Source organism: Panthera uncia (assembly GCF_023721935.1).
Source record: "Panthera uncia isolate 11264 chromosome A1 unlocalized genomic scaffold, Puncia_PCG_1.0 HiC_scaffold_16, whole genome shotgun sequence".
NCBI classification, from domain to species: Eukaryota; Metazoa; Chordata; class Mammalia; order Carnivora; family Felidae; genus Panthera; species Panthera uncia.
In genome coordinates this window covers 67,210,424-67,281,818 of record NW_026057576.1, presented here as the reverse complement: position 1 = coordinate 67,281,818, position 71,395 = coordinate 67,210,424, and the positions used below count along the sequence as shown (strand labels likewise).

The window sequence follows — 71,395 nt, the reverse complement described above, 5'->3', positions numbered from 1 at the left end:
CATCTAACCCAGGGGCCTGGGACCACCTCCACCCTTACCTGCAAATACCATGGACCTGCTCGTGTTATAGCTGTTGCTGAAGATCATCTTGTAAGGTTTTTATTAAAATGAAAAATTCTTATTTAGAGAATACATCTTTTTTTTTTAAGTTGATTTATTTATTTTGAGAAAGAGAGAGAGCACGAGCAGGGGAGGGAAAGAGAGAAGGGGAGAGAGAGAATCCCAAGCAGGCCCCACACTGTCAGTGCAGAGCCCGATGTGGGGCTCAAACTCACGAACTGTGAGATCATGACCTGAGCTGAAATCAAGAGTCAGACACTTAATGGACTGAGCCACCCCAGCACTCCAGAGAATACATCTATAATCATATATATATATATATATATATATGTATATATGTGTGTGTATAAAATATTATTATATTACATATATATAATATGTATTATATACATATACATATATACACACATTTTAAAAATATATATAGTTTTTAGTGTGGTAAGAGATTGATCCACATCATTGTAAAAATGAGTCTGTCAGTCACACAGCAAATGTCTGTTGAGCATTTACTAAGCACCAGACACCGTGCTTATGGTGGGAGACACGGACGAAAAGAAGTCAGCATTTGTGATGATTTTAGATCATAAATAATTACCTTCAAACAGTGACAGTAATCTCTCTTCCCCACAATAACCCTAACGCCACAATCAGCCTCTACTGTGGAAGAACCTTTGTGAGGAAATAAACCTAGTTTTAGAGGAGAGATCTCTCTTTCTGAGAGGAAAATAAAACCCAGCAAGAGAAGGCAACGTGCTCAAGGTCACGCAGGTGATGCCATTGAACCAGCAACTCTCTTGAATCAGCTGTGAGGCCCTTGAAACCATGGGAGTGTACCGCTCCCTGACCCACGGAAGATGCTCACAGAACATTCTATGTTGTTGTCTAGGCCTTTCTAATTAGCGCAATGAACAACACGAGTCCACCTCCCACCTCCGCACTGGGATGTTGTCGAAAGCTTGTGTTTACCATGTTGTTCTCCGCCCACTCTCCAGGCTATGCCCTCACAGCTCAGGCACCCACACCCTGAATGGTGAGTCCGTCATTTCCTTGCTTTTAGCAAGAATTTGACCAGATATAAATACGAACAGCTAAAGCTGTTTTAGAAAGTTCTAAAGAGAGACATTTTAAATAAGAGGAAATCATCTCTTTTTTTTTTTAGTTTTTTTTTTAATGTTTATTTTCTTTGAGAAAGAGAGAGAGAGAGACAGAGTCAAGTGGGGGGTGGGGGGGGGAGGCAGAGAGAGAGGGAGACAGAGAATCTGAAACAGGCTCCAGACTCTGAACTGTCAGCACAGAGCCTGATGCAGGGCTCAAACCCGCAAACCGTGCGATCATGACCTGAGCCGAAGTCAGACACTTAACCGGCTGAGCCCCCCAGGTGCCCCGAGGAAATCATTTTCTTATATTTGTACATATTCCCCACACTGCCCAACAGGTGCGTCACAGCACAACAGTGCTCAGAGCCAGGTGTACCACACTCCTGTCCAGCAGAAATGGCGTGGGCTGGGGACTCCAGACAAGCATCTCTGAATGCATTTGAACCAGTTGCTGGTTCTCTTTTCCAGGCACCTGTCAAACAAATGGCCTTTTGTAGATCTTTATATTTCAAATTCCTCCTTCCCCCGTCCCTTGCCGTTTCTCAGAATCTCTCTTCTCAGAGAGATGGCATGGGACCCACTTTTGTTGTTTATTCCTAAAGTCTTCCCCTTACCCATGAGTATCTCCACCTTGGTTCTAGGTGCTTTACAGGAAAACTACTCAATTTTCCTCTGAGATGAAATTAAAAGGTCTTTATGGCCAAGCAATCTGAGGGACAGAGCTGGAGAAAACGACACTGTTCCTCCATAAAGTTCACAAGCTGCCTTTTCAAGGCAGTGTTTTTACTAGAATAGAGTACTACAAAACTTTGTGCAGTTTAAATTTTTTTTTTCCAACGTTTTTTATTTTATTTTTGGGACAGAGAGAGACAGAGCATGAACGGGGGAGGGGCAGAGAGAGAGGGAGACACAGAATCGGAAACAGGCTCCAGGCTCCGAGCCATCAGCCCAGAGCCTGACGCGGGGCTCGAACTCACGGACCGCGAGATCGTGACCTGGCTGAAGTCGGACGCTTAACCGACTGCGCCACCCAGGCGCCCCCTTTGTGCAGTTTAAGGGCTTTGATGAGTAGAAAATAAGAAAGAATCTAAGTCTGGATGACTCCCCCTGCCGCCATTTTGTGCTGATCTCATTGTTACCACTAACATCCACTTCTCCCAGAAGTTTTCATAAGGCCAGTCCCCCGAGGCCAAGCCATGGTTCTGTTTCTCAAGGACCAGTTTGCCAATTCTACACACTCAACATCTAGACTTGGCGCCCTTTGAGGAGTTATCATGGGTTCAATGGTGCCTCCTTTCTTGGAAACCTATTATTGTGGCCCTATTTGGAAAAAAAAAGAGTTTTGCAAATGGAATAAAGAATCTTGAGATCATCTTGCTTTAGGGTGGGCCCTGAATCCAGTGACAAGTGTCCTAATAAGAAAAGAGAAGGAGAGAAGACACAGGGGAGCAGGCCATGTAAAGCCACTGGCAGAGACTGGAGCGATGCCTCCATAAGCCAAGGAACACCTGGAGCCCCTGGAAGCTGGGAGAGGCAAGGAAGGGTCCTCCCCCGAGAGTCTCCCCAGGGAGTGCACTGTCAACACCTTGATTTTTGACTCCCGCCTCCAGAACTGTGAGAGGACACATCTGTTATTTATCAGCTGTGTGGTCATGTGTTATGGCAGCCTCGGAAAACCGGCACACGGGGGGCTGAGAGGAAGGGAGAGTTACAGAGGGGCTGGTGCAGTGTTACTGTCCCCTGAGACAGAGAGGAAGTGAGGGAAGCTCCCAGGGCTATTATTCCCTTAAATACACAAATGCCAAGGAGGCTCAGGTGAGAAACGCCTGGCCTCCACCTCTATCTCAGAAATTTGAGCAGATCCTAGGGATTTGCTGATCCGTCTCAGGACTAGTAGAGCTCATCTCTTGTACCCCTTAGTTTTTTGTCCTTCATTCATGCTTCTCCATCTCATACCTTGCCTCTTTGCGCCAGGCTAAGATAAAGAACTCACACTGTGTGCGCAGGGCTGTTGCAGGTGCCTGTGGCTACTTAGTTTGTGCTTAGAGGTGATAAATAAACAACGGCTGAATGAAGGATTCAGTAGACACGTGGTAGAAAACGCATTTGCCTCACAACTACTAAGAAGTCAGCCGCACCCCACCCACAGGGTTCCTGATTCCGTAGGTCTGGGATGGGGCCAGAGAATTCGCATTTGTCACAAGTGCTGCTGACGCTGCTGGTCTGGGGACCCCACTTTGAGAACCACCAGCCTGCTGAAAGAGTGGCTTTCCGGTGGCTCAGGATTCCAAGCTTCGGGAGCTCAAGGGAAATACCACCCCGCAGAGAAAACTCTGGTCCAAATACACGATCGATCGCAATCTTCAGCTTTCCACCCGGGGCTTATCTGATGGCAGGATCACAACTATGAACATGTTCCTGCAGATCCCGAGTCCTGTCCCTCAGTCCCTGCTGCATTTCCCCACTTGATGCTGTCCCTCTACCTGCAGCCCGGGGCTTCCAGTTAACATCAGCTGCTGCCCCATGAGTCTCAACTGAGCCACCACCTGGGGAGGTTTCTCCTTCTGGAGCCTTGGGGAAGAAAGCCCGAGAAGGGCAGGTCCAGCTGCCTCTGGGGAAGAGCTGCCCCAGGGTGGGGGGGTTTCTCCCTCTACACCACGGTCTTCCAGCCAGTGGGTGGGGGGAGGGGCATTGCTGAGACTCAAAAGACAATAGAGACCGATGAATGGATGAAGGAAATGGGGTGCAAACGCGCAGCAGAGTATCATTCAGCCTTAACAGGGAAGGAAATTCTGACATAGGAGCCGACGTGGAAGGATCTTGAAGACATTTTTAACAAGTGAAAGAAGCCAGACACAGAGGACAAACAGTGTATGATTCCACCTACATGCGGTACTTAGAGCCCAAAAATTCCACAAGTCTGAAAGTAGAATGGTGGCCGCCGGGGAGGGAGAACAGAGAGGAAGTGCACAGTGGGCACAGAGTTTCAGGCTGGCACGGGGACAGAGTCCTGGAAACGGGGGGTGGTGACGGATGCGTGAAGGTGTGAGCGTGCCAGTCAGCGCACACTTCCCAGGTAACGTGTATGTTTTTATGTTATGTGTGTTTCACCATAATTTTAAAAAAGTAGAAACTCCCTTCATTTGCCACCTTCATGTTCTCAGTACTGGCAAAGCACAACCCCGCTCCCCCTCAAGTCAGACAGCGAAACCGAAAAAGGACCTGGAGATAATGGCTGTATCACTTGTGCTCTTGTGAGTAAAGAAGAATAACGTGGGGCCTTCCAGAACTGCTTTGGCCGGTTCACCTTGCAGGCAGAGCCACGCACGCACGCAGGCACGCGCACACGTACAACTGACCAACGCTGCATCCGGCTTTGCTTCCCCGCACACAGGTGGCGTTCTCCCAGCTCAGTGGTCTCCAAAGCGGGGGCCTCGGAGCATCACCTCAGAAGTTGCTGGAAATGCACATTCACGGGCCCCACCCAGACCTACTGAGCCAGCCAATCCGGGGTGAGGCCAGGGAGCCTGCATTTTAACGAGGCCGCCCAGGAGCTCAGGTGGCAGCTCACGTTGGGGCCCAGGTCTGGCCCAGGTCTCCCGCCTGCTCCTGTCCTGCCGAGGGCCCGGGGCGGGACAGCGGAGCCCGGGCGCGGCCCGGACAGGTAGCCTCCCGCGGGGGCTCAAGGGGCGCTACCCTCTGCTCCCTGAGGTTCCACCGCCTCCGAGGGTGGAGCCCGGCCGCCCCGCCTGCACACCTCCAGCGGCACAGGTGGCTGGGCAGGGCCTGGAAACAAAGTCATAAGAGCAGCACCTTGAAAAAAAAAGTCCTCTCTCCTGGACTCCCCGCTCGCTAGTCGCAGGGAGCCCTCGGAGCCGCCACCATGGGTAGGTCCCGGGGCCGGGACGGCGTCGTCGGGGCGCAGAGGGGAGCCCGGGGCGCTGTGGGGGGCGGGGGTCGGGCCAGGGTCGTCGGGGCGCAGAGGCGAGCCCGGGGCGCCTCCCGGCCGGGGTCGTCGGGACGCAGAGGGGAGCCCGGGGCGCTGGGGGGCTGCGCGGCGGGGCCGGGCCCCGCTGTCGCCGGCGGACCTGCGCGCGGGGCCGAGAGGGCTGGCGCCGCGGACGGGCGGGAAGCGGCTGCGGGGTCAGTGGAAGCGGGTCCCGCGGGCTCCGGGGAAGTGGCCGAAGCCAGATCTGGGTCTCCGCGCGAGGACGGAGAGCCCCGAGGCGCCCAGGCTCAGAGGCTGCGAGAATGAATAAAGTGAGCTCGCCCTGCCCACCTGTGGGCCGGCTCGTGTTCCCAGCCGGTGGGCTGAAACGACTGGGGCGTGCCGGTGTCGGCGGGGCCCCAAAGCTCCGTCTCTCCAGTGGGCGCTTAGTGGCCGCCTTGGCATGTCCCTTGCCGCTGGCCGGCCAGGTGACCCCGGAGCTCCAGTGGGGGCTGGAGACGGCCCTTTGTGGCCCTTATCGTCCTGCCGCTGCCCTCAAGCTTCAGGAGAAGGCACTCAGGGAAAACAGCTGGTCCTCCACAGGCATGGAGTGTAGGCAGAGCATCTCGGGAACAACTCGATCCTGCCTGCTTCCCGATAGACCACTCTGGAATGAATGCAGAAGCAGAGAGCAGAGCTGAAAGAGACCAGAGGTCATCCCAGCCCTCTCCTCCCTGAAAGAAGGGGAACCAAGTCAAGTGGCTCCCCCAAAGTCGTGCCATGGACCAGCCGTGAGGGCACAAGCCGACCACATGGTTAAGAGAACCAGGTCTGGCTTTGGCTCGCCTGCCGTCCTATTCCTGTCGACCGCTTCCTGCCTGGATGATTTTGCATCAGTAAATTAAACTCTTTGGGCTTCAGCGTCCTCTGCCCTTAGGAGTCCTGGGACTGTCCTCAGTGGTTGTGTGTGTGTGTGTGTGGGGGGGGGGTTCGAGCACATGCCCGGTGTGCAGCCCTCATCGGCTCGAATTACCTCGCTGCACCGCACCGTGAGGTGGGCCTGAAGCAGCACTGAGTGGTTCATTCTTGGGGCTTCTAGCTGTAAACACCTGTGCCTTTTCCAGAAAGATGCTACAGCCTCCCTCCGAGGTGGGGGCCGTCCACAGTGCGTGCCTCACAGGCAGACAAACTCCTGGGCTGCAGTTCTGGACCCCTCCTCACACATCATTTGCCTATCACTCTGCGTGACTTCTCTGGGAGGTGCTCTGAGGGTGGATTGATTCGGTTTTCAGATACCAAATACCTCGGTAGCATCTGTGTTGTGAGGACTTTCCTGGAATAGTTCCAATCCCGCTAGCTGCCAGCAGCCTGATCGTTGGTGAGCAAACACAGGTCGCTTCTGAAGTATAGTCCCGAATGAACTGATTCCTTCCAGTTTGCAAATTGGTCCTTGAGTGGTGGCTTTGGTTTTTGGTTGTTTTTTGCGTTTTGCTTTTTGTTTTGGTTTTATTTTGTTTTGCGGCTAAGGTCAGCATAACACATGAGTAGCATTATATCCAGACACCAGTTTTGTGTTTATCCAAGCCCTAAAGTTGCAATATCTGAGTTTAGTTAGTAAGTAGAACAAATGATTTTTGAAGTTTTTTTTTTTAATGTTTATGTATTTATTTTTGAGACAGAGAGGGAGAACACAAGCAGGGGAGGAGCAGAGAGAGAGGGAGACCGAGAATCCCAAGCAGGCTCCGCACTGTCAGTGCAGAACTGAACAGGGTTTCTTGCAAACCGTGAGATCATGACCTGAGCTTGAATCAAGAGTCGGACGCTTAACTGACTGAGCCACCCAGGTGCCCCTGAAGGGTTTTTTAACCAAGGGGAGCAGTAACTTCTCTTGAGAACAGATCTTTGGCCTCAGATGGTGCCAAAGTTGCTTTAGAGCCCCACATGACTGAATGGGCACTACGTGGGATGCTTGGTGAATGCAGCAGGGGGGTAAGGAAGGAAGACAGAGGGTCTTCGAGACACGTTTGCTTCGAGCTGATTCTGTCCCGTGTGTGACTGGAACTAATGTTCACACCAGCTTCTACTGGCCCGTGGAATGGGAGTAAATGTTGGGGTGGAGTAGGAAAGCGAGGGTTGTGATCGGCATCAAATGTACCAATTACTAGACTCAGTAACACAGCAAGGGGGAATCCACAAGGATAAACTGGATAAAAAGTTGCTTTGGGCGTGACAGTGCATAGCTAAACCTGGCTGTGGTATCCAGTTAGAATCATGAGCTGCAAACCCTTTGCTCTAAAGAGGGCTTTTCCTGTAAAGGGCCAGATAATAAATATTTTCAGCTTTGGGAAGTAGCACTGTCTCTGTGGCAACACTCAACTCCGCCCTTGTAATCCAAAATATGTAAACAAATGCACAGAGCTGTGTTCCAATAAAACTTTACGGGCACAGAAATTTGAATTTTATGTAATCCTCATGTGTCACAAAATAGTGGGTTTTTTTTGTGTGTGTGTTTTTAAGGAGGTGAGCAGGGGAGAGAGAGAGAGAGAGAGAGAGAGAGAGAGAGAATCTCAAGCAGACTCCACTGCAGAATAACAAGCAGAAGACTGACACAGGGCTCGATCCCACAACCCTGGGATCATGACCTGAGCAGAAATCAAGAGTCAGACACTCAACTGACTGAGCCACCCAGGCGCCCCACAAAATAGTTTTTAAACATTGTTTTTCCATCATTTAAACATAGAAAGCATTCTTAACTTGCAAGCTACAGAAAAGCAGGTGGTGGGGCCAGATTTGGCCCATGAGCCATTGTTCTCCTACCCTTGCCTTTTTAAAAGCATTTTTTTAAGTAATTTTTTAAATGTTTGTTTATCTTTGAGAGATAGAGCATGAGTGGGGGAGGGGCAGAGAGAGAGGCAGACACAGAATCCGAAGCAGGGTCCAGGCTCTGAGCTATCAGAACAGAGCCCAGTGCGGGGCTTGAACTCACCTCGAGATCATGACCTGAGCTGAAGTCGGACACTTAACCAGCTGAGCCACCCAGGCGCCCCTCACCTACCCTTGCTTTAAAGTCTGGGTGTGCTTGTCAGAGTTAGGGGTGGAGAGGAAGCCCCCCTCTCAAGAGCTGTCTTGTGGAGTTAGGTTCCAAATGGCAGGGAACCTCTCAGCTGAGGCTTTCGGCTAGGGATGGTTTTGCTGAAGATTTCAAATATTCCCTCCTTCCCCCCTCACCCCATTCCCCTTCTTACCCAGAGCTGAGCAGGTCTGCGCTAAAGTTGCTGCTCTTACAAATTACTTCCCGTACTTTGGTCCTGGAGAACCATAGGTCCTGCTGTCATTTGCCATGTATCTGACTTTGGAAATGAAGCATGGAGAGGCTCCAGGTTCTATGAAGCAAGCTCCCGCCTCCCTCCGCCAGGACCTCCAGACTGTTTTGAGGAATTCGCTCACTTAATGAGGGATAGTTGATTATATTCCTGAATCCCCTACTCGGTCTCCTGCTGGCCTTGTGGGATTCTGATGAGTTTTTCTAGTCAGCTTCCTGCCTGAGCATAAAATGACGGACTGGTTTTGAAGGTGCCACAAACCCGGCCACTTAAAAGTTCTTACACATTCTTGTTTCTTTCTAGAAGTTCTTGGGTAAACCAAAGAACAGTGCTGAAGTCCCAGGGAAGCTGGAAACCCTTTTCTAGGCTGTAAGTGTCCAGCTAGAGTTGCTACCAAAGGGGGCCTTGGGCATCTGACCCTTGGGAGAATTGCCTTCCCCTCAGACAGCAGGAAGAGAGAACTTTTTTTTTTAACTTTTATTTATTTTTGAGAGAGAGAGAGCATGAATGGAGAAGGGGCAGAGAGAGACAGGAACAGAGGATCCAAAGCAGGCTCTGCACTCACAGCAGTGAGCCCGATGCAGGGCTCGAACTCCCGAACTGTGAACTTACCAACAGTGAGGTCGTGACCTGAGCCGAAGTCAGACGCTCAACCAACTGAGCTACCCAGGCACCCCAGAGATTTTGGCACTGGATTCTTTCAGGCTGACATTGCTGTAGGGCAGTGGTATTAGTCTGTAGTGTACATCAGGATCATCCGAGTGAGGGCTTATCCCAACAGGTTGCTGGGCCCCACCCCTCGAGTCTCTCTGCTTTAGTGGGTCTGGGGCAGCGCTCAAGGATTAGCAGTTACCAAATTCCCAGGTGCTGCTGCTGCTGGTCCCAAGACCCTGATTAGAAAACCACTGCTCTAAATGACTCTAAATGACAGGCTTGGTTCCATGACCCTCACCCACATCCAAATATTGCTACTGTGCCCCCCAGATGAGATCGTGGCAGCAGGATCTAGTGTAATCTGGTCCCTGGCTTGCCCGTGATGATCAATTTTGCAGTAAATTAGTAGCTAGAATTTGAAAATTCGCTTGCACGGGTTAAGAACAGGGTAGAAACAAGCAGGAGTGAAGAATCCATATGGTCCAGCTATGGCTTGTGGGAGGTGGGCCTAAATCACTTATTTATGCAGGTATTTATTTACCACCCGTCATGAAGAAACCCATATCCTCAGAGGCCAGGAACATTGGCTTATAAACAACATTTTTCCACACCAAGGGATACCTGAGGAAAATAAAGTATCAAGAGACAAAGCCATAGCTAACGGTGTCTTGTCAAAGTTGGAGGATTTGCCATCTTAATACTAAATTTTTGCCTCGTCCTTCATGCCTCTACAAAATGTCCTGAGTGGAATTATTCCAGGTTTGATTTATTTGGATTTTTTAAATTAATAACTGTCCTGCTGCTCTTTGCATTACTAAAGAACAGGGAGCACATGGAGGGCCCACTAGTTGGCTAGCTCACCAGTGAGAGGGACAGCTGTCCATTCCCCAGGGTCGAGCTGCTCACGACAGACGCCATGATGGGACCGCAGGGACGGACCACCCAGCCGACCGTGCTCCCACCTCCCTGGGCACAGCTGCCCCGGACACAAAGGCATCTTGACCCTGTCCCTGGCAGGAGAGAAAGTGGGTAGGTGTCTCAGGTGAGCTATGATAAGGAAATAAAAACAAGGGTTTTTATGTTCTGAGGAACATTCCACATTCCTGCATGATGATAGTGAAAGAACAGAAGTAGTATTATCAGGAGATGAATGAGAACCACTGACTCATAATCCTAGGGTTGCAACATACAGAACCCAGGAACCTCTGTTTTGTAACTTGGTCTCTCGGTTTCAGAGGCCGGGAATGCATCACTGAGGAAGCAGGATGGCGGGGTCATCTCATGGGGATGATGGGAACAGGGCCGTGTCAGCTGGCCAGGCTGTGCCTCTGCTCGCCGCCGGGCATCAGCGCGGGTGCTGTTAGCATCTGCTGGCGGTGCAGAGTTACGGGGCGGTCTCGGCAGCCGGAAGGTTGTACAGCCAAAGGGAAGGGATAGCGTCTTCCACAGACTTTCCGCAGAAGGAGGAAGGCCTGGTTCCTCTGAGACTCGACATCAGCCAGGGCTTCCCCACTGGGCTCCTGAAAGGAGCCTGTCGTCAGAGAGAGGGTTTGGAGCCAGCCAGCTGTGGTGTGGGGATGTGTGAAACTGAGCACACACCCAAAGGCAAATTTGGTTCAAGAATCAGACTAGAGGCCGGAAAATTCACAGAATGTACTCACATAAGAAGACCCGTTAAAAGCTCACAGACTAAGCATTTGCAAATCGTACGATCTGCTTCAAGAGGCAAGAATTTTATTGTAAGCTCCATCGGGACGTATCAGAAGGTACAGTTGAGATGTTCTTGGAGAAACAGACCTTTTTCCCAGTGGATCAAAACATATCCCCTCACACGGTGTATTAGTTTCCTGTGGCTGTAACAAAAGTATCACAAACTGGGTCGCTTAAAACAGCAGAAATGTGTTCTCTCACAGTTCTGGAGGCTCTTAAGTCCAAACTCAAGGTGTCTGCAGGGCCATGCTCCCCCTGAAGTTTCTAGAAGAGAATCTGTCCGATACCTTTCTCTTAGCTTTTGATGCTGCTGGCGATTCTTAGCATTCCTTGGCTTTATAGATGCATCACTCCAATCCATTCCCAGCATCACATGGTCATTTCCTTCTTTGTGCCTTCACATCACCTCCTGTCTGCACGTATCTGTCTGTCTGCACAGAGCTGTCTTCTTAGAAGAACACCAGTCCTGTGGGGTTAAGGACCCCCCCTTCTCCAACATGACCTCATCCTAACTCATTATATCTGCAAAGACCCCGTTTTCTTTTTGTGTTTTATTTTTTTAAGTTTATTTATTTTGAGAGAGAGAGAGAGGGTGTGTGTGAGCAGGGGAGGGACAGAGAGAGAGGGAGACAGAGAATCCCAAGCAGGCTCCCCACTCAGCGCAGAGCCCGACACGGGGCTTGAACCCGTGAACCGTGAGCCAAAATCGAGAGGTGGGGGCTTAACCACCTGAACCACCCAGGTGTCCCAAGACCCCATTTGCAGATAAGGTCACATTCTGCGATTCTAGGAAGGACACAAGTTTTGGGGGGCACTATTCAACCCAGTGCACATGGTAGTAGAAAATGTTCTCTCTGAAAGATGTATATCACTTATACATGACGTTAGGTAGGAAAACTCCTTGATGTGTAAAGATGACTCCACTGCGGCTAGAATCCTCAGCTTAGGTACCACACATGATGCCTAGTATCTTTCCCCAGCAAGATGGATGGATTTTCTGGGTATACCTCTTGTCAGTTCCAAACAGCGATCTACGTGATAACAGAATTGGTATGTAGAAAACACTCCCCATGTAGAATATTAGGTGAATCAGAAATGCTCACAGTGATGTCATAGACATTTATCTTAAAGTAATTCTAAAAATTATGCTCATACTCCATTGATACTGTACCTAGGTGCTGTACTACGGATCTGTGGGTAAAGTTTTCAAGCACTGTTGTTGGACCTCTGAACCGTGATTCACTTTCCTTCTGCGATAGCTGTTCCTATGCATGTTCACCCTAAAATTATAAGACTGGAAAAAAGTCACCTAACACTTCCTTTTTATGTATATATGTTTTTATGTATGTATGTATGTATGTATGTATGTATTTACTTATTTATTTTTGAGAGAGACAGAAACAGTGCACGTGGGGGAGGGCCAGAGAGAGAGAAGGAGAGAGAGAGAGAATCCCAAGCAGGCTCCACACTGCCTGTGCAGAGCCCCACGCCCGGCATGAATCCATGAAACCATGAGCTCATGACCTGAGCTGAAACCAAGATTCTGACACTTAACTGGCTGAGCCACCCAGGTGCCCTTGTCTCCTAACACTCCTATGGAGACTCCTACCGTCTAAATATCAATTGGGGGGAATTGTGCTTTCTGTAGACTGTTTCACAGCCTAACTTCACACTTACCATGATCATAAGCATTTTTTCTAGTCACGATTTACCATCTAAGAGCAAAAGATCTTTGTGTCTGAAATTTAAGATTTCCAAAAAAAATTAATTAAAGATAAATAACATTTCACATCTCTAACTCAATTGGCTCCAAAAGAAACCCCCAACAGACCAGGGGATTAGTTCCTTTTGATTTGGTGACACTCGTCTGCCTTTGGCGTTGTTTTTGCCTATGACATGATAACAGTATTTCAGAGAGGGTGCTATGGACTCGTTTCTGTCGCCTTTTCTGCATGTGCAGTTTGCTCTTGGACCCCGTGCTCTCTCCCTTCTTGTCTCCTCGTAGAGCCTGCTCCGGGGGTAGGTCTGTCTTAGCCCTAGCCTATGAACAGATGCGTTTACGGACTCTCAGCAGGAGAGCAATTTAACTTTTTTAAATGTTTATTTTTGAGAGAGAGAGAGAGAGAGAGAGAGAGGGATCTCATGCAGGAGAGCAGGGGAGGGACACAGACAGAAAGAGAATCTCATGCAGGCTTCACACTGTCAACATGGAGCCCCACGCGGGGCTTGAACCCAAGAACTGTGAGATCATGACCTGAACCGAAGTCGGACGCTCAACCAACTGAGCCACCCAGGCACCCCAGCAGTAGAGCATGTAAAGCAAGCCTCACTCTAAGTTCAGAATGAAGGCTGTTCTTCCAGAATAATAGAACATCCAGGTGTAGATGAAGGAAATACCTAGGAGAACAAGGGCCACCTTCCTGACACCCAGGAAATTCTCTCACCTGAGATGACTGATCCTGTCTATGCCGCCAGAGGCAGAACTTAGGCCTAGCCCTGGCCCTTTCTGTTTTGCATAATAGCTTACTACATATTAACTCTGTGGCACCCTCTGGCCTGCCTGCACTTCCCATGCAATTGAGAAGTAAATAGTCTCTGGCAAGTCCAAAGGCAGGCGGATCCTGGGCCTGTAGAGATCATTTCTCTCTGAAGGAAAATAGGAATGGCAGTCAGTGATTCACGTCTATGGTTACAGACATGAGACGCTAAAAGTCACAGGTTATTTATAAAACCATCAGAGGTGGCCACAGTGGGCCTCTTAATGCCCATGATTTTATATTTTTAATGTTTGTTTATTTGAGAGAAAGAGAGTGCAAATGGGAGGCGGGCAGAGAGAGAGAGGGAGACAGAGGATCTGAAGCAGGCTCTGTGCTGACAGTGGAGAGCCTGACGTGGTGCTTGAACTTACAAACCATCAGCTCATGACCTGAGCTGAAGTCAAGACCCAGATGCTCAGCCTACTGAGCCACCCAGGTGTCCCTGAATGCACGTGATTTTAGACAATCGTGTGTAGAAATCTTCGTAAAAGATAGGATATCTGTAGCCTACAGCAATAGGTTGTACACCACAAATGCTCTCTGACTGTTACGGGTTGAATTGTGTCCCACTCCCTGCCCCCCAACTCAAATTCATATATATGCTGTAGTCCTGACCCCAGGTACCTCAGAATGTGACCTTGTTTGGAGATAGGGCCTTCACAGATGTAATTAGTTCCATTGAGGTCATTTTGGAGTAAGGGAGCCCGCAATCCAGTACGACCGGTGACCTTGTATGAACGGGACGTCTGGACACGGCCACCACAGAGAGAAGACCGTGTGAAGATGGCAGCAAGGATCTAGGTAATGCTATCATGAGCCGAAGAACGTCTACGATGGCCAGTGACCCCCAGAAGCTGGGGAGAGGCCAGAACAGATTCCCTCTTATAGTCTCAAAAGGAGCCAACCAGGGGGCACCTGGGTGGCTCAGTCAGTTGAGCATCCCACTTCGGCTCAGGTCGTGATCTCACGGTCCGTGAGTTTGAGCCCCGCGTCGGGCTCCCTTTCTCTCTGCCCCTTCCCTGCTCATGCTCTGATCTCAAAAATAAAGAAACATTATAAAAATTAAAAAACAAAAAAGGAGCCACCGAGGTCAACACCCTGATCTCAGCCTCCCAGCTCCCAACTCAGAGATGATAAATTTCTCTTGTTTTAAGGATCAGTTTGTAGGATGTTGTTATGGCAACTGCCCCAAACTAATGCGCAGACCGCAAGCTGCCTCCCTCACTCCTGACCAGGGGATCCCCAGGCTGAGGGAGAAGGTGGCGAAGCCATGTGTCAGACACACAGTACAAGGTGAGGGCAAGGCCTGGCTGCCGGACGGTTAAAGATACGAGGCTGTGTGTTACTCACTTGGCGAAGGCAGACCAGCCACAGGTGCCATTCCCATGGTCCCTGCCCCACACAAAGGGGTGACGTGGTTGTGAGGTACCCCGTTGCTAAGGAGCTACACTGCAGCTAAGAGATTTTATGCTCTGTGTCTGTCTTCTCACCAGCTGAGCACACGCCTTCGGCCCCTGTGGCTGTGTTCCCAGTGCTCCCAGACCGAGCCGGTCCCTGCCCCATGCCAGAGCCACTTAATAAAACCTATACTGTCCCATTAGCCCTGGTTTCCCTGTATTTCTAAAGTAGCTTTACGTGCTTAGGCTGATTGGTGTTCTGGGACCTCAAAGGACTGATAACTCATTTGCTTTGAGCAGGGGTAACTTGATCAAACTGGCATTTTGAAAGCCAGTCACACCACTGTATTCTGTTTAGGTAGCTATTTGCTGACATGTCAAAGGCAAAACAGATTCCCTCCCAGTGGGGAAGAAAGTATTTGTGGAAAGGGGCTATTTCTTTAAGAGCAGTGGAAGGATGGGCAGGGCACCGGCTGGAGATGTGCAAGCTGCCCGCTGCATGAAGGCCCCAGCAAGGGAGCCCCCGGGGGCTGGAATGCAGCCAGGCTCCGTGGCCAAGCTGTACATGCGCCCAGGGACCAAGCCGCTGTCCGCTCGTCGAGCCGTGCCTCCCCGGGCAGCATCCGGCCTGAATGATCACAATTCTCTGATGCGCACAGATGTGCCTTAGGCACCAGCAGGGGCCCCGAGGGTGGAAAATGTGGCGAAACCCCCAAGTAAGAAAAATAGTCATCAAGTTGGGCAAGAGACAGCTCCAGAAGAGCCACTCCAGAAACTGGGGCCTGGATTACAGGTGCAAAACTTGTTCTACAGCTCACCTAACATCGACGGTCCCACTTAAGAAAGTGGAGTAGCCCACTTAAGAAAACCAGGTGCTGATTTCAGCTCAGGTCAAGATCCCCCGGTGCATGAGTTCTGGCCCTGCATTGGGCTCCGTGCTGGCAGCACAGAGCCTGCTTGGGATTCTCTCTCTCTGCCCCTTCCCTGCTCTCTTCTCTCTCTCTCTCTCTCTCAAAATAAATAAACTTAAGAAAAGAAAACAGAGGTGCTTCTCACTTCTTAAGTTGATCAGTTTTTGAAAAAAAAAACAAACCAATTGTGCCCCAAGGTGCTCAGGCCCCTTCCCCTCCTCCCATGTCCCCTGCCCCCTCGCCTCAGGCCAACCCCTGTTTTGCTGGGTGCGTATTCTGTGTGGCTCTTTTTGAAGTGGCATACCCTTTATTTCCTCACCAAAAATGGGGGAAGGGGGATCATATGACATGTGAGGCTCTGTAACATTTTCAGAAGTCAGAACAACTCGCTCTGTGAGCACAGTCATAAAAAGACTAAAGAAATGTACTAGGGGCAGAGAATACCTTGGAGGCCAAGGGGAGAGATGAGACGCTAAGTGCCCTACTGGCTCGGGGAGCTCTGAAGGAGCCTGGTGTAGGAATCAGAAGTCGTGGCCTGACGGTGGGGGGGAGGGGGGAGAGTCAGATCCTGGGGGGATCTTGGAACGCTGTGCTGAGCAGCGGGTCTGACCTTGCAGGGAGCAGGGAGCCGGGAGCCAGCCAGGTTGGGGAGCCGTCCTGATTTGCTCCATGTGGGGAAGCTCAGGTCCGGTTGGGTGGATGGGAGACGGGGAAGGTGAGACAGGGCATCCGCTTGTCACCGTCATCCCGGTGAACAATGAGCGCAGCCAGAATCGCATCAGAGGAGCTGATCACCTGGCCCGGAGCCGCCACGTGGTATGCACACCCTCTCGCCAGACCCCTTTCTTGCCTGCTCCTCAGCACCACTGCAGTGGCCAGGGGCTCCCAGGAGGGCTCGAGAGCCTGAAGACAGCTGGGCCTTACCCTGGGAGCTGCCGATTAGGTAGGTCTGGGATGGACCTGAGAGTGTGCATTTTTAAAAACATGTTTTTACACATTTATTCATTTTCGAGAGACAGACAGCTCTGAGCTGTCAGCACAGAGCCTGACGTGGGGCTCAAACTCACGGACGGCGAGATCATGACCTGAGCTGAAGTCGGACGCTTAACCGACTTGAGCCACCCAGGAGCCCCTTTGATGAGTTCCCAGGTGCCGCTGCTTCTGGGACAGAGACCACACATTGAGAACCACTGCAATAGAGAATGAAACACGATCCTTAAAGCTCTGCAGCCACATGCATGCAGGACACTATAGTGCTGCCCGTTTGAAAAGCAGCTTAATTGAAAATCAGTGCTTGCCGCTGTGGCTGTGTCTAAGAAGACTGACTTCCGCCTGTCCACAACTTTTTCATTCCTATGGCCTAATTTCCCAGGCCGAAGTCATAGGGACCCTCTTCTTTTGGTCAACGTGAGCAACCCTGGATGGAACCGCCTCTTCCTTTGAGGGCCCCTCTCAGCCCTGCCAGGGGCCCCCATCGCAAATTCTTGCCCGTATTTCAATCTTAAGTCATTCCGTTCCAAACATTTATCTGCACTACTCAGCTGTCATCATGGGCTGCAGTGAGTAGCAAGTTCTGTAGCAATTCCTGTAGATCTGATCTTATCAACCAACTTGCAAAGAGGTGTTAGCATCTTTAGGTGAAGGAATGGCGGTCCAAAGGTTAAGTGCTTTGAATCTTTAAAGCCACATGATCAGGAAGGATGTCCCCAAGCAGAGGCTTAATCTCCTGCCCCCAAGGCCTGCCTTTCCACCTAAAAGAACCCAATGTTCAACTTAACTCGTCTTCCTCCTGGTTTATGAAACCATTTTCAGACCACCTGATTCCTTGTAGCAGCTCTGGAAGGCAGCATCCTCACTTTACAGACGGCTAACGGAGAGTAACCCGCAGAAGGCACCAGAGCCAAGGCAGATCCTGCCAGATCCCATTTAAAAGGCATGGAATAGGACTCCTAAGCCCCAAGTAGAAAATGTAGCTTAGGGGAAAAAATTATTTAAAAAAGAACACTTTGGGGCGCCTGGGTGGCTCAGTCGGTTAAGCATCTGACTCTTGATCTCAGCTCAGGTCATGATCTCACGATTTGTGAGTTCGAGCCCCACGTTGGGCTCTGTGCTGACAGCTCAGAGCCTGGAGCCTGCTTCAGATTCTGTGTCTCCCTCTCTCTCTCTGCCCCTCCCCTGCTTGCACTCTCTCTCTGTCTCTCTCAAAAATGAATAAACTTAGTTAAAAAAAAAAAAAAAGAAATGCTAACTGCAGTACACAACCAGCAAATAGCTCTGAATTCAGTAACAGAGGAGGTTAGCAACCTCTGCCCCTCAGTAATAGAAGTGGCTTTTTGGAATGCACACTTTTCGGAAAATAACAAACTTCCTGGGTGATGACTGGGTACTAAATCTCAGATTTTTACCTGAGTGAGCTTAGGAATTTCATTTTCCACAATGTAGTTCTGAGTGTGATGGTTGTTAGAATAAGATCTAAGCTCTCGTTTCTGGAACCCTGTCTATGTTCCAAGTAAACAAAATCTTTACCATTGTTAGCTGGTATACAATAAGCACTAAACAGTATTTTGCAACAGAAATTATAGGTGCTACCTCAGCCAGATGAAATCTTTCCTTGCAAACCCAAGTCCTGAGAAACATGCGGCAGGAACTACTGCAGTGAAGCTCCAGGCCATCCCATTGGGTCTGGGTTTTCATACCTCCCTCCTGCTTTTCAGTAAAGGCCTGGTGCAAGGACCAGCCTGAGCCCTGTGCAGCTGGCACTCAGCTCGCTTTGCTGGGTCTTTGGGAGACAGTAGTAAGAGCACTTTATCTGAAGGATAAGTAGGCAGAGCATCGTTTGGTCCTGCTGTTTCTTCTAGAAGGCAGGGCACCACTGCAGTGAAACAGGGCTTCGAATACTGCAAACAGGCCTGCTTGTGTGTTCTCCAAAAACATGTGTTCCTGAGTGGGTTTTGTATTTCACTGGAGAGTGGCTGTCCCCAGTCTGGTGATGAAAGCTGGTGTGTGGGCTACATCAGGCAGGGTCCCATCTGGACACAGAAGGCATACTTGGAATAGAAGCGATTATTCAAACACAACACACCGTTTAGAACAGGACAGAGCCAGGGGCGCCTGGGTGGCTCAGTTGGTTAAGTGTCCAACCTCGGCTCAGGTCATGATCTCATGGTCTGTGAGTTCAAGCCCCGAGTCGGGCTCTGTGCTGACAGCTCAGAGCCTGAAGTCTGCTTTGGATTCTGTGTCCCCCTCTCTGTCTGCCTCTACCCCACACATGCTCTCTCTCTCTCTCTCAAAAATAAATAAACATTAAAAAAAAAAAAAGAAAAGGTGGGTCAGGGCGCCTGGGTGGCTCAGTTGGTTGAGCCTCAGACTCTTGATTTTGGCTTAGGTCATGATCTCTGGTTCATGAGTTTGAGCCCTGCATCAGGCTCTGCACTGACAGTGTGGAGCTAGCTTGGGATTCTCTCTCCCCTCTGCCCCTTCCCCACCCTCCCTCTTTCTCTCCCTGAAAATAAATAAATAAACTTATTTAAAAAAATTTTTAAGGTTTATTCATTTTTCAGAGACAGAGAGAGAGTGTGAGTAAGAGAGGCGCAGAGAGAGAGGGAGACACAGAATCAGAAGCAGGCTCCAGGCTCTGAGCTGTCAGCACAGAGCCCGATGCAGGGCTCGAACCCACAAACCGTGAGATGATGACTTAAGCCGAAGTCGGACATTTAACTAACTGAGCCACCCAGGCGCCCCTAAATAAACTTATTTTTTAAATTAAAAAAAAAAGCGGGGGGAGGCAGGGAGGCATAAATGACAGTGCAGGTACCCGGAGTAATGACTTCAGTTGTCTCCCCCATGGGAAGTGGTATAAAACTGACCAGAACCTGGGAGGAGAGTTGTGTGGGGAGGGCCTCCTTCGGAGGAGTCTCCACTGTCCCCTGAGGATGGAGCAGTCTGAGGTGACATATGGGGAAGGAGGCAGGGAGAGGAACACCCTGACCCTCTGGTCTCCTGCCCAGGCTTCCCATTGGCCAAGCCACGTGGGGGGTCGGGAACCCGGGAGAGACTGATGAAGCGCGCACAGGGCAGCGTCTCTGGCAGAAGGAGGTTAGAACCTGGACAGGCAGGTGGAACTAATGAGGGGCAGGGCTGGGATCCAAACACTGGACTTGGTGATGGCTATGACTGCGGCTTGGGAGCACTTGTTCGATCAACAAACATTTGATTCCCACCCTGTGGGAGGCAGCAGCATCTTCCCTGAATGATGCGTCAGACCTGGGTGGGGGCCCCGACAGGTGGGCTGTCGGAGGGAGGCTGGCTCACCCTTGGTCACAGCTGGAAAGCAACAGGTGCAAGGTTCAATCACACGTCTGCCCCCCCCCATGCCCACGTTCTGCCCCTCAAAGCAGCCCCTTCCCACCAGCAAGTCTAACTGGGGAGAAAATCAGGCTATTTGTGGAACAATGTCCTTCCAGAACTTTACAGATGGCAGGAGTTGGGACCGGACCCCTGTGAGGCCAGCACAGGTCATTTCCCGCGTTAGGACAAGGATTGAAATAGCACCCCTGATCCTAAGTGGGCGACAGTGAGACCGTCTGGCGCGTGGTTGGGGAAGTGCCAACGCCCACGGCACAGCGTGACCAGAATCAGGAAGCGAGGCCCCCGCCCATGAAGGAGGGGGGTCTCGACCACCGCATGGGTCTGGGCCAAGAGCGGAGTTCCTCAGGCAGGGCTGCGGTTTTGTTTATTGTGGGCTGGGGCTCGGGGCTTGCACAGAATGAAAATCCAAGGCGGCAGGGCCAGCGTCTGTGATGGGACAGCAGGCACGGAGTGTCTCTGCGGAGCTCGGGGCCAGCGAGGTGATCAGAACTACTCATGCAGATCAGTCCGGCAACTGGACATCACAGCCTGCGAGTGGTTCTCACGGGGATGTCCCTGAACCGGCGGGGACATCAGCTTGGGACTTGTGAGAAATGCAGGCTCAGGGGGCCGCCCCAGAGTCAGCAGCTGTGGGCATGGGGCTTGGCGACCTGTTCTCCCGAGGAGGTCGATTCTGAGGCACACTGAAGTTTGAAGACCATTTGTGGGGTCACAGATTCAGAATAGAGGTGTGGGGGGGGTGCTCGCGGACCCCTGAAAACAAAGGACTCTAAGATGTGGTCAGTGGAAGCCAGGGAGGGGGAGGGATGATTCCCCATGGAGAGAGGCCCCGCATGTGACAGACACAGATAAGAACGGGCCATGCGTAGGTGCAGGGAGCGGTGCCACACGGCCTGAAGACTCGAACCCGGGTATGGGTCAGCTCTCCTCAAAATTCAGGGGAGGCCAGGGCAGGGCATGAAGGGTTCGCCTAAGATCTAGAAAGTCGAGTCAACGGCCCTTGGTTTGCACTGGCTTACTTGGATTCTCACCTTTTTTTCTTCCTGCTCTTCTAATTCCTTCTTCTGACAATAAGGCCCCGCAATGTGGTAGGTCCTGGGAAAGATGCTGGGGATGGGGAGGTGGACACCCCTGGAGGGGAGGCAGAAATACAAACTGGTATTGCACTCTGGGAGAATCGGGAGGCAGAGGGGGCTAGTGCGGGTCGTGTCGTGGCAAGAGTTACAACAGGTGTAGGAAGGGGCAGGGGCCGTTCCTGGAGTCACTGTCTCGTGCGTTACCGTCTTTGAGTGGGCGCCCAACGTGCTCAGCAAACGGGTAGCTGGGTGTCATGCGAGCCCCGCCCCGTGCATGTGGAAGGGGCTGGAAGAGAGGCGGGAACAGGTAATGGGAATGGTGGCTGAGTCCTCACTGTGTTAGACACCCTGAAGCATTTCACATTCCCACTATTTAATCCTCACCCAACCCCACTGACCTCGTGAGATAGTAAAGGACAAGCGGAAATGTTTGGTCTTCACCCTGTGGGCGATGGGCAGCCTTTGAAGTGTTTTCAGGAGGAAATGGTCTTGGCGCTATTCTCGAAGCCTCTGACTCTCAATTCTGACCACAATGAAACTGCCTGAGGAGCTAATTAAAAGAAAATCTGATGCCAGGTCCCGCTCCCAGAGAAGGCTGGAGCTGTCTGGACAGCACATCTGACCTCCCCGAAAAGTCAGAGGGTCTGAGTTGAGACTCTGCAGGAAGTGTTTTCATTACTTGACTTTAATAGTGGCATTTTGTTTTTCTTTCAGGAATGTCCAGATCACAGGTGAGTGTTTTTTTCCTTCTCTACAGAGCTTTGTTTTGTCTGATATGCTCCTAAATGTTCACAGCTGTCCTTCCTTCGCTTAAAAATGCCCGTCACAGGGGCACCTGGTTGGCTCAGTGGGATAAGCGTCTGACTTCGGCTCAGGTCGTGATCCCACGGTTCGTGGGTTCAAGCCCTGCGTCGAGCTCTGTGCTGACAGCTCAGAGCCTGGAGCCTGCTTTGGATTCTGTGTGTCTCTCTCTCTGCCCCTCTCTTGCTCATGCTGTGTCTCTCTCTGTCTCTCAAAAATGAATAAACATTTAAAAAAATTTTTTTTAAATTCCTATTATATACTCGTGTCATTGGTGCGGGGACAATCCTGAGTTTTTTCTTTAGGACACGGTGTGTCTCGTTTTTCTCAAAATAACAATAAAACCAGATGCTTTATTTCACTGTTGTCTGTGTGTGGAGTGCAAGGGGTGAAACATTTTTTAAATTCTTGATTCCACCTCTGGACAGTCACTGACAAGTTGCTAAATGTGCATCAGCTACTTTCCATGCTGTTAGCGCTCACTCGTGAACACGGGCCAGTGGGGGGCGTGTTTCAATCCCACACCGTTTGTTTTCATCAGGGCTGCTTCGGTTACCCCCTGAGCATCTTCTTCATCGTGGTCAATGAGTTCTGTGAAAGATTTTCCTACTATGGAATGAGAGGTAACCATCCTCACCCTCCCTCCCCGGAGTGAAGAGCCTGACTTACCACAGCTCCTGACTTTGTCTCCCCTCTCGCCCCGTCCCCTGCCCTCTGCAAAAAGCGCTCCTGATTCTGTACTTCAGACGGTTCATCGGATGGGATGATAATCTGTCCACGGCCATCTACCACACGTTTGTGGCTCTGTGCTACCTGACGCCCATCCTTGGCGCGCTGATCGCGGACTCCTGGCTGGGAAAGTTCAAGTGAGTATTTGCAGCTTCCTTGTTAAGAAACAAGCCAAGAAGTAATTGCAGCTTTGTGGTTTGGGATGACGGACGGTGGGAACAAGGAATCAAGGCCCATAAAACTCTTAGGAGAGCATGTCAGGCGCTGTTTCTGCTCAGATCGTATCCCGGGTCTAGCACCGTGCCTGGCGTTTGGCAGTGTGAATGCAGGTAGCACTGGTAGGTTCTTTCCTTCCTCCAAACAGTGGTGACATCTCTGTCTCCTCTTGAAATAGTAGCAGGGATACTGTCTATCATTAATCACGTGTGAGTCGCAGAGTTAAGGTCTAGAGAACAAAGAAGCTCCCTAATGTATGTGCCGGCTGCCGAAAGGCTCACACTGCTCTCTGGGCGGGGAGGATGTGGGGCATTCATCCAATTCTACAGGATCAGCTCCACGAGTGCCCCCAATAGAGGGTTACTGAGAAGTCCCCAGAACGTAATGAGCAAGGAAGTGGAGGTTCTTCTGGGCCAAATTCACTGATTCTCTCTCTCTCTCTCTGCTCCCCCCCCTCCCCGGCTCGCACACTCTCTCTCCCTTTCTCTCAAAATAAATAAACTTAAAAAAATTGTTTTTAACTTGAAATTTGTAGTACCTGCTATAAATCTAACAAAACCATAAAATGAGAGTTGGTAAATCCTAGGAGTGATTTTCTTTTTTTCAATTCAGGAGGTAAAATACTTAGATAACTTGGAAAACACAAATGAACTCACTGTACATTCAATACAATATAAAAATGACTGGGGCGCCTGGGTGGCTCAGTCGGTTAAGCATCCGACTTCGGCTCAGGTCATGATCTCGCAGTTTGTGAGTTCGAGCCCTGCGTAGGGGGCTCAGAACCTGGAGCCTGCTTCAGATTCTGTGTCTCCCTCTGTCTCTGCCCCAACCCACTCACACTCTGTCTCTGTCTCTCTTAAAATTAAACATTAAAAATTTTTTTGGTAAATAATTAATGGCTCACTCCTGGCCAAATATTGTTACCAGGCACAAGATAAGTATCTCTTCCTTTTGAAGATAGACGGACTCAGCAGTTAGGTAAAAGGAAACACTGAGTTTTTCAAGTAATTCGGAGATGAAACCGATCTTCCGCCCCTTCCCCTGGCTCCAGCCGATGTGACTTACACGTGCAGGCTGGGCAACAAATTCTCCAGCAGGCTGCCTTTCTAGGAGTTAGCAGTTCTTGTTTTTGTTTTTTGTTCTGTTGTTTGAAGAGTTCCCAGTGGTACTCAAGTTTGAAAAACAAGTACACAATGGCTGGCGTCTTGCCTTTTGAAGCAGGAGGCCTTTCTGTGGGAGGGAAGGAAGTGGGCTCCTACCGTGCAGTTAACTTAGGTTCTCTTAACCCCTCTCAACACAGGACGATCGTGTCGCTGTCCATCGTATACACAATCGGACAGGCGGTGATTTCAGTCAGTTCCATTAATGACCTCACAGACTTCGACCATGACGGAATCCCTGACAACCTCCCCACACATGTGTGAGTTGACACCTGCTGCCGTCCCCCACCCCCACCCCCCCGCCACTGGTGGCTTACTCCATGCTCTAATTTTTCATCTTTTTTCCTTGAACTTCACCGTAAGTGCAAGGAGGTCTTTCCTCCCTCATCAGCCTAGAGGAAGCTTTTTAGTTGACTAAGAGTTGGGTCTATGTATGTCACCATCCTAGCAGCTGTCTGGAGCCACTGCTCACTCGACGCCTGGCTGTCTCGGGTACATGTCGCATGACACACGGTCAGCGCCCGGAATACTTGTGTTAATCTTGATCTTCCTCACAGGGACAGAACTCCCGCAGACGTTGATCCCTAATCGTGCCAGGTTTCCTCAAGACTCTGTGCCTTTGGGTGTCTCCTCGTACCATACTTCCGCTTATTTTTCAGTAATTCAGTTTCAGAAATATTTATTGCAGCCCTGTGTTCTGAGTTCTTGATGGAAAGTGCCGTTGACAAACGCTCCTCTGTGAGACTAATTTCCCATCACTACAGTCTGGCCTTATAAAAATGTATTTTGTTCCCGGTTCTTGTGCTTCCTTTCCTTGATCTATGAGTAACGTGTCGTATGGGTTGGGGAAATATCACGGAAACTCAAATTGGTATCTGCAGTTCCGGCGTTTCTGGTTTGCTAGCCAATCGGATTGCTGTTTAGACCCGGTCCCTTGCTGCAACACCCTCGGTGCCCACAGAGAACTGCGCTGGTGGAAGGGAGTGGTTGTATGACCATGACCGGGTCAGGAGCTCACACTTCCAATGTCTGAGTCCCAGCTACTCACAAAGGAGCTGTAAGACCTGGGCAGCTCACCTTCCCCAGGCCTCAGTTTTCTCTTCTATGGTATCAATTAAGAACATGGACTTTGGAGCCAGGCTAACTGGTTCAAATGCTGGCTATGCCCTTTACTAGTTGTGGGATCTTGAGCACATTTCTTAACCTCTGTACCTAGGCAGTAGGAACTGCCTACTTCATGTGTCAGTTTTGTGCCTTAATCTGGGTAAAGGACCCACAGCATGGCCTGGCAAGTGGTAAGTATTCAAGAAAGCTTAGTCTCTTAGCGTATTTCATGGAGTTCATACCTACAGCTCTCACTAGAGGGCCCGGTACATCATATCCAACCGGCCATGTTTTGTTGTCATTTCAAATGTTTGGGGGTGCCTGAGTGGCTCAGTTGGTTAAGCTTCCAACTTCAGCTCAGGTCATGATCTCACTGCCGGTGAGTCCGAGTCCCCCGTCAGGCTCTGTGCGGACAGCTCAGAGCCCAACATGGGGCTCGAACCCATGAACCACTAGATCATGACCTGAGCCTAAGTTAGACAACCGATTGAGCCCCCCAGGTGCCTCTAAACATAAAAAAATTTTTTAAATAAATAAATAAAAATAAAAGAGTGATAGCACTAAGCACAAGTTTATTAACAGGCAAACAAAAAAAGTGCTTCAGCCAGTTAATTCAAGAAGAGGAGCATGATTTTTTTTAAGTTTTATTTATTTAACTAAACTCTACACCCAACATGGGGCTTGAACTCACAACCCCGAGATCAAGAGTCACACACTCTTCTGACTGAGCCAGCCAGGAGCCCTAAGATGAGCAGATTTTTAAAAATTTTTTTTAATGTTTATTTATTTTTGAGACAGAGAGAGACAGAGCATGAACAGGGGAGGGGCAGAGAGAGAGGGAGACACAGAATCTGAAATGGGCTCCAGGCTCTGAGCTGTCAGCACAGAGCCCGATGCGGGGCTCGAACTCACGGACTGTGAGATCATGACCTGAGCCGAAGTCGGACGCTTAACCCTCTAAGCCACCCAGGCACCCCTGAGCAGATTTTTTAAAGGAATTTTTCAATGTGCAGTATCTTCCTTGACTTTATCTATAGTTTCCTAAAATATTTGTTAGAATTTTAAAGTAATATTTGCAAACAAGAAGATTTGGAGTAAACCCTTATAAAACTTGAAATTTGGGGTGCTTGGGTAGCTCAGTCAGTTCAGTGTCCAATTCTTGATTTCAGCTCAGGTCATATCTCATGGTTTGTGAGTTCAAACCCCCCACTGGGCTCTGTGCTGACAGCATGGAGCCTGCTTGGGATTCTCTCTCTCTCTGTCTCTCTCTCTCTCTGTCCCTCCCCAGCTTGTGCATGTGCTCATGCTCTCTCTCTCTCTCTCAAAATAAATAAATAAACTTAAAATTTTTTTTTAAAAAACCTGAAATTTGTAGTACCTACTATAAATCTAACAAAACTACAAAATGGGAGTTGGTAAGTTCCATGAGTGATTTTTTTTTCAATTCAGGAGGTAAAATACATAGACTTGGAAAATACAAGGGAAGTAAAAGTAACTAAGCCTTAATTCCCTCCATTATTACAAATAATCTCTTCTATCATTGTAAAAGATTATAGTAGTAAATCTTTCATTCTGCTTCTTTCCAGTCTTCTGTACTTTGTAAACAAGTTAAGATCATACCACATAACCTGATACTCTGCTTTGCATTTAAATTGTCTTTTTCCATGGCTTTTCATGACTATTATGATTCTATTATGATTGTACTAGACACAGTGCACACAGACACATTTTACCTACCCATTCTTTTACTGAAAACGGTAAGAGGTACAAAAGAATTCCATACATAAATCCTTGTCCAGTATTCAAGCGGTTGCTTTAAGTTTTTTAAATATACATACAAGTTTGTTAACAGAGAGAGTAATAATGATTTCAGGAATAGAATGCAGTGATTCATCACTTACATGTAACACCCAGTGCTCATCCCAACAAGTGCCCTTCTTAATGCCCCTCACCCATTTAGCCCATCCCCCCCACAACCCCTCCAGCAACCCCCAGTTTGTTCTCTGTATTTAAGAGTCTCTTATGGTTTGTCTCCCTCTCTGTTTTCGTATTATTTTTTGCTTCTCTTCCCTTACGTTCATCTGTTTTGTATCTTAAATTCCACATGAGTGAAGTCATATGATACTTGTCTTTCTCTGACTAATGTCACGTAGCATAATACCCTCTAGCTCCATCCACATTGTTGCAAATGGCAAGATTTCATTCTTTTGGATCGAGTACCCCATGACTTCTTTATCTAGTCATCTGTCGATGGACATTTGGGCTCTTTCTATACTTTGGCTATTGTCGATAGTGCTGCTATGAACATTGGGGTGCATGAGCCCCTTCAAAACAGCACACCTATGTCCTTTGGATAAATACTTAGTAGTGTAATTGCTGGGTTGCAAGGTAGTTCTATTTTTAACTTTTTGAGGAACCTCCATGCTGTTTTCCAGAGTGGCTGCACCAGTTTGCATTCCCCCCCAGCAGTGCAAAAGTGTTCTCTTTCTCTGCATCCTCACCAACATCTGTCATTTCCTGAGTTGTTAATTTTAGCCATTCTGGCAGGTGTGAGCTGGTATCTCATTGTGGATTTGATTTGTATCTCCCTGCTAATGAGTTTGTTGAACATTTTTTCATGTGTCAGTTGGCCATCTGGATGTCTTCTTTAGAAAAATGTCTATTCATGTCTTTTGCCCATTTCTTCACTGGATTATTTGGTGTTTGGATGTTGAGTTTGATAAGTTCTTTATAGATTTTGGATACTAACCCTTTATCTGATGTGTCATTTGTAAATATCTTCTCCCATTCCCTTGGTTGCCTTTTAGGTTTACTGATTGTTTCTTTCACCGTGCAGAAACTTTTTATCTTGATGAGGTCCCAATAGTTCATTTTTGCTTTTGTTTCCCTTGCCTCTGGAGACATGTCAAGTAAGAAGTTGCTGCGGCCAAGATCAAAGAGGTTGTTGCCTGTTTTCTCCTCTAGGATTTTGATGGCTTCAAGACTTATGTTTAGGTCTTTCATACATTTTGACTTTATTTTTGTGTCTGGTATAAGAAAGTGGTTCAGGTTCATTCTTCTGCATGTCACCGTCCAGTTTTCCCAATACCATTTGCTGAAGAGCCCATCTTTTTTCCATTGGATATTCTTTCCTCTTTGTCAAAGATTAGTTGGCCAAACGTTTGTGGGTGTATTATGGGTTCTGTATTCTGTTCCATTGATCTGTGTGTCTTTTTTGTGCCAGTACCATATGGTCTTGATGATTACAGCTTTGTAATATAGCTTGAAATCCAGAATTGTGATACCTCCAGCTTTGGTTTTCTTTTTCAGGATAGCTTTGGCTATTCAGGGTTTATTCTGGTTCCATACAAATTTAGGATTGTTTGTTCTAGCTCTGTGAAGAATGCTGGTGTTATTTTGATAGGGATTGCATTGAATATGTAGATTGCTTTGGGCAGAATCGACATTTTAACAATATTTGTTCTTCCAGTCCATGAGCATAGAATGTTTTTCCATTTTTTTGTGTCTTCTTCAGTTTATTTCACAAGCTTTCTATAATTTTCAGTGTATAGATTTTTCACCTCTGTGGTTAACTCTATTCCTAGGTATTTTATGGTTTTTGGTGCAGTTGTAAATAGAATAGATTCCTTAATTTTTCCTTCTGCTGCTTCATTATTGGTGTATAGAAATGCAACCAATTTCTGTGCATTGATCTTATATCCTGTGACTTTGCTGAGTTCATGGATCAGTTCTAGCAGTTTGTGGAGTCTTTTGGGTTTTGCACAGAGTATCATGTCATCTGCAAAGAGTGAGAGTTTGACTTCCTCCTTGCGAATTTGGATGCCTTTTATTTCTTTGTGTTGTCTGAATGCTGAGGCTAGGATTTCCAACACTATGTTGAATAACAGTGGTGAGAGTGGACATCCTTGTCATGTTCCTGACCTTAGGGGGAAAGCTCTCAGTTTTTCCCCGTTGAGGATGATATTAGCGGTGGATCTTTTGTGAATAGCTTTTATGATCTTGGGTTTTTATCAAGAAAGGATGCTGTATTTTGTCAAATGCTTTCTCTGCATCTCTTGAGAGGATCAAAAGATAGTAGATTGTGATAGTAATGTTAAGGCCCATGAATTCAAATTTCATTCTGCTATCAAGACTGTATTCCTGTGAATTATCTTCTCAAACAGGTTGAGTCCCTTCTCTGTGTTTAACTACTGTGAGATTGTGATTTATAATAAGAAATACGTGTTCAATCTTCCCTGTTTGGGGAACAGAGCTCCTAAAACCCTTGGAATTCCCTAAGTGATGAGAGTGGTGAACTGTCTCTTGTTATGTTGATGAGGTGACTTTGGGGACCTGGCTAAGGATGGAGACTGGTTGCCAAAAGAACCAATCATGTGACTAGAGAGTTGGAACTTTCATTCCCACCCCCTGACCTCCAGGGAGGGGGAGAGGGCCTGGAGATTGAGTTAATATCCAGCGGCCAATGGTTTAATCAACCATGCCTATGTAAGGAAGCCTCCATAAAAACCCAAAAGGACAGGGTTGGAAGAGCTTCCAGGTTGGTAGGCACAGGGAGGTACGGTGGACAGAGGCACCCTGGAGAGGGCGTGGGAGCTCCGTGCCCCTTCCCACCTATTTTGTCCTGTGCATTTCTTCCACCTGAGTGCTCCCAAGTTATATCCTTTTATGATAAATTGGTGATCTAGTAAGTAAAGTGTTTCCTGAGTTCTGTGAGCAGCTCCAGCAAGTTAATTGAACCCTACAAGGAGGTCGTTTATACTGATTTATAGCCAGTAGGTCAGAAGTACAGGCAACAACCTGGGATTGTGACTGGTATCTGAAGTTCAAGGAGATGGTCTTTGGAACTTCCAGTTTGTAGCTCATCAGTCAGAGGCACAGGTGACAACCTAGGCTTGCCTGTGGTGCCTGAAGTCGGGGGGAAGGCAGTCTTATAGGACTGAGCCCTTAACCTGTGGAATTTTTTTTTAATTATTTTTTTTAGTATTATTTTTTGTCAAGTTAGCTAACATACAGTGTGTACAGTGTGCTGTTGGCCTCAGGAGTAGATTCCCGTGATACATCACTTACATAAAACACCCAGTGCTTATCCCAACAAGTGCCACCTTCGATGCCCATCACCCATTTCACTCTCTTTCACCCTCAGTTTGTTCTCTGTTTTTAAAAGTCTCTTATGGGTTTCCTCCCTCTCCGTAACCATATGGTTTTTTTCTTTCCCTTCCCCCATGGTCTTCCGTGAAGTTTCTCAACTTCCACATATGAGTGAAAACATGATATCTGTTTTTCTCTGACTGACTTATTTCACTCAGCATGATACCCTCCAGTTCCATCCATGTAGTTGCAGATGGCAAGACTTCATTCTTTTTCATTGCTCAGTAGTACTCCATTGTATATATGTACCACATCTTTATCCAGTCATCATTTGATGGACATTTGGGCTCTTTCCATGATTTGGCTGTTGTTGAAAGCGCTGCTATAAACATTGGGGTACATGTGTCCCTATGCATCAGGACTCCTGTATCCCTTGGATAAATTCCCAGCAGTGCTGTTGCTGGGTCGTATGAGCTGTGGAATCTGATACTGTCTCTGGGTAGAGAGTGTCAGAATTGCTTTGAATTGTAGGACACCCAGCCGGTGGCCATGAATTGTTTATTGTTAGTATGGGGATTCCCCTCCCTACACTGGAAATTGGGCCCAGGAACCCAAAGAGAACCACTGTCCCTGGTCCTCTGAGGGAAATTAGAGGACAGAGAGACTCCTGCTTTGAAGAATCTCACATTTCTGCAATATCCCCTCTCCTTTCCCTAGGGCACTGTCCATGATTGGCCTGGCCCTGATAGCTCTGGGAACCGGAGGAATAAAGCCCTGTGTGTCTGCATTTGGTGGAGACCAGTTCGAAGAGGGCCAGGTGAGATCATGTGCCTTCACAGAAACTACATAAAACAAATATAAACATCCAGAAATTATTCACGGACACCAAGTCTGTTCTCCATTTGATTCTTTTCAAGGACCGATCATCAGCCACATTTGATCAGTTGATATATAACCAAAGTCATATTGTAACCTTATCCTTTTAATTACAGGAAAAACAAAGAAACCGATTCTTTTCCATCTTTTATTTGGCCATTAATGCTGGAAGCTTGCTTTCTACTATCATCACTCCCATGCTCAGAGGTAAGACATATCCGGTTTTCTTTTTTTGAATTATGGGGAGAAAGTCAGGTGGCAAGTTTAAGTCCTTGTTTTGTTTGTTCGTTTTGTCCCTCTTTTCTCCCATTACGCTTCTGCTGTCGGATACTTCGAAATCCAGAAAATGAACTTCGTGTCGTCTCTAATACTATTTGACTCCCTTATCCCAAAGACCACTGAAGAATCTAAAACACCCCTAGCATGGCAATCATTTTTTCTAAGTTTTTATTAATGCAAAGTCTTTACTCACAGTAAGAGAGAAGGCAAGAAAGAGGTGCTGTTTGGCAACCAGACCTGGATGGATTGTACTTGGCATTTGTGCCTTTGGGCACAAATTTGTGCTCCCCAGCGATATGCAGTGAGTTAGGAAGAATTTAGTGGCAACATTTTATTCTTTGCCTTCCTCTCATCTCAACTATTTCTTGTTGGTTTTTTTTTTTTAAATTTTTTAAATGTTTATTTAGTTTTGAGAGAGAGAGAGAGAGAGAGAGAGAGACAGAGCGTAAGCAGGGGCGGGACAGAGAGAGAGGGAGGCACAGAATCTGAAGCAGGCTCCAGGCTCTGAGCTGTCAGCACAGGACCCGACGCGGGGCTCAAACCCACAAACCGTGAGATCATGACCTGAGCGGAAGTTGGATGTTTAATTGACTGAGCCACCCAGGCACCCCTTAGCTATTTCTAAAAGAACTGCCCGGGAAGGAGAAGGAGACAGCAGCTGTCAAGAGCGCTCAGATATTTGTGTTTGCTGACACTCCACTGAGAGTCTGTGAATTTCCCACCTGAAGGGACTATCCGGGGACAGATTAGACAAAAACAACCCTGTGGTGTCCACACTGCAAATCAGATTCAATGATGAAAGAAAATATTTTGTGGGGATTTATGTATTTCTGCCTGGAGTAGTAGTTGGAAGATGACCCTTAAATCCCATTCCAACTTGTTTTGTATAAACATTTAATAGCTTTGGGGCACCTGGCTGGCTCAGTCCATAGAACATCCGACTTTTGACCTCAGGGTTGTGAGTTCAAGCCCCACATTGGGCATGGAGCCTACTTAAAAAAATAATAATAAAGATACTTTATTCTTTCATTATGTTCCCTCACCTCCCCCACTTCCAGCTTCTAGTAGAATATGTACTTATGCATGTTTGAATTACAGAATGTGTTAAAGGATAATTTTAAAGGTAAAATCCTGGCTCTCACACAAATATAAAATGAGCATGTGCTGAGATTTTATATGACTGATTAATTAGTGAAGAAACTGGAGGAACACTGCTACAATCAGCTCCAATAAGGATTTGAATAACAGAGATGTACGCTCTTCCCAGAGGGAAGAGTGAGTTTGCATTGCCACGAACAGAATCATTTGGACAGCTATGAACAGGAAACATTTGCGTGACTGTCAATTTTCTACGAGTTAACTTCTTTCTCTACTGAATTGTGAAGCGGTTAGTCAGTCAAAGACAAAGTCAAACCCCTTTCGGTCAGATTATTCCTGGAGGCTCCATTTCATTGAAAGAATTTCTAGGAGACCCTGGGTGGCTCAGTCGGTTAAATGTCCAACTCTTGATATTAGCTCAGGTGGTGATCTCATGGTCATGAGATCGAGTCCCATGTCAGGCTGAGCACGAAGCCTGCTTGGGATTTTCTCCCTCCCTCTCTCTCTGCTCCTCCCCCACTCATGCTCATTCTCTCTCTCAAAATAAATAAATAAACATTTTTTTTTTAAAAGAAAAGGAAGGAATGTCCAATAATCTCTACTTCTCCTTCCAGAGTCTTAATTTTTTCTCCTCACCAATCCTAGGATTTCAGAGCTAGAATGGATCTGCAGTCAGAGGTTAGAAAACTATGGCTGATGGGCCAAATCCAGAAATCTGGACAAGACCATCGATTTGTCTATTGTCTATGACTGCTTTCACCTTACAAAGTCAAGGTTGAGTAGTTGGGACAGAGACTGAATGGTCCACAAAGCCTAGAATATTTACTTCCAGCTCTTCACAGAAAACTTTGTTGACCCCTGCCCTGGGCCATCTAATTGTTTTTTAAATAGCATGAATTCAGGAACACACAATCTTGATTTTCCAGGGTACTTTTGATTTTATTTACTGGGTCCCCTATCTTCAAGTTATTGTATCCAGGTCACTTTTATCTCTCCCACCAAGAAAATCCATATAAGGATTCCCACTGATTTTGGCTTGGCCAGTGTCAGACATCTATTTAGGGGCTAAGATTAGAACCTATGTTCGTCTCTTGCTCTTTCTACTACAAAGCTGCTGGGCTCAGCAGACAATGAAATTGATAAAGCAAATGGATAAGTCTAGAACATCAAGTAAAAACAATATGTAATAACCAGTTAGGGATTTTTTAAAAAATGATAACCATATATGAGCATTAAAAATGCCATAATGAGGGGCACCTGGGTAGTTCAGTTGGTTAAGCATCCAAGTTCTGCTCAGGTCACGATCTCACAGTTTGTGAGTTCGAGTCCTACGTCAGGCTCTGTACTGACAGCTCAGAGCCCGGAGCCTGCTTCAGATTCTGTGTCTCCTTCTCTCTCTGCCCCTCCCCTGATCATGCTCTTTCTCTCTGTCTCAAAAATAAATAAACATTAAAAAATAAGATTATAAAAAAATGATATAATGAATTTTAATCTTATAATTTCTCCCCAGTTCAACAATGTGGAATTCACAGTAAACAAGCTTGCTACCCCCTGGCATTTGGGGTCCCTGCTGCTCTCATGGCTGTAGCTCTGAGTAAGTAGAAATCAGTTGAATTAGTACAATCCTATAATCAGGTCAGACCCTCACATTAATTATTGTGACCAATTTTTTAAAACTTCATGGAATAAATTGTAATGATAATTCCCATGCTCTGAACATTCAAACAAAGTAGAGTTGGCATATTACTTCAGAGGAAATAAGATCAAAAAAGAGTTTACAGGAAATGGGATCAACTGAGTTGGGCTCGGAAAAGTTTGACACTATTTAGGCAGATTTAAGGAGAAAAGTGACAGAATCTATTAGACTAGATGACCCCATGACCGAACGCTTTTGCTCTTATCAGCGTGTGCTCGTCTCCAGCTTGCCTCAAGACCCGGCAGCCTGGTCCAGTTAGCGTTTAAATACTTCCAGTGAACATCCAGATTTCCATAATACATCATCTTGAAATGGTTCTACCAGAGTATCTTCCCGTTGGGAGGAATATATGTGTCTATTAGATACATTCATTCACACATTAGTTCTTGGCACTGGCTTTTTAGGAAGTGTGGACAGTTTTCGCCCTAGGATAGTCTACATTGAAAGATGGCAGGTGTCTTCGTTTCCTGGGACTACCGTGACCAAACACTACAGACTGGGTGGCTTCATTAGAAATTTATTTATCATCTCACAGCTCTGGAGGTGGGGAATCCAAAATCAACATGGCGAGAGGGCCCTGCTCCCTCTGAAGTTACTGAGAGGGATCTCTTCCAGGCCTCTCTTCTGCCTCTGGTAGTTCCCTGGCCTGATGCAGCACAATGCCAATGTGCCTGTGGCCTTCCCCTGTGTGCACATCTGTGTCCAAATTTGCGCTTTTTTGTAAGGCCACCAGTCATATTGGAGTAGGAGCCCCCTGAATGACCTCATCTTAACTCGATCTTCTGCAAAGGCTGTATTTCCAAATGAGGTCACATTCTGAGGTCCTGGGGGTAAGGACTTCAGCATCTTCTGGGGGCGGGGGGGTGGTGGGGTTCGGGGACACGATTCAACCTGTAACGGTAGTACAAGCAGGAAACAGAGCCCAATACGCATCTCAGGCCTTTGCAGCTTCCCACTCAAATGAGAAAGTGCTGGCACTATTACTTCCTCTGACTTTTTTTCAGTTCTTCATAGTGTCAGTTATGCCCCCTCTTAACCCTGTTTGTTCAGCTTGTAGCAAATTAGCTTCACCCTTACATCCAAGCCAGAATTCCGTATTTTCCCTTTTTTTCTGTGTCCATTTCCTTCCATAATTGTTTAAATACTGCCACACTCCCCTAAAAAGCCCATATATACCTACTCCTCTCCGATTCTGCGTAAGGAGATAAAAAAAGGATCTCAAAAGCTGTTGTTCGAGGCCAGACGCTGTAGTCAGTTGGCATTAGGTAAATTGTCATTTAGTTTGCATGGGTCATTCTTACATCATACAATGTTTCTCGAATGGAAGAATTGAGAATAGGCCAAATTCTATGCATCAATGCTGTCTCTTGAAGTTTCTTTCAGCAGCAATCTTGTGCTTGAATTAGGCTTAAGTAATCAGAAGCTTAAAGATTAAAATATTTGTTGGCAAAACAGAGTAGACTCCATCTATGAGTATCTCTGCCATCTCTGTCTGGATTAAGGAAGATTGGCATCGGGTGAGGATTAAAGTATATTTCTCTTTATTCAACCATAAAGAACACCTATAACACAGGCACATACTTGGACATATGCTTTGAGTGGTAGCACTTCTCAAAATCTCAGGCCCTCTTAAATTGAGGAAATTAAGTGGCATTCCATTAACCCATCGGTGCTTTTAAATGATTAAACTGTGGTATTGGACAATCAGAAATCCTCATACGGTACTGGGTTTCCAGAGTCTCCTGAAGGAATGCTTTTTCTATTTTTACAATATGCCTTTTCTAGGAAGATCCATGGAAGAATTGCCTTATTGTAAAAGTGCTTTAACCTTGTAAAACTGTAGCCGCAGATGCAAAAATTCACCACTGTTTTTCTGTACCGTGACCACGGAATGAACTCTGCCACACATGATTAAGTAAGGTTTTAACAAATTAGTTTCTTCCTTTTTCTGAAGATTTATTAAAAAAGAAGAAACTCTTCTGCCATTGCAATCAGAAAATTAAAGCTGTTTTTTGTCTTTATAGAATTATGTGCTGATCTGTTACGTGAAAGCACTTATTCCTTTGTCTCCCTATGCTTAAGAATAAACCTTGCACTTAAATAGCCGTATGGAGCGTCTGCGAGCCACCCCAAAATGTGGGAAGTGGACAGTAATAGGCTCCAATGTTGGTATATGACAGCACAAATATACCACCGCTCAAAGCTTCTGTGATTGTTAGGATCAAAAGCACTTTCCAAACTGGGACATAGGAAGGCAAGCCCATTCTGTGAGTAATCCCAGTATTTCCAAAACAAGGTTGTAACTCAAATAAAAGCACATCTTCTAGGTCACAGGTAGTTCTGTCAAACGCCTTGTTAACATCTTCTTTTGCCTTCCCAGTTGTGTTCGTCATTGGCAGTGGAATGTACAAGAAGTTTCAGCCCCAGGGTAATGTCATGGCTAAAGTTGTCAAGTGCATTGGTGTAAGTATTTCAGTAGCTCTCTCTGTCAGTGATATTTAGCCACCCCAGAACCTTCTACCTCCTTCAAATTAAAATGCAATGAAGCATTGACTTTTCTTTATTTTTTTAAGTTTATTTATTTATTTTGAGAGAGAGAGAGAGACAGAGACAGAGAGCATGAGCGGGGAGGAGCAGAGAGAGGGAAAGAGAGCTTCCCAAGCAGGCTCCTCACTGTCAGTACAGACCCTGACACGGGGCTCAAACTCACAAACTATGAGATCATGACCTGAGCCAATACCAAGAGTCACACACTTAGCCGACTGAGCCACCCAGGTGCCCCAACATTGACTTCTCTTTAAACATTTTCTTAATGTTCTTAACTATTTTGGTAATTAAAGTTTCTTATAAAACTGACCAAATGGAAAAGGACACAAACTGAACTCAAAAAGGGAGAGAGAGAAATGGCTCTTGAACTTTCGAATTAGATCAGTAGTCAAAGAAAGGCAAAGCAGAGTGACTGTTCAGCTATCACGCTGGCTAACCATGGCTGATGCGGGTCGGGAAGAGTGAAACGGAAGTGGAGAGGCGAGGTTTGATGCTGCATCTCAAGGGTCTGGAGTGTCAGTAATGCTACTTTCAGAATTAAGACTAAGAAAATCACTTTTTAAAATGAACACACAAAATGAACACAGATTCAAGTAGAAGATTATCAATGTAATATTTATAACAGCAAAATTTTATAACACAAAATTGCAGGAGAACAGTGCTTAACTTCTAGTAGATGTAGCCATGCTATGCAGCCATCGGAAGTCTTGTTTCCAAAGACAATTCGGTGACAGGAACATGCAGAATATGGTTTCTTCCATGTGCATCAACGTGATGTAATGCATACAGGCACATTTAAAGGTAGGAAAGGGGTGCCTGGGTGTCTCAGTCGGCTAAGCATCTGAATTCAGATCAGGTCATAATCTCAAGGCTCATGAGTTTGAGCCCCACATCAGGCTCCGTGCTGACAGCTCAGAGCCTAGAGCCTGCTTCAGATTCTGTGTCTCCTTCTCTTTCTGCCCCTTCCCCACTAGCATTCTGTCTCTCTCTCAAAAATAAACATTAAAAATTTTTTAATAATAATAAATTAATTAAAAAAAAATAAAGGCAGGAAATAAATGTTATTGTCGATCTATGCCGTCCAGCATGATAGCCACTAGCCTCATGTGGCTCTCAAACATTTGAAATGTGTCGTGTGCAACTGGGAACAGAATTTTAAATTAGATTTCATTCAAATTAATTTAAATTACACAATTTCCTATATATTGCTATATTGTGAGTTCTCACTTTTTTTTTAATGTTTATTTTTGAAGAGTGCAAGTGGGGTAGGGGCAGAGAGAGAGGGAGACACAGAATCCGAAGCAGACTCCAGGCTCTGAGCTGTCAGCACAGAGCCTGACGCGGGGCTCGAACCCACGGACCGTGAGATCATGACCTGAGCCGAAGTTGGACGCTTAACCGACTGAGCCACCCAGGTGCTCCTTCACTCTTAAATTTTAATGGGACACCTGGCTGGCTCAGTCTGTGCAGCATGCGACTCTTGGACTCAGGGCTGTAAGTTTGAGCGCCATGTTGGGTGTATTACTTTAAAAAAATTTTTTTTTAATTTATTTTATTATTATTACTTTCACTCTTACACTTTAAAACTGATACTCAGTTCAGTGAGTGGAAAACTTTTAAGTATATTTGGAACAACTTAGGTATATAAATTTAGTTTTTCAAACATAAATTTATGAAAAGTAAATACAAATCAAATAGTTCTGATAAAAATTGATCATGTTCTGTAAGTATAAAATATGCCCCGGGTTTTGAAGACTTGGTATGAAAAAAGAAATACAGAAATTCTCATCGATTGTAATATTTAATATTATTAATTTATTAATAATTGTTTAAATAATTATTGATTTAATATTAATGTTATTCTTATTACATATTAAGATCATATGTAAGATCATTTGGATTTATTGGATTAAATAATATATAACATATTTAAAATGAATTTTACCTGTTTCCCTGTTACTTTTTTTTTTACATTTATATATATCTTTTTTATTTTAATTCTAGTACAGTTAACATAGTGTTATATTAGTTTCAGGTGTATCCCTGTTACTTTTTTTCAAATTTTTATTTAAATTCTAGTTAGTTAACATATAGTGCAATTTGGGTTTCCACAATAGGATTTGGTGACTCGTAACTTACATACAACACCCAGTGCTCATCACAATACCCTTACTACCCATTACCATTTAGCCCATCCCCCTGCCCACCTCCCCTCCAACAACCCTCAGTTTGTTCTCTATCTTTAGGAGTCTCTCCAGGGGCGCCTGGGTGGCTCAGTCGGTTAAGTGTGTGACTTCAGCTCAGGTCATGATCTCAGGGTTTGTAAGTTCGAGCCCCGCATCAGGCTCGGTGATGACAGCTCAGAACCTGGAGCTTGCCTCGGATTCTGTGTCTCCCTCTGTCTCTGCCCCTCCCCTACTCATGCTCTGTCTCTCTCTGTCTCAAAAATAAATAAACATTAAAAAGAAAATTAAAAATAAAGAGTCTCTCCTGGTTTGTTTCCCTCTCCCTCCCCCCATATGTTCATCTGTTTTGTTCTTAAATTCCACAGATGAGCGAAATCATATGGTGTTTGTCTTTCTCTGATTGACTTAGATCCCTGTTACTTTGTACTATGGCCAGCCGAAAACCGAAATCACAAATGGCATACATTATATTTCTCTTGAATGCTCCTCTCTAGAGGGCCCAGAGAGTAAAGTAGTAAGAATATGACTTTGTTTACCCCACTCAAAGGCTCATAGTTAGAAAGAGATTAGGAATAAATGCAGGTTCTTTTAGCATCATCATTACACAAGTTTATACGATATATACGTTGTTTCTCTCACAAACACAGCTTTCCATTAAAGGCAGTTGTATTGAAATGTGTTTCCCTCATAAAGTAATCGGTTCTGTTTTGAAATGTGATTTTTCTTCCTTCCTTCAGTTTGCCCTCAAAAATAGGTTTAAGCATCGGAGTAAGGAGTTTCCCAAGAGGGAGCACTGGCTGGACTGGGCTAAAGAGAAATATGATGTGAGTGACCGTTATCGCTGCAGTTTTCTTGGGGTCTTCCTCCAGCACGGGGACAGCCACAGTGGCGGTTCGTATGATTAAGGCCACGTGGACAAAATTATCAGTTGTATCCTTGTAAACCTGACTAGTGTTTTGAACAAGACTATGCAAGAATGTGTGTTAATGTTGAGAAGAACTTGATAAACGGTGGGTATAGCTGGAAACAACATTATCTTTTCATAGGTTTTCATTTGGTAGAATCGGTTATTAATTATGCGTGATTGTGGTCACGTAACCAGTGTGAAAACAGAAGAATCAGTGAACAGTGGTGGTGGGGTTACATTTATTGGAATTACATTTAAATTCTAGTACTATGCCATTTATTTATTTATTTATTTATTTTATAGTTTATTTTTATTTATTTTGAGAGAGAGAGAGAGAGAGAGAGAGCAAGCGGGGGAGGGGCACAGAGAGAGAAAGACAGAATCCCAAGCAGGCTCCATGCTGTCAGCGCATGGATGCGGGGCTCGAACTCACGAACTGTGAGATCATGACCTGAGCTGAAGTCTAGTTGGACGCTTATCCGACTGAGCCACCCAGGTGCCCCTAGTAAGATGCCTTTTAAACTGACATTCGCACTCATTTTAAATAGCTGAGGAATTCTGGGTTTTCTAAAAAAATTTGTGGGAGGGTTCTTTGGAACAATTAGTCACCTCCCGGCTTGTCTCTGGTTGCACGTGTCTATACTGAAACAACACTGCTGACAGCTGTGAATGACACTGATTCATCCTTCCCCATTTCATCCACAGGAGAGGCTCATCTCTCAAATTAAGATGGTTACGAGGGTGATGTTCCTGTATATCCCGCTCCCAATGTTCTGGGCCTTGTTTGACCAGCAGGTAATGTAAAGCTGTGTGTGTTTCTTTACATCTTTATTTAGCAAAATTCCTTGGGCGCTACCACGGACGGGGCAGTACTTAGTATTTAGCTTCTAAAAACGTTTTCTTCCAGTTTCTTTTTTATACTTCGTTTATTTACTAAGTGTTAGATCACACTGAGTTTCTTTTAAAAAAAAACAACAACACAACTCTAGATGGTTCTATCCACATTTCTGTTGCAAAACAATGAAGAAAATCAGGTGTGGTCAGCTTACAGAGCCTTGGGAAAGACTTGATCAAAGTATCTAGGACTCTTACCAGTTAAACCAAGAATAAAGAGCTTTTCTACTGATACAGTGTGCTCAGAGGATGTACAGTATTGCCTTTTTTGGGATCCACAGAACATTTAAGCTGAAAAAGGCCTTGATACCTTCTGCTCTAAAATGGAATGCTTGAGCTAGAAGTACCATCCAAGGATGTGAAATGACTACCTAAGTCATTCTGACCAGAGCAAGGAACTCAAACTCAGATCAATGCCTTGTCACCCTCCTCTTGCTCCCGCAACCGGAAGACGTGTGCCTAGGAAGTTTTCAGATTTGGGTTAAACAACTCAATGCGTGAATACTCGGTTGCCAGAGTAATGAGATAGTGTTTCTTCTAGAAACTGCAGCTTTAAAAAAAATTATAAACGCAGGTCCTTTTATTGTACAGGAAGGGTTATTAGAAGGACAAAACAACTCTTGGAAAAAATTTGAGTGAACACATTAATCTCCTTAGTTGTAAATATGGGATTTAGACCAGCATCTTAAGCACAGGGAGGCAGCTTTGCGTGTTGAATAGGAACCAGCTGAATAGGAATCAGATTTGCTCTAGAAGTACACTCATCACCTTCTAGCTGTATGACTGGGGCGGGGGGCGGATTCTGTAATGCTCCTGGAAGGGTAATCGCCCATGGCAAGGCTGTGCGGATCAGAGACCGTGCATAAAGTGATCCGTGCCTGACATCTCTTAAGAGCTCAAGCAGTGGTGTACTTCTTGACTTTCCATAATGCCTTCTAAACGGAGTTGACAGATTGAAAACTTTATGTGTTCAGTCCTCCATGGAAATAATCACATGTACCTGTATACAGTCCTGAATCCTCTTTATATAAAATAAGTTGAATGTAACTAGGCTGCAGGGTTAAATCCATCAGTCTTTTTTAAAATGTTTATTTATTTATTTTGATGGGGGGGGGGCAAGGGGAAGGGGCAGAGAGAGAGAGGGAGAGAGAGAATCCCAAGCAGGCTCTGTGCCATCAGCATGGAGCCCAAGGTGGGGCTCGATCACACAAACCATGAGATCATGACCTGAGCCAAAATCAAGAGTTGGATCCCTAACCAACTGAGCCACCCAGGCGCCCCTGAACCATCACTCTGTTGGTGGATTTCTACTTCAGGACAACCTAGACTGTCAAACACAGCTCTTAACAATAATGATGTTCTTGGAGCGCCTGGTGGCTCAGTCAGTTAAGTGTCTCACTCTTGGTTTCTGCTCAGGTCATGATATTGTGGTTCGTGGAATTGAGCCCCACATTGGGCTCTGCACTGACAATGCAGAGCTCGCTTGGGGTTCTCTCTCTCTCTCTCTCTCTCTCCCCCCCTCACCCACTCATGCTCGCTTTCCCTCTATCTCCCAAAATAAATAAATAAACTTAAAAAAAAAAAGATGTTCTTGAAACTGTGATGCCAGTGAATGTAGAATATCTTACGTGTACGTAGCTGCCTCCACCTTATAAGGTGATGCCATGCTTTCCAACAGGCCCCAGCCTGTGTCTTTGTATTTCCTAAGGATGGCTGTCTCTCAGAAGAGCGCTTTCTAGATTCTTCCCTGGGGTTGAGAACTATATGTTGTGTTAACCTGTGCAGCAGAAATGCAAGTTGTTTGGTTTTACCCAGCGTGACAATGGAGCTGGAAGATAAACTTGAGGTTTAAATCCCATAACATTTAAATCCCATAACATTTCAGACCTCCTTCCTGCTCTGGAAGAGATGCAACATTGACTCGTAAAACGTTTAAAACTCATGTTCCCAAATGATGCAGTGAACGTATTCATTTTTAGGGCTCCAGGTGGACGCTGCAAGCCACAGCTATGAGTGGGAAAATTGTAAGTTCGGGACGTCCAGCTATTCTCCCTCCCCTGGTCACCGCTCCTCTGTTTTAGTCCCTTCACCCTCTTTCCCTTCCCTGTCACGACATTCTTCATCCTCCCCAACTGATCACCTCTGGGAACTGATCAGTGAGAATCTCCCCCCGCTCTTTTCAGGGACTTCTTGAAATTCAGCCGGACCAGATGCAGGTAGGAGAAGATGTTTAAGTTGCTTTCTGAGATCAAAGTACCTTTGAGACAACAGCTAACGGTTCCTCTCCACTCCACCCACAGACCGTGAACGCCATCTTGATCGTCATCATGGTCCCCATAGTGGATGCCGTGATATATCCTCTGATTGCAAAATGTGGCTTCAATTTCACGTAGGTTCTCGGCAGATTGGGGGTGGGGGTGAGGCCCTGTCAGTCCCAGGGCTTTGCAAATAGACCGCACTCCATCAGCTGGAAAGAATGTCTCCCCTCCCAGCACACCACCTATATGATGGGGTTTTTAAAGAGTTATATTTGAATGAGAGATCTCTGTGCTGATGTTTCTGGAAATTTGCCCTTAACATAAAAGTGCTGTAAAAGGCAGCCTGAAAAGCTTCTAGTTAAAGCTTTCATGTATGTAGATGATAGAAATGTTAACTGTCATCCAATGTATCACCTAAGCCACAGTTTCTAGAAATTAAATGTGAAAATGCAAATAAGCTGCATTATATATATCCTTCCTCATCTCAATCAGAAATAAGAGAGGAAGAGATACTTTCGAACAGTATTTCACAGGGAAGTTAGTTTTGTTTGGGTGGATGGCGGGAAAAGAATGTTATCATTAGCTCGCTTGTGTCTGAGGCTGGTTGAGAGTCACTCTTACTTACGTCTCAGCTCTTTGAAGAAGATGACAGTTGGAATGTTCCTGGCTTCCATGGCTTTCGTGGTGGCGGCAATTGTGCAAGTGGAAATTGATGTGAGTTGCCCTCTGGTCCCCCAGTGGCTTTTCCTGCGGGTCAGGTGGAACGTTCGTTCGGAAGGCTTCTTTCTCCGGGGCTGTGGGGATCAGGGGAGGCCAGGGTCTCTGCCGACAGACTGTCCTGGAGCCAGAGACAATGTGGATGTGTTGCAGGGGCAAAATGGTCCTTTTCGGGCAGTGCGCACTACAGGTTCTCGTCACTGTGAAGGGGGCAGCCTGCAGTAGAGTCAGATGGGTGTGCTTCGCTTGAGAAGTATGCATGGCGGTGACATGGGGGGTTTCCACTGACACGGTTTATGTAAGGGGAGCGGGAGTTCATGGAACTTGTTTTTCGCAATCTGAACTCCTAGGAAGTCTGGTTAGAAGTTCATCACTCAACAAACAAGAAGCACTTTGAAAATATGTAAATTGTCTTTGGGAAGACGCCTCTGTAATCTCAAGTTTCTAGTGATGTTAGTCCCCACTCCAGTCCACACTCAGTCTGTTGGACCCACAGGGGCACTAAACCAGGTTTCTAGTGCTGTTAGTTTGAGACCAGGCCCCGGAAACGGGCCATACGTAGTGTGTAAGACAGGAGGTAAACACTCCCCTCCCACCTCTCTCCCCTCCTCCTTTCTCTGTCTCGGTCTGTCTCCTCCCCTCTGTCTCTGTGTGTGTGTCTCTTTCTGTCTGTCTCTCTCTGTTTCTGTCTTTATCTCTCCCTCCCTCCCTCATTCTCTCTTTTTAAATTTTTTTAAAATTTGGAATTGTGATAAAACATACATTAAAAAATTCACCATCTTAACCATTTCTAAGTATACAGTCCAGTCCTGTTAAATACATTCACAGCATCGTGCAATCAATCTCCAGAATGCTTTTCATCTTGCAACACTAAAGCTCTGTGCCCATTAAAAACAGCTCCCCATCTCCCCTCCCCCAGCCCCTGGCAACCACCATCCCACTTACTGTCTCTATGAGTTCGTGCACTCTTGGTACCTCATCTAAGTGGATTCATACACCAAGTGTTCTTTGCTGGGTGGCTTGTTTCACCAAGCATAATGTCCCCAAGCTTCTTCCATGCGGTAGCAGGTGTCAGAATCTCCTTCTTTGGTAAAGTGGAATCATAGTCCACTGTTGGATGAACCACGTTTTGTTTATCCATTCGTCCGTCAGTGGACATTTGCACTGCTTTCATGTTTTGGCTACCGTGCGTCGTGTTCCTGTGAACGTGCATGTACTCACTTGCTCTGGAACATAGCTAGCTTTGTGCAAAATGAACTGTGGGACTAGTGTAGGCTTCTAGACTAGAATAGAAAGGATTGCTCCAGGGATGCCAGGATTTGAGAGAGAGCACTACAGGGAAAAGGCAGAAGCCCTGAAGGAACGTGTGGAGGCAGGAGGGCATAGGATACCTACGGAAGGATGTCGAGAGCACTGTCAGGGCTGTGGTCCAGGCTCCCAAAGTTAGAGGGGATGATCGTGGCCTCCAGGAGAGTAGATCTCACGTGTCACAACAAGATAAACATTCACTTGGGCTGTGGTTACTCTGACCTCCTCAGATAGCAGGCTTCATAACCTGGTATCCTTTGACTTGGAGGTGGCTAGGTAAGACCCAGAGCAGCCTCTTTGTGATTTCTTCCATGTTTTGTACAAGCATCATTTTCTGTGGCTGCCATGAGGTGAACAACTGAAGACTTCACAGGGGAGTTTGGTATCTCAGCCGGTGCGGCTTTCTGTGCTGTAGCAGGGGTGGGGGTGGGGGGATGGTGACCGTTGTGCTAGGGCAAGCTTATCTTCAATATGCATGGAGACATCGCTGCTAATCTTCTTTTATTTTGCTCAGAAAACTCTTCCAGTCTTCCCCAAACAAAACGAAGTCCAGATTAAAGTACTGAATATAGGAAATGATAACATGACTGTATATTTTCCTGGAAGCGCGGTGACACTTGACCAAATGTCCCAGGTAAGTAGAAGGGAATTCAACTTCCTTTTTTATCTTCTGACCTGAATTATAATAGGATTTGAAGAAACTGATCTTCTTGACCCTTATGTAATTCCTACAACAAGTCCAGAAGTGAAATGTCTTGTTATCTTGGTCTCATTTTGGCCTCACTCCAGACCAGTGTGCCTCAAACTTTAATGTACATGTGAATCACCTGGGGAGCTTATGAAATGCAGAGTCTTAATTAGTAGGTCTGAAATGCTGCATTTTTAACATGCTCTCTCGTGCATGGATCCACATTTTAAACAGCGAGGATCTGGCAATGGTTCTCTACTAGGGGCTATTTTGCCCCCAAAGGGGACATTTGGTAATTTCTGGAAACATTTTTCATTGGCACAACTGAGAGTGTGCTCTTGGCATTTCATATGTAAGAAGCCAGAGATGCTGACACACAGTCCCACAACAAAGAATTATCTGGCCTCAAATGTCAATAGTGCCAAGGTTGGAAAACCCTAATCTGGATGGTCGCTGGTCTCAATTGGAGGTTCTCATCCTTGGGTCCATACTGGAATCGCCTAGAGAGCTTTGAAAATTCTGATACCTCATAGATTTTGATTTAACTGGTCTCACTCCTGTTCAGCCACGGTTGAGAACCGCTCCCTTATAGCTTATAAAACTGACAATCTCGAAGAAAAAAGAAAATCTGACTTCTGAGTGCTCAGAGCAGCCCAGTACTGATTGTCACCAGGGTTATGGCTTTTCCTCTAAAACTACTCTTTGACCAATGGTAGAAATGATTTCCAGAACATTTATTTTCATAAAATGAAATAATAGTAAAATGCTGTACAAAAAGTATAATTATTGTGTAACACTAAAGAAGTTCATGACAGAGTTCAAAAGAGTGGGTGGGAGGCTGAGACAAACCAATGCCAGCTTCTGCAAGGCTTTTCTTTCTTCCTTTCTCCCTCCCTCCCTCCCTCCCTCTCTCTTTCTTTCTTCCTTCCTTTCTTCTTTCCTCCCTCCCTCCCTCCCTCCCTCTCTCTCTCTCTCTCTTTCTTTCTTTCTTTCTTTCTTTCTTTCTTTCTTTCTTTCTTTCTTTCTTTCTTTCTTTCTTTCTTTCTTTCCAAGTAGCTTCTGTGCCCAATGTGGAGCTTGAACTCACCACCCTGAGATTAAGAGTCACATGCTCTACTGACAGAACCAGCCGAGCACCCCCCACCCCGCCCCTCAAGGCATTTTTTTGATGTGTATGAACGTCAACTGGGGATGTCAAATGATATGCCATGGCAGTGTGCGGTTATTCTGCGTGACAGTACAGAATAAGATGCTATGGTATTAACTTTGACTCCTTTTCTCCCGTTATAGACAAATGAATTTATGACGTTTGATGTAGACAAACTGACAAGTGTAAACATCTCTTCTACTGGATTACCCATCACTCCAGTAACTCATAAGTTTGAGCAGGGCCATCGCCATACCCTGCTAGTGTGGGCCCCCAATAACTACCGCGTGGTAAGTAGTTAGACACCTACAGCTGATTCTTTACTATTTGTGATGTTGGAAACAGCCTGTGAATGGTGTGACTTTCTTTTACCCCATGTAGTATAATTATAATTATATAAGATCATCTTCAAGTCTTCCTTCTTCAAGGGTACAAGTCATTTGACTTCCAATAAAAGTTTGAGTGATAGATGGGAAGGATTAATATTAATTAAAATGTTTAAAAAGAACTTTGGGGCATGATATAGTGGGGGGGGGCGAGTGCATACAAGTCACACAGAATACATATATGCATTCTTAGCAACTTTTTGAGATAAAATTTTAAATATATCTTTAATTGTATTGGTTATAAAATTCACACTGAGTAATTGGAAAATTAAAGCAGTCCCTTAAAAATGTAGTAAATATATCAGGTAAAAGCAATAAAAATATACACAAAATATTTCATGACAAAACACAAGTGCTTATAAGCCAATCCACATATAAAGAAACTATGAAGGTATAGTTGAACCAAGTGAAGGAGTTGTAGGTATTCTATAAGGTAAATTTAGGTGACCTTCTATAAAACTGCAATATGGAATTAGGACTTCTTGGTCATGTGTTTTATTAGGGAGTTCTTGAGTGACTCATTCCAAATTCTTGGACAGTAGAGTTCTGTGGAACCTCCAGAAAGCAAGCATCAAAAATTGTGGAGGCTCATGTTAACCTTAAAGAAAACCAAGGCCAAAGGTTGGAGCCCTACACATATAATCATTATGCCCGTGGCTCCTAGGATATATGTCAATGTCATTCTCCTTCTCAAAGGCTGAAATGGTAATCTGAACTTATTCAAGTGGATAAGATTTGAAAATGCTTTCTTTCTCAGGTAAAGGATGGCCTTAACCAGAAGCCAGAAAAAGGAGAAAATGGCATCAGGTATGTATATTTCTTTAAAACTTAAGTTTTATCAGCTTCTTATGGAAGTGATGATTCCCATAATAAAGTCCAGCTGTAACAAGGAGAGTATGGGAATTTATCCAAAAAATGTAAGGCTGGTTCAATATTCAAAAAAAAAAAAAAATCAATCAAGATAAACTGTCATCTGAATAAAGAAAAAAATCCATATCATCATATCAATGGATGCAGAAAAAGCATTTAATAAACTTCAGTGTCCATTCATGATTTAAAAAAAAAAAAAAAAAAAAAAAAAACAACTTCAACAAACTAGTAGTTGAAGAGAACTTCCTTACTCTGAAAAAGGACATCTAAAAAACCGAAGCTATCGTTACACTTAACGGTGAAAGTCTGAATGCTCTTCCCGTAAGATCATCCGCGCTCTCCTCCGCGCTCTCCACTCCTATTCAGTATCCTTCTAGACACCAGTGCAATGAGACTAGAAAAAGAAGCATCTTGACTGGAAAGGAAGAAATAAACTATTCCTACTCACAGATGACATAAGTATCTGCACAGAATGTCCCAAAGACTACCAAAAAAGCTCATAGAATCAGTAAGTGAGTTTAGGAACAAGTGTAGAAATGGCACAAAATACAAGGGCAACACAACAAAGCATCACATTTCTATATGCCAGTAATGAATGATTGGAAACTGAAACTCTAAAACTATGCAATAGCTCCAAAAAAGATAAAATACTAGCTACATTCTGGCATAAAATATTTACAAATCATATATCTAAGTATTTGTATCCAGAATATATAAAGTACTCTCTGAACTCAAGAAAATAACCCAGTTAAAAAACAGCAAAAGATTTTGACATTACAACAGAGAAGATGTATCCATTGCAAATAAACGTGTGAAAAGATGTTCAACATCATTGGCCATTAAAAAAATTAAAATTAAAACCACAGTGAGTTGCATGACATACCTATTAGATGGCTCTAATAATTTTTTTTTAACTGATAATACCAGATGCTGGTGAGGAGACAGAGTAACCATGCTTTGTTGAAAAACAGTGAGGCAGTTTCTTATAAAGTCAAATGTATACTTACCATACAATCCAGCCATCCATTCTCAGATATTTATCCTAAAGAAATGCAAACTTGGGGCACCAGGGTGGCTCAGTCAGTTGAGCATCTGACTCTTGATTTTGGTACAGGTCATGATCCCAGGGTCATGGGATTGAGCCATGCATCAGGCTCTGAGCAGAGCATGGTGCCTGCTTAAGATTCTCTCTCCCTCTCTCTCTCTCTTTTTTCTCTTTCTCTCTTTCTCTCTCTCTCCCCCTCCCTCTGCCCCTCTTCTGCTTGTGCTCTTGTGCTCTTTCTCTCTCTCAAATTAAAAAAAAATTTAAATTAAAAAAATATTTTAATTAAAAATATATGCAAACTTACGTTCACATAAAAACTTATACACAAATGTTCATAGAACCTCTAATCATAATCACCAAAGACTGGAAGTCACCCAAATGACCTTCAGTGGGTAATGGATAAACAGACAATAGACTATAGTACATCCACATAAAAGAATATTACTCAAAAAAGGAACAAACTATTGACATATACAATAATATAAATGAATGTCAAATGCATCATGCCATGAAAGAAGCCGATCTCAAAAAAGTTAGATGCGTACTATATAATTCCATTCACATGGCATTCTGGCAATGGTCAAAACAATTATAAGGATGTGGAAACAGATCAGTGGTTGGGAGTGGAGGAGAGGTTTGGCTATGGGCAGCGCGAGGGAGATTTGGGGAACTGGTCTGTATTCTGGTTGTAGTGGTATTTATATGAATCTAGACATGTGTTAAAATTCATAGAACTGGGGGCGCCTGGGTGGCTCAGTCGGTTAAGCGTCCGACTTCGGCTTAGGTCATGATCTCATGGTCCCTAAGTTCGAGCCCCGCGTCGGGCTCTGTGCTGACAGCTCAGAGCCTGGACCCCGTTTCAAATTCTGTGTCTCCCTCTCTCTCTGCCCCTCTCCTGTTCATGCTCTGTCTCTCTCTGTCTCAAAAATAAATGAATGTTAAAAAAAAATTCATAGAACTGTACACCAAAAAGCCAACTTTCTGTAAATACGCTTTTTAAGTAAGATGGAAAAATAAGAATAAGTTGGGGGAGAAATGAGAGTAGGTCTCCTATTTGGCTGAACTCCTACCACCAATCCCTGTTTCCTTGTGGCCACGCATTAACAATTTTGGATTTTTGTTTTTACCAGTTACCACTAAAACATGAACTAATGGAGGGGAAAGGTAATATGATTAGGATGATGACTATTAATTATCTAATAGAAATGGTAAAGAAATGGAATTAACTTTTCATGTCTCCTTACCTCTGGTTTATTTCACATCGTTAATATTTGTAATATTTATCATTGGGTGTATTCCATGTGCTAGGTCAATTCTAAAAATAGATTAATATACAGGGTTTCCAGGTTGACTATATAAATATTAGCCACAATGTAATAGAAGTCTGAAAGAGAAGGAAACGCAACTTTATATCCTTGAAAATATATCCTCGGGGCACCTGGGTGGCTCAGTCGGTTGGGCGACCGACTTTGGCTCAGGTCATGATCTCGCGGTCCGTGAGTTCAAGCCCCGCATCGGGCTCTGTGCTGACAGCTCAGAGCCTAGAGCCTGTTTCAGATTCTGTGTCTTCCTCTCTCTCTGACCTTCCCCCATTCATGCTCTGTCTCTCTCTGTCTCTAAAATGAATAAACGTTAAAAAAAAAAAAAAAAAAGAAAATATGTCCTCAAATGCAAACGTTCTGAATGTCAAGATTAATTGGAATATTCTGTTATATACCTTGAATTGTTCGGTGGTACTACATCTTGATTGTTTTAATTTTAATTCTTTTTTTTTTTACGTTTATTTTTGAGAGAGAGAGAGAGAGAGCGTGGGAAGGGGCAGGGAGGGAGGGGGACAGAGGATCCGAAGCAGGCTCTGTGCTGACAGCAGAGAGCCTGATGTGGGGCTCGAACTCACAAACTGTGAGATCATGACCAGAGCTGAAGTCAGACACTCAACTGACTGAGACACCCAGGTGCCCCTGACTGCTTTAATTTTAAACTAAGGTTTTCTTGCACAACCTTTGTTTTTTCCTGTAACTCACTTGGCCTCTTGTTGACAAAAGGATAAACCTTTATCTCCAGGGATTGGATCAAGGGAATTCACTTTCCTCTTTGAGAACCAACTCTCGAGCACGCTCTTTAATCTAACTAGGGCATTTGCTCTGTAGTCCTGAGATGCCGCTGTCCTCCTAGAATTGTCTGTTTGCCCAGGTTAGCGCCTTTCTTTCTTGAACTCCATTATCATCTTTCTTGGACACCTTTCTTGTTTTGCTAAGACCGTGCTCAAATATCTGACCAAGAAAAGCTGTGAGGTAAATTGCGAGTCCCTGCTTGCCTGGGAGTGCTTTTCTGTTCTCACACTTGGTCACAGGTTAGCCGCCGTTGTCTTCCCAGAACTCTAGAATCTTATCTCTCTTGGCATCTAGCACCTAATTGTACTCACGATAGATAGACAGATAGACAGACAGACAGACAGCGTCTGCCACTCTCTGTAGTTGATTTAATTTCATTTCACCAAGCTGTATCTTCTTTCTCCTTGGTGTGCTCAGGTTTCCCTGCAGTATAACTGCATGTGGGTAGTAGCCAGCCCTAGGCCCTTTCGATCTTTGGCTCTTCCTCTCTTTCTTTGTTCTCTTCTGTATGAGTTTGCTAAGGCTGCCATAACAAAGTACCACAGGCTGGAAGGCTTAAACAACAGAAAATTATTTCCTCATAGTTCTGGAGGCTGGAAGTCCAATATCAAAGCATTGGCAGGGCTGGTTTTCTCTGAGGCCTCTCCCCTTGGCTTAGAGATGGCCATCTTCTCTCTGTGTCTTCATATGGTCTTTCTTCTGTGGGTCTGTATCCTAATCGCCTCTTCTTATAAGGACACCAGTGATCTTGGATTAAGGCCCACCCTAATGACCTCATTTTACCTCTTGAAAGACCCAGCCTCCAAATACGGTCACATTCTGAGGTACTGAGGGTTAGGACCTCAACATGTGAATTGGAGAGAGGGGGCCGGGAGACATAGTTAAGTCCATGACATCTTCTTTTGTGTCTTCTAGATCGTTCCTCCATCCCTCACGCTTGCACATACACACAACTGTCCTAGCAGACCCGGAAGGAAATCTTCTGATGATGGTCACTTGGCCCTTTCCTGATCATATTTCGTCTGAGCTGGAAGTGCCTCTGGTATTTCCTTTGTGCCTCAGAATCATCATTTTCATTTCTTCAAAAATGTCTCCTAACTTTGGAAACTTTGAACAGTTTAAATCGTGGTGTCCTTTCTCATTCTGGTGCTATGCTAAAGCTTCATTCTTTTTCTCTTTCTTTAAATTGTCTTTATGGAGATACATAAAACCAGCAACATTTTACCCCACCAACCCACCCAGGGTGGTAAAAAGAGAAGCCAGGAACTTGTTTTCTTTTCACTGGCAACATTAAATCCTTAGTGGATCAAAGGATTTGCTATTTCAGCATTGTCTAGGAGACAACCCATTAAAAAGGGAAGTTCTGAAAAACTAATGTCAGAAACTGATAAATAGGACAACTCCAAGAATTTCGGGAGGTCAGATTTCTGAGTAATGCATGAATTAAAGAAAGAATACACCAAAAGAATGCATAATTAAAATGGAATCCTTTTAATTATGTGGTATCGGTAAGTTAGTTGCAATACATACCTGGACTACCTTCAAAGAGTCCTTTACATGAAGTAATGATGCTTTGGTCAAAAGTTGGTTGAGAATTTGATATGGATCTTTCTCATGAATTTTTTAGCATTACATATTGCTATATATGTACATATTTACAAGTAATGTTTTTGAGTCTTTTTAAACTTAATATGTTATTTTCCTGCTTATGTTCTGTAATATTATAAAATAGTATTTTGATATTAACCATATGGCTATATGTATCCATTATCTCCACTCACTTAAACCACTATATAAAATTCCACCGCGTAATTTATTTGCCTATTCTCTTCTTCAAGGAAATTTAGGTTACTGCCATTTTTCCAAGCAGCCATAATTCACATTCATACATGTATTTTTGTCCACATGTGCAAAGTTTCCCTAGAGAGGTAGGCTTCAAAACTTTTATCACATCCAATAAAAATATTTTGAACATATACCCAAAATGTATGAATATGGTATCTGTTATTAAGTATATACATAAATTATTATACCAAATTAATAAATAATTTTAAAATATATTAAAAGAACGAGCAAAGTAAAAAACCCAATATTTTACAAGTATTTTTATTTACTGCTGGTACAAAAATTGGAAGTAAATCTTTGTGACCTTGGGTTAGACAGTGGTTTCCTGGATATGAAGTCAGAAGGACAAGCAACAAAAGAAAAAAATAGTAACTTGGGCTTCATCATATGGAAAGCTTTTTTACTACCAACGAAATCATCAAGAAAGTAAAACACCCATAGAATGAGAGAAAATATTTGCAATTCATATATTTGGTGAGAGATTCTGAATGTATAAAGAATTCTTACAGGTCAAGAGTAAAAACACAAAAAACCCAATTTTTAAATGGGACTCTTTTTTTAAATATATAATTTATTGTCAAGTTAGCTAACACACAATGTATACAGTGTGCTCTTGTTTGGGGGCATAGATCCCGGTGATCCGTCACTTACATAGAACACCCAGTGCTCATCCCAACAAGCGCCCTCCTCAATGCCCATTACCCATTTCCCCTCTCCCCTGCCCTAAATGGGACATTTTTAGAGAGATGTTTCTCCAAAGAAAATATACAAACAGCCTAAAAACAGAGGAGGAGATGCTCAGCATCATTAATTATGAGGGCAATGCAAACCAAAACCACAGAGATACCATTTCACACTCACTAGGCTCTAGCCAAAAACAAAAACAAAAGCAACGAAAAAGGCAATCACAAGTGTTGGTGAGGATGTGGACAAGTCGGAATCCTTCAGCAGTGCTGGTGGAAATGTAAAATGACAACATGATGCAGACACTTTGAAAAACTGTTCCTCAAAATGTTAAACAGAGAGTGACCATATGACCCAGCCATTTCACTCCTAGGTGTCTACCTAGGACCTAGGGTCCTGCTGACTGGTGTCACATTCTGTGTTCTATGTTAAGCACCTGTCAAACTACATCAAATCCAATGCCCAGGGACTTCAGCACCTGAGCTTAATTCAGAGAAATGTTCTCCCAGTACCTAGAATTTGACCGACATTACTTGTTGCCACAAAGCTGATGAAATTCGGCCATATGTTTTAGGAATGTACAGGTTAAATTGTTCTCTACAGTACTTAGGTATACAATCTCATTACTTCCCATTCTTTAAATTGGATAACCTGCTGAAAGCTTTCACTCACCTATCTGGTAGGAAAAATCAGCTGGTCTTATTTGGGGCAGCACCCTCCTCTCCTGTGTAGGACAAGAGCATCAGTGTCTTTCTGCAGCCCGGAACATTTAAGGATGGGATCTAATCATCTGTCTACACTGTCACCATCTATATGGTCCTTTGAAGGCAAACAACTCAACTGGGTCCATGTGTAGCTTAGGCATAGGGGACTTTGCAGAACCCGGAAGCCTTGGAACCTAGCAGCAAGTCCTGTGGGTGTTGTCCTCCTATCTGTTTTCTAGTGGGGTGCCAGTCACCATCACTCGAGGACCTGCAGACCTGAAGGGAGCTCCCCCAAAACTGTCTCTGGTTGCTGAACTGGCCCACTTCTTCCTCTCCACTCCTTGGAGCCTGTCCCTGCTCAGGCTCTAAGAGGTAAAGGACAGGAAATGGCCTTCCATCCCCACCCCCCAAAAAAGAAGCCCCCGATGGAGACTGTCTGTTAGGGTACCAGGCAACTTCTGTTTTTCACGCTGACCGGTATTTGATGCTTCTTCATGGACTATTTACATGGGCTTCACTGCTTTAGCTCTAAAGCTTCTGAGCAAGGAACACAAAGATACGCTGCCTTCTTGAAGGGGGTGCTCGGCACCTATTTCAATCCATACTAATATCCTAACATACCATTAAAATAGTTCCTAGTGGGGCACCCGGGGGACTCAGTCCATTAAGTGTCCGACTCTTGATTTCAGCTCAGGTCATGATCTCACAGTTGTAACATCAAGCCCCAAGTTGGGGCTGCTTGGGATGCTCTCTCTCCCTCTCTCTCTGCCCCTCCCCCGGTCATGTCATTCCCCCTCCCCAAAATAAACAAATAAACTTAAGAAAAGAAATGGTACCTAGTTACAAAGTACTTAGAACTGCTGTGGGGAGAGAACTGTGGTAAATTCTTTGGGGTGTGTTTTCATGAGCAGGTGAACAAGGACCAACCTAGGGTCGCTTCTTTCTGCCTTTATAGTCTAGAAATCTGTAAACATCTTAAACTCCTTCCAAAAGAGAGCATAGCCCAAGTTTAGGTGCACAAACTATGACCTAAAGCCAAGTATCCCATAGTCCAGTCACAAGACAGATGGTTTTCTGTTTCAGATTTATAAATAGTTTCGATGACAGCTTCAACATCACAATGGATGGAAAAGTGTATGTGAACGTCACCAGTCACAATGCCAGCGAATATCAGTTTTTTCCTTTGGGCGTGTAAGTACCGGTCACTGTGCTCTAAAGTTCAAGGGTTTCGAGTCTTCTTCTTTAAACAATACATCGAAGCTGTTAAAACCAGGAATGTTTACCTATGTTACTCTTTCTCTTTGCAGAAAAAGCTTTACGCTAAGCCCAACACAACAGACTCCACCACAGTGTAAGAATGATTTCCAATCATCCAACCTGGAATTCGGTAGTGCCTATACCTATGTAATCAGAAGGAAGGTCAGTAACTCATTCTGTTGTTATCAGAACTTCTACACAAACACTTAGGTCATGCTAATGATTTAACTGGGGTAATATTAGTGTCTGTATTTTAAATGGGCTTAGAATTCATTCAGTTCTCCACTGATCCTTTAACTTAGCATTGACTTAAGTTCACTGTCCTTTTTAGAATAAAAATAAACAGACCAATTAACTCTAAAAGTTCATGCTGGCTAGTATTTGCTGCTGCTTCATAATCTATTTACATGGACTTACGAACTTTTAGTCCAAAGAGATGGCAACATTTTAAACAAACCCGACTTCCAATGTGCTCTCTGATTTAAGAGAAAAACACCGGTGAACAGATTTTCAAATCTCACCAAGGCCGTTTCATCACGAGCATAAAATGCACTGTTGCATATTTACGTTTAAAATGTGTACTTCCTTGACAAATCATATGACGTGATCCTAGAAGTCCAGACTCCATTTGCCTGTTTGAACAATTTTTATTTTAGAAGCAATCTCCATTTTAATTTCTTCTCACTTTTTGCCTTACTGGTTTAGAGTGACGGCTGTGCTGAATTGCACATGTTTGAAGATATTGCACCCAACACAGTTAACATGGCTCTACAGATCCCACAGTATTTCCTGATCACCTGCGGTGAAGTGGTTTTCTCTGTCACGGGATTGGAGTTCTCATATTCTCAGGTCTCTTGGTCACTGTTTCTACCACCCCTCCCCCAGGCTCCTGCCTTCAAAAAATGCTGCTGGGACTTAATTTAAATAAGCTCTCCGTTCATAGTTCAGAAAATGCGAGAAAGCATCATGGTAAATTCCACCAAACAAGGCTTTTGAGATGACGAAGTCGTCGAATAGTATTATGACTCTGTTTAGCTTCTTGGGGGTATATATCATATGATGCTGAATTCCCATATCATATACTAGAGATTTAGAGTCCTATGTGGGAAGAACTGTATTAATGACCGTGACCAGGGTCATGATAGGCAGCGAATTCTATACTCTGAAACAACTAAGATGTCAGCTGTTCCTACTGGCGTTCACTTCCAGGTCCGTGTCTTTGAGATCATTAAGGCTCAGTTGAGATCTCTTCATAACTACCAGTAAACACACTGATTAAGGCCTAGCTTTTATTTATTTATTTTTTTAATGTTTAGTTATTTATGAGAGAGAGAGAGAGACAGAGTGTGAGCAGGGGAGGGGCAGAGAGAGGGAGATACAGAATCTGAAGCAGGCTCCCGGCTCTGAGCTGTCAGTACAGAGCCCGACACAGGGCCCAAATTCACAGGACTACAAGATCATGACCTGAGCCAAAGTTGGATGCCTGACCGAATGAGCTCCCCAGGCACCCCAATGTGCATTTTTGAAAATATTTATTTACTTTTTAGAGGGGGAAGGGGCAAAGGGAGAGGGAAACGGAATCCCAAGTAGGCTCTGTGCTGTCCATGCAGGGCCCCACATGGGGCTCGATCCCACGAACCGTGGGATCATGACCTGAGCTGAAACCAAGAGCTGGACGCTCAACTGACTGAGCCACCCAGGCGCCCCCTCAGTGTGCATTTTTAGGGTGAACTGCCTAATTAAAGAATCAGTAAGTTGTGTTCTCCAGCTCTGTGATTGCAGCTTAGATCGAGATTCACTTTGTTTTGTTTCCTCAGGCCCCCTCCAACATGAAGTCGGTGCTTCAGGCGGGATGGCTGTTGACAGTGGCTGTCGGCAACATCATTGTGCTTATTGTAGCAGGAGCAGGCCAGTTCAGCGAACAGGTACAGAGTGAACAAAGAGATCGTACGAGCCTCTGTCTTATGTGTCACTGGTCGTCATGATGACTCTAATGATTGGGTAATGATTGGATAAAACCAGCCAGAGAGGGTGATGAACAAACAGTCTTTGGGCCAAGCGTGTGCTGATTCTCCATATTTACCCTTGGTGTTGCACAGTTGGAAAGTGACAACCAAAATAACTAGGTTGGGTTAACATACCTACATCCTAGTGTGATTTACTGCCAAAGGAAAGATCTTTCCTAGCTTCTGTGAATGCAGCTTAATGGCCCCAAGCCACACATATTTTCCAGAAAGCTTCATAATATCTAAAGATGGAGCCATTCTAAGGGTGATTGTAATTTTTCCAGCTAACATAAAACGAGGGCTTTTCTGATACTGAAACCGTTCCCTCCACACACTTATGAGCATGTGTACCTCATAAGGGGGTCGTCCCTTACCCTGTCTGTTTCTTTACTTCTCTCTCTGGTCCCATCGGAGCATACGCTAATGCTGTGTGCTCATAACCTCAAGATCCTGCCGAAAGATAACGTGGGGGTCTTAGAACAATTCAGCACGTTATTTTTCCTTCAAGGGTACTGTGTGGTGTTCTCTGGGCCCCCATCCTTCTAGGGGCCAGCTATGTCCCTTAACGCGGGTTTTTCAGAAATTTTCTCTCATCTCCCCAAACTCTTGATTTTTGCACTCCAGCTGCTGCTAAAAAAATGTTATCTTTATACCTGGGCACTCAAGCAAAGCGGGCCATTCTGTATCTATGGTAATAGCTGCCAATTGTCCATAACGATTTAATCACAAAGCACCTCTTACCTAGACATAGCAAGAAAATGTGCTCCCGATGCGTACCTTACCATAACCTGTATCGTTTCTGTTGTTTTTTTTTTCTTGCTCCAACTCCAATCCCTTTAAAGTGGGCTGAGTACATTCTGTTTGCGGCCTTGCTTCTGGTTGTCTGCGTGATATTTGCCATCATGGCCCGTTTCTATACTTACATCAATCCAGCGGAGATCGAGGCTCAGTTTGACGATGATGACAAGAAAAAGAGCCTGGAAAATATCTATTCCACGGTGACTCCCGTCTCACAGACGCAGATGTAAATGTCAGGAAGCAAGTGGAAGATGGACTGGGTCCGGAACATGCCCTGGCTTCTGTCCCCTGGTGGCAGGACACTCTGATGGGGAAGACTTCAGAATGGCGAACCAAGAAAGCTCTTTTCTAAAAGCTGCCAGCGGTGAACCTAAAAGTCTGGAAGAAGTCTTTTTTTTTTTTTAAGAAAAGTCATATTTAAAGCATGCACACATACACACATACATACACTTCTACAACCATGAGTCTATATCCTGCCTTTAACTCCTTTTCTACCACATGAATGAAGTTATTTTGGACTAAACTTTTTGAAAGGGTGGCAAAGTTCCATATTGTTTGCATTCCAGCACTCTTTGAAAACACTGTTCGATGCGGCAGGAACCAATGTGAAAAAGTGAATTTACAGGCTTTAGAATGGTATATAATAAGCACCGGCTAGTATTAACTGATAACTTTACCTTTTGTTTTTTGTTTTGTTTTTTCCATTCCCTACCTCTTTAAATTTTGTGTGACTCAAAAGACCACTCAGGTAAAGGCCAGTAATGACTTTTGGAGTTTCAGGAATGTATGAAATACCTTCCTGTTCTTAAGAGTAAGTGTCTGTGTGTTCTGGGGGTAGGATAAGAAATCCTTAACATGGGTCCTGATTCTAAAAGTCATGTACACTCAATAAAGTGTCATCAGAGGTTGATAAAAGTATGAACAAAAGCAATGCCCACGTACAATAAATTCCAGGAACATGAAATATGAGGTTTATTTCTTCCCAGTCCTATTTTCCCCAGGGATATAGAGGTTTCTACGTGCATATTTATGCACCATCTTGTTTTTCTTGATACTCATAAGCATTTTTCTGCTGGAACAAAAATTCTTGTAGAGCGTTATAAAGACTTCGTGCTTGATTCATCCTGTAAGTATTTATCTCAGGTTATCAGACCCAGAAAATTCTGCTTTGTCACTCCTACAAAAACAAACTTGTGTACAGCTCTGAATGTTGGAACTTGCCCCTGTAATCGATTAGGAGGAAGGGCCTGGGCCAGGCTTCCAAGATGCTTGGTGCACAAGCTCATCATTGCACGACGGACACTGAAGGAAGGGGAGGCTCAAAAACCCAGAGTGAGAAATAATGTGACTCTCAAACCTTGCTGAAGACCCTTAGGATCAAGTCCTCATTCTTTAATTGAGGCCCATGAGGCTTTTTCTTCTCATGACACATCTCCTTTCTCTCTGATCACTCCAATCCAACCAACAAGGACCCTCTTCTGGAAAGCGTCAAGTTCTCATTTCCAGGTCAGAAGAAAACTCGGGTCCTGAGACACATATTCTCTAACCACCCTTTCCCCACCCCCGGCTGAATCCTCTTGATTTTCAGGATTCAGGCCACTTCCCCCAGGAGTTTTCCCATCCCCAGCCCGGCCGTCCACCCACTGCACTCACACCGTTCGCCCTGTCCAACTCTGCCTAGGCTGAAAGCTCTTGTGTGTGTCTCATTCTCCATTCATTCTCTGCAACATAGTGGGCCTCAACGTGCTCCCCTCAGGCTGGGAGGGGTATGCTGGTAGAGGCGGGGAACTGAATGTTCAACAGTGAGGAGAATGAGCCTAATGAACGAAGTCTGGCATGAAAGAGTAGCTATGAGGAACTACTAATTTTGCCTCCCTGATCATTCTGCCCTTTGACTCACATGTAGTGCCTTTGATGGAGCAGACCAGTAGCTACAGTGACGAGGGCTCAGTTGTCATTACCTGCTCTGGCCAATCATTGAAAGAGAACTAATTCTAAATCCTCCAGGGGCGCCTGGGTGGCTCGGTCGGTTGGGCGTCCAACTTCGGCTCAGGTCACGATCTCACGGTCCGTGGGTTCGAGCCCCGCGTCAGGCTCTGTGCTGACCGCTCAGAGCCTGGAGCCTGTTTCAGATTCTGTGTCTCCCTCTCTCTCTGCCCCTCCCCTGTTCATGCTCTGTCTCTCTCTGTCTCAAAAATAAATAAACGCTAAAAAAAAAATTTAAAAAAGAAATAAATCCTCCAAAGATATTCTAGTCGTAAGTGTCCTTTCAGATTTTTAGTGGACCTTTTATATTTCATTTCTCCTACAAGGCAAAGAATACCATACAATCTGAAGCTTTGAAAATCCTTGATTTGAAGGTATCTGGCCCACAATAGACTCCCCAATGTTTGAATGAAACCCCCTTGACTCTGATATGAACACTGGAGTATGCTTTGCATATGAATGGAGATGATGCCTACGTGGTCTCTATTGACCTTTAAATGGTATGAGGAGAGCACAGATGGAAGTAGGCCACTGTGCTGCTCAGGGCTGAGTTTCCAGAGTCATCCTCCCTGTAGCTATTATTAGCCACTTCTCCAAACATCATCAAGACTGACAGGTGACAGCATGGGTGTTGTAGATGCAAGGTATTGGACGATAGCAAACGTCATGGCGCGGGGACAGCGGAGGGGACACATCCGGCTAAGTCAATAACGCAGTGTCTTTTGGTCCTCATGTTTTCTTGCTTTATGCCTTTCTCTTAAGTTCCGGGCTGATCAGTGTGAAACCAAATGGTACACTGACTCGGTTGTTGGCTGACTGCTAAATACGCTTCAGCATGGATTGGGGAGAGCACCCGCACTGGAAGTGCTTTTGTTGAAAATAGTAGGACTTCATCACTTACACAGGTTTTGCCCGCTCTCTGAAAGTGGGGTGTTCCCGTGAAGCCTTCTGTGAGCTCAAATGGCGGAAAGCAAAGAAGCCATTACCATTATGCCCCCAGACCCCCAAAATTACCTCTCTCAGGCTCTTCTGATACAACACATCTTGCTAATAGATGCACAAAGGAAATGGAGGTAAAGCCCAGATACTCAAAGACACAGTTCAAAGCTCTTCCGGCTTGATGCCGAGAGGCTGAGTGTGGTTCTCGGGGAAGGAGCTTGGCTGCACGGCTCTCGCTGCTCAGGGCATGTGCAGCCGCTACGACACTGGCCTCAAAACCAGCACTAAATGCTATTTTGGTTTCCACCCCCCTCTTTTTTTGTAAGAGTAAAAATGCTCGTTGGATTTCTTTCTGCTAGCAACAACAGGCACTAATGTAGGTTTCCGTAAAAGTCAAGTGGCATAATGCGAATTTTCAGAAAGTGGGGAACACCTGCCCCTAAAAGCCAAACTATTTTGAGAAGTGTTTATAATATACACGTGAATCTTTTTCATAATAGCTTATTCTTGTTTTGTTTCCATATTTCTCTTGCTATTGTTTTTACTTTTGTGGATGTTCTTTTTCTTGGGGGTACTAAATATGTAGCTTACAGTCTATTTTAGACTTTATAGAATTACTTTATTTTCCTTTTTAAGTTTATTTATTCTGAGAGAGAGAGAGCATGTGAGCTGGGGAGGGGCAGAGAGAGAGGGGAGAGAGACAATCCCAAGCAGGCTCCGCGCTGTCAGCACAGAGCCCAACTCAGGGCTCAATCTCATGAACAGTGAGACCATGACCTTGAGCCGAAACCAAGAATAGGACACTTAATCGACTGAGCCACCCAGGCACCCCTATAAAATTACTTCATTAAATGTATGTTCAGGTTTGATTTTTGTTGACCACTTTGCATGCATTTCATCACGCATTATGGCATTTTTTTGCAGCGTCATTGTTTTAAATGGCAAACAGTAGTCAGCATTTATGGGACACTGTAGGCACGTTATTGCATGAAGTTTACAAGCATCAATCCTTACTACTGCCCTATAATGTAGATTATTATTATTCCCATTCCAAAGAGGGGGAAACAGCCACAGAGAAACCAAGTAACCTGCCCAAGGTCGTATCCACAGTCTGGCTCCAGGGCCCAGGCTTCCAGCCACTGTGCCAACCTGCCTCTTGCAGCCAATGTTTAATGGGCGGTGTGGGATTAACTCTAACAATACTAAAGAAAGTCTTCTTGCCCCCATTTCAGAGATAAGAAAACTGAGGAGTAACTGGCTTAAGTTACTTGCTCCAGGCCATATACCTAGCAGAAGGCTGAGCCAGGATTTGAACCCAAGCAAGTCTGAGCAGAGAGAAAGACCTGCCTCTTAACCACCTGGCTATTCTGTCTCCTTTAAACACGTGCTGGTGAGGGCATTGTAAAGGGGGCACCAGAGAGCTTCAGAGAGGCAGCAGTTCCCTTGAAACCCAGGATGGACAACCCAGGGCTGGGCTAGATGGACAGGAGGGAGATATGAAGGGAGGAGAGACTGGTAAGCCCTGTTCTCAAAGTATGAAACAGAAAAGATTAAACACATTTACCATCTCAGAGGGAGCCAGGACCTCCTCTAAGGACCTTGTGGTGCTCTGAAAACACCAGAAGCCCCTCCCTTGGATCTGAGTTCTGCGTCCCATTGCCAGTGGGGGTCCCGGCAGTGGCTCCTCCGGTCGGTGTGCTTAGCTCTGAGGACCTGCAAGGGCCAGCGTCTCACCCTGAGGGGCAGCGGCTTGGGGCGAGGGGAGAGGCGTGAGCCACAGAAGGAGTGGTAGCCAGTGACAGTGCTGGAGAGAAAAGGAGACCGGAAGTGACAGCAGGCAGAGGACAGCAGAGAATGTGCAAGCTGTTCGGGTTTTTTTTAACTGTGGTAAAATGTACGTGACAAAACTTGCCACGTAGCCCTCTTGAGGTGGCATGAAGGGCACTCGAACTGCTGTCCCCAGGACTTTTCCCACCTTGCAGAACTGGATCTTCATACTCACGAAACAGTAACTCCCCATTCCCTAAACCTCTCAGAGGCCTCCAGAAAACAAATAAATAAATAAAAAGTCCTTCCACTTGGCTCCAGGCCGTGATGTCAGAGGGACTGCAGGCTTTCTAGAGAAAGCCCCATGTGTCTGGGGCCTCTGACTCCAACCTGATCAAAGTCAGTAAACAGTGGAGACAGAGCGTGGGCCTCTGGGCTCTGAGGTGTCTCAGCTAGGACGCAGCCCCTCCCACGCCCACCCCCATCCACTGCAGTGTGACCAGAATGGCTTCCGATCTTGCTTGCTTTCTCTCACCCCGCTAACCTCTGACAATTCAGAGCCACTGGAGTTTTTATTGGATGTAACATCTGGCTTGTTCTAACGGGACTTGTAGGCTCCTAGATGTGTTGAAAGGCTCCAAAGGAACAGGGGCTAGATCTGTCGGGCTGCTGGTCTGGAACCCCTGCAACAAAGATTCATGCATTTCTTAGAGCTGACTGTCCTGGAGGCCACTGTGGAGGCCTAAGATCTTTCAGTGAGTGTTGGGAGTCAGGGGATTGGTCCCGGGCAGCAAGCCTGTGGGCCTGGGGACTGTCCTGTCCTCAGTGTTGAGCCAAGAACGTGTTTCCCTTAACAGTTTCCATTTCAAAGGTGGCTCTCAACCCATTCTCTGCCCCCCTCAGCACAGGAAAGAGAGAGAAGGGAGTTTCAGGCACCCCCCCCTCTCCCTTAAGGAACTCAGTTTGACAGGTTTCCCCAGCCTTGTGGTCACGGGCAAAGGATGCCAAGAGCCCTTCCCTAAAGTGTACTTTTGGGCAGAGATGGTATTCACAGCTGCCCCCTGCCGTTCAGCCAGGATTTTAGCCATGGGGAAGACTGAACTTTAGTAAGAATAACCTTCAGTAAGTCATTAAAATTACTTGGGTCCTTGGATTGGTTTACAAACCTGAAAGGAATCCTTATTATGGCCCACTCAACTCCCAAAAGTCACGCCCATGTGTATCCAATAAGCATTAAGGACCTCAAGCGGGCATCCCAGGAGCAAGTGAGGGAGCCCTCATGGAATTTGTGCCCTCCTAAGAAGAGGAAGCAAGAGATTTCTCTCTCACTCTGTGGACACAGCAAGAAAGCGCTGTCTGCAAGCTAGGAAGCGTGGTCTCACCAGAAGCCAGCCCTCATGGCATCTTGATTTTGGACTTCCAACCTCCAGAACTGTGAGCAAATTAATTTCTGTCATCTAAGCCCCGGGTCTGTGGCATTTGTTCTGGCTGCCCAAGCCGACTAATTCGGGCACTGACTGTCCTTGTCTGTCAGGGACTAAGCAAGTTCCAGGGCCACTCCTAGGAATATTGACACATGATTTATAAGACTGTGCATGGAAAGTGCTTGGGCTTCATATAGTGCATGGCATGTAGTAAGTGCTCTATAAACTGCTCTAGCAATTTTTATTTTATGCCTATAACAACTGTTTAGTGAGCACCTGTTCTGTGCTAAATATGGTTTAATATACCGGGGGTACAAAATAGATAAATAAACTTGTGAAGTTTACAAGCCTTTAGTGAGTAGCCATACAAAATCGTGGGGGTCTGGGTGTGACCAGGGTCACGTAGAGGCTGTGTCAGAATAGGAGGACAAAGGCCAGGCAAGGTTCGGCTCTGGGGGAAGTGACCCTTAGGCATTCCTCTCAGCTGTCCCCCAGCAAAAGCTACCCAAACAAGCAGTCCCCTCCATTGCTTTCTGTTTCTAAACATTGGGAGCCTAAGAAGATTGGTAGCACTGGGGCCTGATCAAATGTCCACAAGTGTTTTGCCAAATGGCTCTAGCCAAGCCCAGCTGCGGGAAATTTCCTTTGACTAAGTGAGGTTATGACACACTGTTTGTCTGGAAGTTCCCCAGGTTGGCCACAAGATGGCAGAAGAGAACATGCTCGCGAATATGTGGTGCCAACAAAAGGCTTTTTTTGTGAATGTCAGAAATATTTATTATGAATCTTTCACGCATACACAACGAAAGCCTCATCAGATAATGAATATCTATTTCTCTCTTTTTTAGTTTTTTAAAATGTTTATTTTTGAGAGAGAGAGAGAGAGAGAGAGAGAGAGAAAGCGTGAGCAGTGGAGGGGCAGAGAGAGAGGGAGACACAGAATCTGAAGCAGGCTCCAGGCGGGGCTCGAACTCATAAAATGTGAGATCACGACCTGAGCCGAAGTCAGACACTTAATCAGCTGAGTCACCCAAGTACCCCAATGAATATCTATTTCTAGAAGCTTCTTTCTTGGGACTGGCATTAGTGGACTTCCATCCTGTCTGGGACTCAGGTACAAATTCCAGCAGGGGTCGCTGTTCCTCAGGATGGCACTAGGCAGTCGGAGGAAGCAGCTGGCTTTTTGTGAGTTGGCAAAGAAACCTAGTCATCAAGCACTTCCTACCTGCCGGAGTTTGCATTATTTTACATATATCCTCATCCATTCATTGATTCATTCAACAAATATTTATTAAGCTTCTACTGTTTTCCAGGCACTGATGTAAGCCAGATTAATATATAACATAATGGCAGATGTTGATAAGTGCTATGAAGCAAAAATAAGCAGAGTAAGGAGACAGAGCCTGGTGAAGGCTGGTATCTTATTTTTTTTTAATGTTTATTTATTTTCGAGACAGAGACAGAGCATGAACAGGGGAGGGTCAGAGAGAGAGGGAGACACAGAATCTGAAGCAGGCTCCAGGCTCTGAGCTGTCAGCACAGAGCCCGACACGGGGCTCGAACTCACGAACCGCAAGATCATGACCTGAGCCGAAGTAGGAGGCTCAACCGACTGAGCCACCCAGGCGCCCCATGGCTGGTATCTTAAATGGAGTGGTCAAGGAGGGTGTCTCTGAGGAGGCGACATTTGAGCAGAGATGTGAATGGAGTAAGGAAGCAACACAGTCAAATGTCTAGGGGAAGAACATTCCAGAAGGGGCCCTAACAAGGGGCATATGTCCTGAGATGGGAATACGGTGGGTGTGTTTGAGAACAGAGTGTGGTAAGCAAGGAATGAGGGAAGGGTGACCCGGATTGATCATGCAGGGCCTTGTGGGCCACAACAGGGACCTCTGCATGTTAGGAAGCTGTCAGTACCGTGGTTTCTCAACACTGGCTGCTTTTTAGAATCACCTTAGGATTAAACCATTCTTTAATATCACGCACGGGTCTCACTCTAGACCACTGAAATCAGAACTCTGGGGTTGCAGGGGCACCTGGGTGGTTCAGTTGGTTGAGCGTCCAACTTCAGCTCAGCTCATCATCTCATGGTTCATGGGTTCGAGCCCCACATCAGGCTTGCTGCCGTCAGCGTGGAGCCTGCTTCAGATCCTCTGTCCCCTCTCTCCCCCTGCCCCTCCTCCACTTGTGCTCTTTCAAAAATAAATAAACATTAAAAACAAAAAAACAAAAAACTGTGGGGTTGCAGCCTGGGCATCTGTTTTGTTTTGTTTTTTTTTCTGAATGCCCCCGGGGATTCTAATAAAGAACCAAGGTTGAAAACCACAGCATTTGGTACCGTGTGAAAACATAATAGAGACTGTAAAACCATGCAAACACTATGATTAATGATAATATGTGCCTTTCTGGAACAACAACTTTTAGATCTAGCAAGTGCACGGAAATGTACTGTGGTTCATTAAAGACAACTATTTAAAACTATGAACTTTCCGTTGGAACTCCCGCCTCCCATCAGCAGGAATGAATCTTTCCTGGGGAAAATGCAATTTCGAAAGCATCGTGAGTCACTCAAAGCTGTGATGGCTGGCATAATAATATCAGCATGGCGACAGAGCTAACACACGGGCGTGTTTCTCTTCCTGTACACTTTGCAGGTGTGTGTGGATAGAAATATCTGCAAGCCAAGGTTTGGAGTCCCTCCATGCTATTGTTGTAACAGGTGTAATGAGATGCGGTGGTCACACATCTGTGAACCACAAAACACCTCTCACATCCTTTGCCCTTCCTCTTGGCCCTTTGCTCTCTGGTTCTGTTCACGTTAGCATGTGACCTGCCGAAGGAATCCCCGGAAAAGAGAAGACTAGTTTATTTGAGCAAACACGTGTTAACTTCCTCTGGGTGGTGGAAAATGCGTCAGGGGGTCTCCTAAAGAACATTCTCAGTGGTGCTTAGAACCTCTGGCACAGACATGTATATTTTTAGATCATTTTCGCAAGCAAGGGATGCCAGCCTAGGTCACTGTGCATTTTCTTCGATGTACCACCACATCTGCCCAGAGCAGCTACGAATAATCTATACAAATGTCCTGCTCGGACCTCATTTTGTTATAAAATAAAGTGTGATGTGATTCCCTCATGGCCTGAGTTGGGCTCCCCATCTTTGCCCTGGAGAGATTACCAATAGGTTAGAATATTCCCTCCATTTGCTGGAACTCTGTTTTCTTGGCCATCCTCCTTCCCGACCGTCAACTGTCACTGCGCCAGCAACAGCGGCCCAGGCCCACAAAGCCTGAGGTGTAGATGGCATTGACGTGGCCCACCCGCAGGCTGAAGGTTGAAATCCATGTGGATAAAAAGCAAATATCCGTTGGGTGTGGCATTTATTAGAGACTAAAGTACAGCCTTCTGACTGGTCTCTGAAATTTCTGTCTCCTTGCAATGACAAAAACTTAAAAAACAAACCCCAAAGAATGGTGGGCCCTAAAGCAAGGGGGTTTGGGCAGCAGAAATAGAAAACCTCACCTAGGGAGGTGGGAGAAGCAGAGTCCGGCTCTCACATCACTGTTCCCCTTGATCGCTAGTCTGGCAAGACTGGATGCAGAAGGGCGGGGCTCCTCCTACCTCATAACGAGACAGATAACTTTTACGAGACAGGTGAATGCCCCCGGGGTCCCCAGTCGGCTTCTAGAGGACTGCGTGCGTGAAATTCATCTACACCCACCTCGACGAAAATGTCCAAACCCGCTCCGCCATCCTGAATACTCTGTACGCGTACAGTGTATTTTTAAAAGTAAGTTTTTACCTTTTATCAAGCCAGTACCTGCAAAGTCTAAAAAGGCAAAGATTCGTTTGGAAAAATCATAGTCCTCTGGTTTTCCTGCCCGGGCCGCTTCACGCTCCCCAGGGCAACCGCCTTGAACCCTTCTGCCTCGCTGCTTACCTCCAAATGGCAGGCTTCGCCAGCTCCTGGTGGGTTTCTGGGTTTTAAGCTGAGTTCACTTCCTACAGCAGAGAGTGAGAATTTAGCTTTTCCTTACGAACACCCTGCCGTTCGTGGCAGCTACAAATGCACGCTGCGTGAGCCGTGTGGTGATTTCAGTTAGACTAATAGGCGCTGTTCTATTACTGCGCTCATGTCAGTGTGATTCCGCAGAAGCCACACGGTACGCCGTGATTCGTTGTCCCTTCCAGGCATGATATCGCAGTTTGTTTGCTCTGGCGTTAATCATTCCTTTTCAAATTTGTTTATTTTTCCACATATTTTTACAAATTAAACCTCCAGGGGCCCCCTGGGTGGCTGAGGCTGTTCAGCAGCTGACTGACTCTTGATTTTGGCTCAGGTCATGACCTCAGGTCCCTGAGTTCAAGCCCCACGTGGGGCTCTGCACGGGCAGTGCAGATCTCCTCTCTTCTCTCTCAGCGCCCCCCTCTCCACTCGGGCACGTGTGTGCGCGTGTGCCCGCATGTGCTCTCTCAAAAATAAAAACTGAAAGAAAAATACAAATTCAACCTCCAAAACTCCCGCAGTTTAGTAAATCTCTTCGCAATATCACCAAATACACTAAATGTTCTATCAATTTCATCATCTTAAAGAGGTTTCTTCTAGGGACACCTGGGTGGCTCAGTTGGTTGAGCGTCTGACTCTTGATTTCAGCTTAGGTCATGATCTCATGGTCCATGGGATGGAGCCCTGTGCTCTTGAGCGCCTACGTGCACTCTCACTTGTGCTCTCACTCGCTCTCTCTCTCTCTCTCTCTCTCTCTCAAAAATAAATAAATAAACATTAAAAAGGTTTTTTCTGGAACCTCCTGAAGGATTTGTTACCAGAGAAACACAGGCCCAAGATGGAGCCACTTGCGCTCAGGACAGCAAACCAAGACTTAATTGCAATTTCAACCTCTGCAGTGGAATTTTAAGGCAATTAATCTGGAATTTTCTGGTCAGCACCTGTGAGGTAATCTGTGCCTGGGCCCTCTCCATCCCCTGAAGGAAGATGAGGTCATCTGCACGATAAGACCCCCTGAAGGAAGTTGACTTTGCCAGAAACAGTTCTTTCATTTCTTGAGCTAATAACTTTTTGCCTGCCTTTGCTTCCATTTTGTACACCGCCTTGGGGAGCTCCTCCCCTCCTTGCTGGATGGATGCTGCCTGATTCTGAATCTCTTAATAAAGCCAATTAGATTTGCAAATTCACTTGGTTGAATTTTGTTTTTTAACAGATGCCAATCTGTAGGCCAAAAAGATCCTTGTTAGAGGGTCTTAAAATTGCTGTCACCTCTTTGTTACCTCCCATGTCGTGTATTTCATAGCCTCTTTTCTCTTATTCCTGTTTTTTTGGTTGGGCACTTTTCTATGGTTGATTCCTAAGAAGTGGCACTGTGAGGTAAATTTTTTCTAGGGTTTTGCATGTCTGTCTGAAAGCCTTTTTTAAGTTATTTATTTTGAGAGAGAGAGAAAGAGGGTGTGTGTGTATGTGTGTGTGTGTGCGTGTGCATCAGGGAGGGGCAGAGAGAGAGAGAGAGGGAGAATCCCAAGCAGGCTCCCCACTGTCAGAACGGAGCCTGATGAGGGGCTCAGTTTCATGTCCATGAGATTATGACCTGAGCTGAAACTAAAACCTGGATGCTTAACCAACTGAGCCACTCAGGGGCACCCCACATGTCTGAAAGCTTTTTATTCTACTCTGCTGTTTGCTTCACATTTGGCTGGGTGTGGAGTTCCAATTGGGAGCCATTTTCCCTGGTAATGAGAATTCTGGGACCATCTCCATGTCTCTGAGCTTTTCAGTGTCACTATTGAAAAGCTCAAGCTAGGGGCGCCTGGGTGCCTCAGTCAGTTAAGCGTCCGACTTCGGCTCAGGTCATGATCTCGCGGTCCATGAGTTCAAGCCCCGCGTCGGGTTCTGTGCTGACAGCTCAGAGCCTGGAGCCTGTTTCAGATTCTGTGTCTCCCTCTCCCTGACCCTCCCCTGTTCATGCTCTGTCTCTCCCTGTCTCAAAAATAAAAAAAAGAAAAGCTCAAGCTATTCTGATTATTGACCTTTCCTATGAAAACTATTTTCTCTAGAAGCTTGTAGGATTGTCTCTTGGCTTCTAGGAATTTGAAATTTCATGGTGCTGTATGAGTCTATTTAGGTATTTATTTATTTACATCCAAGTTAGTTAGCATATAGTGCAACAATGATTTCAGGAGTAGATTCCTTAATGCCCCTTACCCATGTAGCCCATCCCCCTTTCCACAACCCCACCAGCAACCCTCTGTTCTCTATATTTAAAAGTCTCTTATGTTTTGTCCCCCTCCCTGTTTTTATATTATTTTTGCTTCCCTTCCCTTATATTCACCTGTTTTGTATTTTAAATTCCTCGTACGAGTGAAGTCATATGATATTTATTTTTCTCTAATTTCGCTTAGCATAATACCCTCTAGTTCCATCCACATAGTTGCAAATGGCAAGATTTCATTCTCTTTGATTGCTGAGTAAAACTCCATTGTATGTATATATACCACCTCTTCTTTATCCATTCATCCATCGATGGACATTTGGGCTCTTTCCATGCTTTGGCTATTGTCGATAGTGCTGCTATAAACATAGGGGTGCATGTGTCCCTTCGAAACAGCACACTTGTATCCCTTAGATAAATACCTAGTAGTGCAATTGCTGGGTCGTAGGGTAGTTCTATTTTTAATTTTTTGAGGAACCTCCATACTGTTTTCCAGAGTGGCTGCACCAGTTTGCCTTCCCACCAGTAGTGCAAAAGAGATCCTCTTTCCTCCACATCCTCACCAACATCTGTTGTTACCTGAGTTGTTA

At 45.4% G+C, this 71,395-nt stretch overlaps 1 protein-coding gene and 1 long non-coding RNA gene across 2 annotated transcripts in view; both read left to right on the top strand.

Moving 5' to 3' along the window:
* Positions 1–20,416: 20,416 nt before the first annotated feature.
* Positions 20,417–59,413, top strand: SLC15A1 (solute carrier family 15 member 1). Its single transcript, XM_049647326.1, has 23 exons — positions 20,417–20,571; positions 21,776–21,792; positions 22,291–22,485; positions 22,587–22,728; positions 24,108–24,227; positions 30,877–30,976; positions 31,152–31,242; positions 33,923–34,006; positions 36,489–36,571; positions 39,579–39,665; positions 40,454–40,543; positions 42,622–42,666; positions 42,826–42,858; positions 42,943–43,031; positions 43,533–43,614; positions 45,440–45,559; positions 46,904–47,050; positions 47,904–47,953; positions 55,492–55,599; positions 55,716–55,827; positions 56,371–56,514; positions 57,483–57,590; positions 58,514–59,413. Exons 1-23 carry the CDS (start codon positions 20,417–20,419, stop codon positions 58,697–58,699), a joined length of 2,388 nt encoding a protein of 795 aa, XP_049503283.1. The 3' UTR covers positions 58,700–59,413.
* An 8,832-nt stretch (positions 59,414–68,245) lies between these two features.
* The window catches only part of LOC125934167 (uncharacterized), a 17,434-nt gene continuing 14,284 nt past the window's right edge, over positions 68,246–71,395 (top strand). The window contains exon 1 of the long non-coding RNA XR_007461252.1: positions 68,246–68,374. This is a non-coding gene — a long non-coding RNA (uncharacterized LOC125934167). The remainder of the gene's footprint in view (positions 68,375–71,395) is intronic.

What these genes read in the sequence shown, in the direction of transcription:
- SLC15A1 (XM_049647326.1), top strand. Translation starts at nt 20,417, where the DNA reads ATGGGACAGCAGGCACGGAGTGTCTCTGCGGAGCTCGGGGCCAGCGAG. An exon ending in CAGCTATGAGTGGGAAAATT is followed by an intron (nt 42,667 to 42,825) that starts GTAAGTTCGGGA and finishes CGCTCTTTTCAG; the next exon opens with GGACTTCTTGAAATTCAGCC. An exon ending in TTGTGCAAGTGGAAATTGAT is followed by an intron (nt 43,615 to 45,439) that starts GTGAGTTGCCCT and finishes TATTTTGCTCAG; the next exon opens with AAAACTCTTCCAGTCTTCCC.